The 72,089-nt window shown below is 31.5% G+C and overlaps 5 protein-coding genes across 6 annotated transcripts; 4 read left to right on the top strand and 1 right to left on the bottom strand.

The window, feature by feature from the left end:
* The first annotated feature begins 244 nt into the window (after positions 1-244).
* Positions 245-1,747, top strand: LOC123888805 (pentatricopeptide repeat-containing protein At2g36730). The gene has a single exon (XM_045937989.1). It carries the CDS (start codon positions 245-247, stop codon positions 1,745-1,747), a length of 1,503 nt encoding a protein of 500 aa, XP_045793945.1.
* Positions 1,748-2,115: 368 nt separating this feature from the next.
* Positions 2,116-7,617, top strand: LOC123888804 (ATP-dependent zinc metalloprotease FTSH 6, chloroplastic). The gene is made up of 5 exons (XM_045937988.1): positions 2,116-3,872; positions 4,674-5,214; positions 5,840-6,153; positions 6,597-6,837; positions 7,185-7,617. Exons 1-5 carry the CDS (start codon positions 3,283-3,285, stop codon positions 7,524-7,526), a joined length of 2,028 nt encoding a protein of 675 aa, XP_045793944.1. The 5' UTR covers positions 2,116-3,282; the 3' UTR covers positions 7,527-7,617.
* Positions 7,618-12,441: 4,824 nt separating this feature from the next.
* LOC123891579 (amino acid transporter AVT1I) lies at positions 12,442-18,536 on the top strand. 2 transcript variants are annotated; one of them, XM_045941464.1, is made up of 3 exons: positions 12,442-12,771; positions 16,625-17,232; positions 17,690-18,536. In XM_045941464.1, exons 1-3 carry the CDS (start codon positions 12,612-12,614, stop codon positions 18,206-18,208), a joined length of 1,287 nt encoding a protein of 428 aa, XP_045797420.1. In that variant the 5' UTR covers positions 12,442-12,611; the 3' UTR covers positions 18,209-18,536. The 2 variants fall into 2 exon arrangements, with proteins under 2 accessions (XP_045797420.1, XP_045797419.1); XM_045941463.1 differs by lacking the exon at positions 12,442-12,771 and adding an exon at positions 15,884-16,133.
* Positions 18,537-30,048: 11,512 nt separating this feature from the next.
* On the top strand, positions 30,049-35,540 carry LOC123892633 (aquaporin NIP2-1-like). Its single transcript, XM_045942476.1, has 5 exons — positions 30,049-30,511; positions 31,135-31,359; positions 33,576-33,770; positions 33,863-33,924; positions 34,807-35,540. The coding sequence occupies exons 1-5, from the start codon at positions 30,398-30,400 to the stop codon at positions 35,033-35,035; spliced, it is 825 nt and encodes a 274-aa protein (XP_045798432.1). The 5' UTR covers positions 30,049-30,397; the 3' UTR covers positions 35,036-35,540.
* Positions 35,541-46,824: 11,284 nt separating this feature from the next.
* Positions 46,825-48,789, bottom strand: LOC123892553 (gibberellin-regulated protein 6-like). The gene is made up of 4 exons (XM_045942364.1): positions 48,610-48,789; positions 48,468-48,506; positions 48,307-48,340; positions 46,825-47,346 (listed from the first exon to the last, which is right to left on the bottom strand). The coding sequence occupies exons 1-4, from the start codon at positions 48,676-48,678 to the stop codon at positions 47,165-47,167; spliced, it is 324 nt and encodes a 107-aa protein (XP_045798320.1). The 5' UTR covers positions 48,679-48,789; the 3' UTR covers positions 46,825-47,164.
* Positions 48,790-72,089: the final 23,300 nt, after the last annotated feature.

The raw sequence follows: 72,089 nt of genomic DNA on the forward strand, positions 1-72,089 counted from the left end.
GCAAAATAATTAAAGTTTGACAAAGTTCATCTTTAGAGTCTCATTAATTACTTGAGTGAGTTGAGTCCAACTAAAACAACTTGACTATACCCGTGAGCCGCATTTCTACTCTAAACACTCCACTTATTCCCATGTGAAATTTTTAGATATTAGATTAGTAGACAAAAACAAAACCACTTGACTTATTCGGTGTTTTGACAATAGAGTTTGCTGAACTCAAAGCAGACACTCAAAATCCAAATGCATGGTTCGTTTCCAAACACATTCCTTGCCAAACAAGCAACAATGTCTATCTCTTCTAAAATCTTGTCATTCAATCAACCAACTCTATCAACTCCAAGCACAAATTCACCTCAACGCTCTTCACAACGACACCCATTTGTTCTCAGAACTCGTTTACTTCTTCTCACTCACTCCCTTCAAAAACCTCACACACGCACGTAAACTCGTTTTCAACTTTTCCAACAACCCATCACAGATTTCATGGAATATTCTAATCAGAGGTTATTCATCAAGTGATTCTCCATTTGAATCCATCTGGGTATTTAAAAAAATGCGAGAAAATGGTGTTAAATGTAATAAACTTACTTACCCTTTTATTTTCAAGTCTTGTGCTATGGGTTTATTGTTACGTGAAGGAAAACAGGTTCATGCTGATGTTGTTAAGTGTGGGTTGGACTCTGATGTTTACGTTTGTAATAATTTGATTAATTTTTATGGTTGTTGTAAGAAAATTGTTTATGCGCGTAAGGTGTTCGATGAAATGTGTGTGAGGACGATTGTTTCGTGGAACTCGATTATGACTGCTTGTGTTGAGAGTGTTTGGTTGAGTGAGGGGATTGAGTATTTTTTTAAGATGAGGGGTTGTGGGTTTGAACCGGATGAGACGAGTATGGTGTTGTTGTTGACTGTTTGTGCTGAGTTAGGTTATTTGAGCCTTGGGAGATGGGTTCATTGTCAATTGATTTTGAGAGGTATGGGTTTGAGTGTTCAGTTAGGTACTGCTCTTGTTGACATGTATGGTAAATCGGGTGCTTTGGGTTATGCTAGGGTTGTTTTTGACAGAATGGAAAAGAGAAATGTGTGGACTTGGAGTGCTATGATCATGGGGTTAGCGCAACATGGTTTTGCCGAGGAAGCTCTTGTTTTGTTTGGAATGATGAGTGACAGAAAAAGTAATAACATTTGCCCTAATTATGTGACTTATCTTGGTGTTCTATGTGCCTGCAGCCATGCTGGGATGGTTGATGAGGCTTTCCGATATTTTCATGATATGGAATTTGTTCATGGGATCAAACCCATGATGGTGCATTATGGAGCCATGGTTGATGTATTGGGACGTGCTGGCCTTCTCAGCGAAGCTTATAGGTTTATACAAAAGATGCCTTTTCCACCTGACCCGATTGTATGGAGGACTTTGTTAAGTGCGTGCACGGTTCATGATGATTGTGACCGTACTGGGATAGGGGATAAAGTAAGGAAGAGGTTGCTTGGAATGGAGCCAAAGAGGGGTGGGAATTTAGTTATTGTTGCTAACATGTATGCGGAAGCAGGAAAGTGGGAAAAAGCGGCAAATGTTAGGAGGGTTATGAGAGACGGAGGTTTGAAGAAGATGGCTGGAGAGAGTTGTGTTGATTTGGGTGGTTCATTATATAGGTTCTTTGCTGGGCATGATTCTCGCCCGGATTTGATGCCTGTCTATGATCTGCTGGATGGATTGAACCTACACTTGAGGATGGTTCACTAATTTTGTTGTTGAAGTTGGTTTCAATGAATTCCTTTTTGTGCTGGACTTGAATAATTGAAATTAGAGTAGGACAAATGATAACTTATTTTTGACCTTTTATACTGTTGGTGTCATTTTTTGCAGTCACAATAATTTTACCACTTGTATATTGTTTTGTAGGATTTTAGCATATATCAGGTATGTTTTATGGCTAATTCTCATATGTTTACACCATTTCTCACATTTGTTCCTTTTCAAATTCCTTACCATTACTTATTGGGGACTGTTTAGAGCCTCTCATGAGCTAATTGACAGTTTTAAAAATCTTTAATAGTTTAAGAATTTATTTCCATTATTTAGGAGTGCTTTATGAATAGATTTTCTCAAATTAATTAACCTCCGTCCCTAAATATAAGACACTCTTTACATTTTTCTTTATCCGTTTTTGTAAGACCCTTTTCATATTTTCAAGGGCATTAATTATTTCTTTACCGGCATACCCCTAATTAAAGTGCATACTTTAGAAAAACAATAACTCATTCTCTTCCTTCAAGAATAAAATCGTAAAAACAATACCAATTGTCAACAAATTTAATGCTACAATCCACTTTCTTAATCTCCGCAATTTTTTCAATGAGGTCTTATAATTAGGGTCAAAGATAGTACTACTCCGTCCCAAAATATAAGTAAAAGGAGGTCAACAAAAGTGAATGTATATGGACTAAATTTTAAACCAAATACATCAACTTTTATTGACCAATTTTTGCTTATATTTTGGGACGGAGGGAGTATATACAAAGAGAATATAAACTTTTGGTATAACTCTTTCTTTTAATTTAACTCTTCATTTAAACTATTTTGTTTACGGTTTAAAGCATGTATCATATTTCAAATTTCAGTAGTTAGATAAGCGGTTTTTATAAGTTAGGCTTATCACAAATAACAATAGAAATACTAGAAAATACCATAATTATATATGATGCAGATTTCTTAATGTGTCTATTACTTAGAAATACTGGATTCTATCCCTTTCAAGCAAAATTAGTTAAGCTCATGTTTATAAAGCAATTGCCCTGAATTAGTAATAGATTTATTTTGACCATAAAAAGCTTTTAGTTAATTATTCTAATTAATAATTATAAGAGCAGCCAAAAAAAATTATCAACACAATTCATTCTCTAGAAAAGGCCAAGTCAAATCATATATCCACTGATGATTTTAACATCTTTTGGAAAGTCAAAATTAAAGAAACAATATAATAATAAGGTGGCAGCATTTGAGCCTCTCCTCTGTTTGCTTTTTGCCTGGAACATAGCAGACCCTTCATGAATGAAAGATAAGACAAAAGAACAAAAATCATACTCAGAAAATTCCAAATTGAAGGCACCAGAAGTTTCTAATATTTCTGATATTTCTCTCTTTTTAAACTAACTCAGCTCCTTCCCTCAGAATCAATTTTTGCACACTCATCAAGCAACTTCAGAAAAAGTGTACTTAAAAAGCCATATTCAAAACCTTAAAGTATAACACTCCATATTCAAATAAGGTTAACAATTATGTCTTCAACTCTATCTCTCTCAGTCTCTCCCACTTTGATCTTAAAGCCTCAAAATCTTTCCAAAGACACCAACCTTACAAAATCCAACACCAAAGAAACACAATCTCCACAAACTTTGTTAGACACCACCAAACTCACAAAAAGGAAGGTATTGACATCAAGTGTGATTGGATTGATCCCAGCATGTGTTGCTAAGCCTACAAGAGCTGAGCCTGAAAGTCCAAATGCTTCAACCTCAAGTAGAATCTCATACACAAGATTCTTGCAGTACTTAGATGAAGGTGTTGTTAAGAAAGTGGACTTATTAGAGAATGGAACAGTAGCTATTGCTGAGATATATAATCAAACTTTGGATAAAATCCAAAGGGTTAAAATTCAGTTACCAGGGTTGCCTAAAGAGTTGGTTAGGAAAATGGAAGATAAAAATGTTGACTTTGGTGTTTATCCTATGGATGCAAATTGGGGAGATGCAATACTTGATCTTTTAGGAAACTTGGCATTTCCTTTGATATTGCTTGGTAGTTTACTCCTTAGGTCATCTAGAAATAATCCTGTTGATGGACCTAACTTGCCCTTTGGATTAGGAAGGTATGAATTGTAGCTTATGAAACATCCATAATTAGCTGTATTAGGTTTGAAAATGTGGTCATGATTCAGATCATCATTCGTGATATACTGATATGTGATACTCATGCGGACACTATATTGTGGCCGCAATTGCGGTTGACTGATAGAAACCAACTGGTATAGAGGAAGAGTTAGGGGAAAATCACCGTTTACAGTGTTAAACCAAAAATCGAGCTGAACTGCATTGAAGAAACCAAACTGTGGCCAACAGTTTACGAACTAAACTGAACCAGTTCAGTTCAGTTCATGAGCTATGCATCGCAGTTAATTTATTTTCGGTTCAGTTTTTGGTTATTTTCAACAGTCATAATATTTGATTTGATTATTTGGTTTTTTTTTCTTCTTTCAATAGTCCTAGTTATCAGTTAATAATAACAATTTGGTAGTATAGCTCGGTTCACAAAGAATCAGTTCAGTTCGAAAAGTACAGTTCAGTTCTTTGTAAAAGTAGTTTTGGTTTGGTTCAAAACTATTGAACTGGTGCACCGAACCTTTATACCAGTTTAGTTCAGGACGAACTATTAGCATTTTGGTTCAGTTTTACCTAACTGTTATAACGGTTCAGTTTCCTTCCTAAACCAAACCATGAACAATCCTATTTAACACACCTTATATTTTTCTTCTAACTAATCCAAGCTAATTAACTAACTAAATCTTTAAACTAACAAATAACAGAACAAGCCTATCACCTATCATAGCCACAAAATTTAAAACCGTGATTTTCTTGATATTGTTTTGATTTCATTACCTTTATTACTTCAGGAACAAGGCAAAATTTCAGATGGAACCAAACACAGGAGTGACATTTGAGGATGTAGCTGGAGTAGATGAAGCAAAGCAAGATTTCCAAGAGATAGTTGAGTTCTTACAAACCCCTGAGAAATTTTCATCACTCGGAGCGAAAATTCCAAAAGGAGTTCTTTTAGTAGGTCCACCAGGGACAGGAAAGACACTACTAGCAAAAGCAATTGCAGGAGAAGCAAAAGTTCCATTCTTTTCACTATCAGGTTCAGAATTCATTGAGATGTTTGTTGGTGTTGGTGCTTCAAGAGTAAGAGATTTGTTTAACAAGGCCAAAGAAAATTCACCTTGTTTGATATTTATTGATGAGATTGATGCTGTTGGAAGACAGAGAGGTACAGGTATTGGTGGAGGGAATGATGAAAGAGAACAAACATTGAATCAGTTGTTGACTGAAATGGATGGTTTTAGTGGTAATACTGGTGTTATTGTTATTGCTGCTACTAATAGACCTGAAATTCTTGATTCTGCATTGCTTAGACCTGGAAGGTTTGATAGACAGGTAAATTTACTTGCCAATTCTTTCATATCTTTTCTAGCTTCTGTTTATAGACCAAACGAACAAATAGATGAATTATTGTTGAGTATGACTCATATTCGCTTATAAGTAGGCAGAAAGTGTAGCACAAACACTTCTGATTGAAGTCCTGTCTAATGTCAGGCACGTGTCGGATATCGATGCATGTGACTATATTCAATTTATTTATTTTCTTATATCACTACCAGTGTCAATGTCGTGTCTGGTGTCTGTGCTTCATAAGCAAAATCTCGAGCATAGCACACCATAGTATTTAATTGTGGTTGCGGTTAAGTTGCAAATCTTTATATTGTAGCAAAATGCGGGAAAATGTGGCCGATTCCTTATGTGGTTGAAATTGTCGTTGCTGACACCACAAAATCCTTTATATTGTGGCTACAATTTTCGCTTCTTGATCACAATTTAAACCATGGTATTTAAACAAAGCTTTTTACTATATAACCCTAATTTATTGCATAGTAGAAAAGTTTGAAGATGTAAGTATAATTGGTCGAATTTCGTGATCAATCGTTGTGTTCTTGTGTGTTTATCTTATTACTTTCGACCTGGATTTTCCATTTTAACTATAATTTTGTGATGGTTGCATTAGGTAACTGTTGGATTACCAGATATTAGAGGGAGGAAAGAAATATTGAAAGTTCATAGTAACAACAAGAAGCTTGACAAGGGTATCTCACTTAGTGTCATTGCCATGAGAACTCCTGGATTCAGCGGTGCGGACCTCGCAAACCTTATGAATGAAGCTGCCATTCTAGCCGGTCGAAGGCGAAAAGAGAAGATCACAATGAAAGAAATCGATGACTCCATAGATCGCATTGTTGCTGGCATGGAAGGAACCAAGATGACGGATGGCAAGAGCAAAATTTTGGTGGCTTACCATGAAGTTGGACATGCTATTTGTGCGTAAGTACATCATATACTTTTTCATATTGATTCAACACTTTGTCTGATAAATATGATTTTGTCATGTTTGCTTGTAATATTATATCAAATTTGATTTGATTGTCTCCATGTCAATGTCAGCATGACTTGCCATATATGTCGACGTGGCATGTGAGTCATTGTCTACGGGGCAAGACATGCTGACATGACATGCGAGTCACTTGTCACATGTGCGTGGTGACTTAGTCAGGGGTCAAAGTCGCAAGTTTGTGAAACTTAGGGGGCCAAAAGTGGAATTTAGCCTTTATTTTCCAATCGTGGTTCAACTGAATGAATCATGAATCATTGACCTTCGCTCGGATTTTTAAAACATTGCTTCAAAGTTCAAACTTAATTGTAACCAAAGTAATTCATAAATATCAATTTAATCAAACACACTAAATTTGATGTGTGCAACTTTTCAGGACACTGACTCCAGGACATGATCCAGTACAAAAGGTCACTTTAGTTCCTAGAGGCCAAGCTAGGGGCTTAACTTGGTTCATACCAAGTGAAGATCCTTCACTTATCTCCAAGAATCAATTATTTGCAAGAATAGTTGGAGGCTTAGGAGGTAGAGCAGCAGAAGAAGTCATATTTGGTGAAACTGAGATAACCACTGGAGCTGCCGGGGATTTGCAACAAATTACACAAATAGCAAGACAGGTTAGTAATTCATAGACAACATAATTTGCTCTGTGAGATGATTAATAACATGTTTGTTACAGAATATTTGAGAGAAATCACTTTTTTAGCTAAAAGGTCATTTTAAGTGGTTTCAATTGTGTTTACTTATGTTTTCTAAATTTAACAGAATCTAAGAAAAATATTTTTCTGATTAAAATGAGAAATGATTTTTGTAGCTTCAAAAAAGTTTGATATTGAGGCTCTTTTAGGACCAAATTTGATGTTGTTTTGTAATGGTCTTCTTTAGGAATTTAAAGCGTTTTATCACTAGCTTATAGCGAATAGTTTATAGCGTGTTTAATTAAAGCAGAGTTGTTTTGTAACAGATGGTAACAATGTATGGCATGTCTGAGATTGGACCATGGACATTAACTGATCCTACAACTCAAAGTAGTGATGTAGTCCTAAGGATGTTGGCAAGGAACTCAATGTCTGAGAAACTTGCAGAGGACATTGATAACTCAGTGAGACATATAATTGAGAAAGCATATCAAGTTGCAAAGAATCACATAAGGAATAATCGCGATGCTATTGATAAATTAGTTGATGTGTTACTTGAGAAAGAGACACTTAGTGGAGATGAATTTAGAGTAATCTTATCTGAATTTACAGATATTTCTTCAATTAAGATAGATAGAACCTCTGTTAGGGAAATGATTGAAGCATAAGAAAGATCATAGCTATGTAATGTGGCAGGGTAGAGTTGTACATGAGTTGATCATAGTCTAGAGAGTATAGTATTAACATTTTTCATTTGTAGCTAGTTCTCACTTGTTTCAAAAATATCATCTAACGAGCGTCGTTTTTTTTTTGTTTGAAAAATCATCTAACGATCGTCTGCCACATGACAATATGACATGAATGAAAAATAAGACTAGCCTGTTTGTTTTCACGCCCAATATAAAGTTAAACGCACGTCTGCTAGACACTACTATTACTTGCTTCAGAAAATCACGTCCAACGTGAGAATGAAAATTGGAAACGCATAACCAAACATATCATAAATATAATTACAGGGATCAAAACAAATCTATAACTTACATGTATCGAAACGAATTAACGCAAGAATTTACCACTTGGTACTATTGACTAACTCTGTAGAACTTGTTAGAACTTAATGAACACACATGAAATTGAGAGAGAGGGAAAGAGATTAGAAAAATTTATTGAATGGTTATGCACACTTATATGCATTTGTGCACACATTATGGACTTAGGCTAAAATCACTCACGTTATCAGAGAAGAGAATTGTTGTGCTGGACAGAATTGCAAATGCATCTATTGTGATTAAATGCATCAGGATTACTGGAGAGAGATGCCACATCTCCAGCCAAAATCTGAAGCATTAGATAAATGAGCTACCTCTTTTATAAATCTGACATTTTTCTTATTCATAGTCAATATAAGACTTAACCACTTACAGTTATAACTTATAAGTATCAATAATGTGTGTTTTTAAATCTACCTTCATCGATGTTATCTGTGTGTACACGATAAATCTAGATCCAATATCCATCCCTAAAGAAAAAAGAAGAAGAAAGCAAAACGAATTAATGCAGACAAAATGAAAAACGTGAAGCATGTGGCTGTTGACTGTTGTCTTAGAAACATAAAGAAGAAAACGTGAAGCAGTTGGGAAGGAAAGTTATGTGGTGAGCCAAGCAATAACAGTATACTCATGACATTAAAAGTACTTTTAACCAGCCATGTTAAATCTTTTAAAAGGAAACTTTTGTCCTTTATTGTATTTCTATCATGGTAGTTAAAATCCCGATTTTAATCCTATAATCTTACGATTTTACGATTATATTTGCCCTCGGCGATTATGAGTACACGTATAATCCTATTCTTGTGGAATCAGGTGGAATCCCGATTTGAATAGTAAAATCTTACGATTATGCGATTATTTTTGGCCTCAACGATTATACATACACACATAAATCTTCTAGAAATTTAGCGATTATGTGTAACCATGGCCGTTACTATCAAGTTCAGCGTTAATTGATCACCACTGGACTAAATAAAAATCGGTTAATCTCTTTAATAATTTTAATTCATTGCCACGGGACAATATTTGTTCCTATCTGAAAAAATTCATGAAATAATTTAAGAGGCTAAAATTGAATGAAAAAGTTATGAGTAATGAAGTTAAGTCCTTGATAATTAATTGCTCATCCAACTCTCTAAAATTATCAGCAATCATTTTAAGTCTTTTATGAGCAATCTATTAAGTCTTTCTCTTTATATTATTGGTTAACTATGGTACACAGTATATACCTATTGATTCCACTAGTGACTTCATTTTTGGTAACAAGTAATTGAGTCATAGGAAAAACAAAAATGACTTAAGTGTAATCTAGAGAAGCCATGTAATGGTAGTCCCTATCAACGAGGTTTTGAAGAATTCAATTAACAAACGTAGTCTCCTCCACTTATCTTAAAATCCTCATTCTAGTCTCCACGTAACAGCCATCATAATTTTTTTGTTATTATTAGTCATATGATAAGATTAACACACACCTGATGTTTTTCCAAAAAAAACACACACACACACGGACCTAGATTGCATGCATTCGCTTTTTCGGTGCAGTCGGGCTACTTGTAGCCGTTCGATCAAGATCGAACAGTCATGATTTAAAAGCTTTTTTAATGACTGCATTTATTTAAACCGTCCGATTACACACACCTAATGTCATTTTAATTAATTGATCTGTGTTGCAAATTATTGGTGTTCTACTCCTGATTTATTTATTTATTTATTTATTTATTTTTTAATATAAAAAAAACATAATTGAGATTATAGATATTCACAAGTATTAATGTTTTTATACTGTATTTGCCATTTATCGAAAAATAAATTCTTTTTTACTATATGAACATGCCAAAAATTCTATAAATAGAGATGGAGGGATTAAAATATAAATAAGGGTAATGTTGAAAAAATAATAAACGTTGCATTGATATTATGAGGAGTTTGTTAAAGAGTGTGTTGCTAGCATTATTCTTACCGAGGAGTGCTAGCAACACACTCTTTAACAAACACACTCTCTTCTATTGGTTAAAATTTATATGGGTCTCATAAAAGTTATATGGGTCCACATTTTTTTATGGGACCCATGTGAATTTCAACCAATAAAAGAGAGTGTATTGGAGTGTGTTTGTTAAAGAGTGTGTTGCTAGCATTATTCTTACCACTTAATTTTACAGTACTCATCCCTCTTAATCTGTTAAAAAATATTGATGGGGCGGATTGACCCATTAGATAGTTTGACTACATCTTTCTTAATTACCCGTCCCAAATTATAAGGAAAAAATAAAAATCACACTTATTAAGAAAAAACAAATCATAATCATTTGAAGAATGTGTTTTTATATTTTTATTGAAATAGTTTTGATGGGAAGATTTTATTTTATTTTTATGGTAGTTTTAATGGGAAGATGTACAAATAATTTTCATTGGTTATTGTTTATTGATAAAAGTGGAGATGGAAAATTAAGTGCAATTTACATTTAATTTTATGAGAATAAGTAGAAAGGATTTTTGGAAAAGATAATTTTTGGTTTTTTTCTCTTATAATTTGGGACAAAGAAATTGAGTTATTTTTCTTATAATTTGGGACTTTTCTTATAATTTGGGACGGAAAGAGTAGTTTTTTTTATACAATTTTTATTTTATGCAACTAATCATCTCAATTTCGCGTTACAATCCAATAAACTTATAATTTAACTACATGTGTAATGATTGATGATTTATATTAAATTCATGTACTTCTTTAATAAAGTTTTATCTTTATTTTTTTATAGATAACTGCTACAAATTGATGTTACATTTATTATTAATTATTAATTTATTATGTTATTGACAGCCTAACACTCTATTCATTATCGTTTGTTGGTCCAGTAGTGATCGACGCTATATTTCATATTTGGTAGGGAGGATCATAGTTTGATCCATACAACTGTGATCGGGAAGGGGTGACGCAGTCAGAAGCGGAAAGGATTAGCAAACGTTAATCCTATAACAAGAACACAAGTTTGCAAGCGAAAAACATGTTAGATAAAGTTCTGGAATCCACCACAGAATGAGTAAATAATTTGGAATCCACCAACTTGAGAAAAATCTCCATAATAGTTTAGCTTAAATATTAGCGAAAAATAAAAATAACAAATCTAGATGAAATATAAAAATAAGAAATCTAACTAAAATCAAATATAGTTAAAATAATAAAATACTAAAGAAATCCTCCTATATTAAGGCGGCTTGAACCATTTGATGCCAAAATGACCTCTAAACCAAATTATATATTCCAATTGGAGGAATAATGATGGTGAAAATCTGAGATCAACACTCTATTTGGCCAACCCTTTAAAAATTGGGGTGCGGTTGGAGTTTTAACACACCTACTCCCTCCGTACCACAATATATGTCATTTTGACACTTTTACGCATATTAAGAAATACTCCCTCCGGTCCTTATTATAAGAAACACTTTGACAAAATCACACAGACCAAGGAAGGTAAATTTTCTCATTAATGATTATATCATTTTATGTTATATTCCAAAACTAACCTTTGACTAGTATGGGAAATAGACTTCTCTAATTAATGCACTAGCATTATAATGAATTATTTGATTGTATTTAATAAGGGTACAAATGGAATTGTGTCAAAGTGTTTCTTATAAAAAGGACCAAATAAAAATTCCAAAGTGTTTCTTATAAAAAGGACCGGAGGGAGTATAATTATTGTTGTATGAAAAAAAGAAATTATGAGTTAATTTACAAAATTATCTTTCATTAATTGTATGAGAAAGATAAATGAAAGAATTGAAAGAAGAGAGTAATAAATAATTAAGGGTATAATAGGAAAAATAACACTCAATGCTTCATTGGTATTATAAAACGACATATAATTTGGTATAAATTTTTTCTTCAAAGTAACATATAATGTGATACGGATGGAGTATTTAAGTTGATCTGTCCGGCTTAAGACAAAAAATAGACACGGGCACCTATTGGCTAGGCCCCTGCTTCTCCATAATAAACTTATGGAGAATGTTAACATGTGCATATATGACACATGTTAAGGTAGTAAAAATAGAAATTAGGAGAATGTTAACTTGTGCCCTTAAGGGCACATGTTAAGGAGATAAATGTGGAAAAAATTTATTGAACTTGTGGTGTATTCAATTCTCTAAACATTAAATGTTTTCTATTATTAAAAGCTATATTTCTATTTTTAGGTAGCTTAACATGTGCCTTTAGGGCACAAGTTAACATAACCCTAGAAATTATGCCTTAGAATTTGTGCATTTTAACTTTTCAAGCATTAAATGTCTTGTATCATTAAATGTTAAATTTCTATATTAAGATACCTTATCATGTGCCCTATATGCACATGTTAACAAGACTCTAAACTTATAGGTGAGTTTTGACAGTATTTGGTGAGGTGGGATGTACAATTGACTTGTAAGGGAAAGTTGTTTTCCTTTCATTCAGTGTACATTTTTTTTGGCATTTGTTAGGGAGGTTGGCATTTAAAATTGGAACTTTATTGAATTTATCTAAATATTTTGTTTTTTTATCATCATGCGGCTCAAAAGTATTATAAAAAGAAACAACATAAGATAAAAAATAGTAAGTGGGATAATAATAATATTATTAATATTTATTTGTGAAAAGAAGAGATAAACATTCTCCTTAGTTTTGGCAAACAAACAAGAAAACTCTGTTTGTCTTCCTTGAAAATATCAATGGAAGGAGAAGGTGATAAGTGGCAGCAGCTGTGTGATGAAGATGTGGCTCTGAATATTCCTCTAATAGGTGCAGAACATGAAGGAAGCAACGGTCACAACAACAATGTTACCACATCTTTCCTTAAAACTTGTTTCAATGGCCTCAATGCTTTATCAGGTATGAACCTTTATTATCCTTTAAGTTGTTCTGCTTTACAAATAATTAGATTTTTTTTTTTGTTTGTATAAAAAGGAAAATTAATTGACAATTATTAGATTTGATTAGCCTAAAACAAGATATGAACCTTTATTAACTCATTTTCCTTTGGTTTCAAGCATCCTCACTTTCATCTTGTGGCTCTTTTGTGTTTTGCTTAAGGTTGTTAACACTACATTTTTTGACACCAAACCTAACATTTAGAAAACATCTGATACCAGAAGTACACTCCATTCAAACCTAACATTCTCAAAGAAAATAAACGAAAAAAAATACAAGGAAACAAAGAGACACATCACCAAAACCAAAGAAATTAGAATATAAAATTATTATTCTAACTAACTAACCGCACAAATATCTATGAAAATTTATCATTTTATATATTTATAACTAAATTAACTTTTTGGGACTCAAATTTGAGGTCTAAAGTCTTTGTTTGAGTTGCTTGACCCTTGGGCTGAGATTAAGTTGAACTTAATTAAAAATTGCTTAAATTTTATTGATGAATTCAATAATTTTTGAACTAGTTTGACTGTTGAACACTTTTTAAGTGTTATAGGTGAAGACGTAGTATCTTGCTCTCTTGTGGTCCATGTACATTAACTCGTATTTACTGACCCTATTCCAAACTCCTCAACAAATGATTTGACAGACTCTTTATATAAAAAAATCTTACTTACCAAAATTGGCAAGATATTCATATTACACATGTCTCTCTTCTTATGTGATTGTTCAAAATTTAATTTAGTGTTCCTCCGTTGTCCGATCCTCTCATAATCCAACAATATTTATAGAAACATTTGAAAGTACCTATAACTCTCCCAATCTTTCGTTAAAATAAAATAAAAAAAATTTCCCAATCCAATTTTTTTCTTCTAATTTTTTCATTTGAAAGTACCTATGTCTCTTTCTGCCTTCACATGCCAATTTCTATTGAATCCGCCGCTTGTGCTGTCAAATTCTTATTAAATTCTTTATTTCAATTTAGTAATACTAGTATTTTGAAGATCTTATATCGAGATTTGTGCTTAGTATAAGATTCGAGCAAAAGTTTAAGATAACAATTTTTTATCCAAATTATGCCCGACTTTTATGAATTTATAGATTTAACTTAAGTATTATACATGGGTTATGCAAGGGAGATATATCATACTATTTTGAAATACTACTATCTTATAGATTTAAGTATTCTACATAGATTTATATCATACTATTTTATTGAGTTATTAGACTGCACTTGTTGAGGTAAAGCGCCACTAATGTATGAAATACTACTATCTTACTTGTTGAATGTGGAATCTAAGAGCATCCACAATGGAGCACTCCATTTTTAAGTATTTAAATGGTCCCACATAGACACATCATCAATTTATTATTTTTTTAATAATAGTACCTAATAGGTACTCAACCCCTCCAATGAGCATTTCTTAAAAAGTTCTAAAATGGGTCCCATCAATAACTCCACATCATTAAAATTTGAAATTTAATTTAAAATAATATTGCCAAATTAAATTTTTTTGAATATATTAAATAAAGTGGGTCCCATAAAAAGAAGAGAGAGAGAGTTCTTATATTAGAAGTGGTACCTATTAGATACTAAAATGTGTTGTGCTCCAATGATAGTACCTAATAAGTATCATGAGTACCTAATAGGTACTACACCATTGGAGATGGTCTAAGAATTTAGTTTCTTAATTAAAAATATGAGACTTATGCTACCACATTTCAATATAAAATTCTCTCAAGACACATATTAATATAAGAAAAATATTAAACAATATCTCATAGTTAAATATATTAATATAAAAAATTTATTTTAAAATTTGTACATTTAATATCTTAAAAGTATAAAAAATTATCTCAACAATACTAATTTTATCTTTATTTTTAATATGCTTAATAAATAAGCAAAAAATACGGTTTAACATGACACTTAATATAATTGATAACACTCTCCAACAACCCTTACTTTTTTCAAATATCTTTACTTGGTGTCTCTTTCCTTAATACCAAGCTGGACCCATATTTTTGAGCCATGTTTCTGGTGTGTTTAAAGGAAAAATGCTAGGTGGACACTATGTTTTGAACAATTTTTTTTTTAAGTAGTGGTTAGAATTTTATTTTTTAAAATAAAATAGTGGAAGTATTAGAATTTAAACTCTGATCCTTACATGCAACATCTCTACGAATATGACCAAATAGTTATGACATGGAAGAAGTGCTAATATTTGTTTTAAGGGCCTCTCCAACATAGTTAGAGGCCTAAAAGCAAATTTTATTATTAGGTTTTATAAAATAAAAAATTACATATGATTTTTTGAAAAATAAATAACAAATCTAAGGATTGTTAAGGTCAAGGATTTGACTTGTGTTTAAAAGAATTTGGGGCATTTAAATTTACTTATATATATTTTTTTTATACATGGGGGTCGTTAGGTCAGCTTACAACGAAACTCTACGACTAAAATAAATTTCAGCACAGTCCTGCCATAAAAGGTTTACCCAACCTGGCGGGGGATTATTAAAAACATGAATACTCGTAGGTAAAATAATGGGTGATTTGCAAGTAAGTCTGCAACCTGTTTGCGTTCCTGTATATGTGTCAGAAGTCCATCACCCATTCTTGCATTTTAAGGCGATTGATGCGAAAAACAATAGAAGCACAAGGATGTTTGCACGAAGGGAATACTTGAAATTTAATTATCCTATAGTATATATTTTCATCCAAATAAAAAAATTTAAGACCTTTTTTGAATCTTAAAATTTTAAGGGCTAAAGTCATTGTTTTAGTTGTTTGACCCTTGGGCCATGTATTACACGTTTAGATAATTGTTTACCATTTTTATATTCTTACAATGTTATAAACATACCTTTACATTGATAAAATTTGATAGTGATGCCTATAGCTTTTGTGTGGTTCACAATTGAGAGTGGAATTGCTGAATTAGGCCATGTATTACACGTTTAGATCATTGTTTACCATTACCTATTTACCAACTATAGTGTATATATATATATATATATATATATATATATATATATATATATATATATATATATCAAACCTCTAACTTTTAAGAAACTAAACACTACAATTTATATTGGAGAATATCCAAGTTTTCCCATCAACAATTCTATTTTAGTTTCAAGTTCCAAAATGTCAGAGAAACTTCAAAACAACTCTCCCTTAAGTGTGCCTTTAGTATCTGAGTGGAAATTAGGATATTCCATCGATGAAGAGAAATTCATAGCCTCTCAACCTTCAGACAAAAATACAGTATCTTTCTTTAGGACATGTCTTAATGGACTCAATGCAATTTCAGGTTTTACTCCAACCTTAATCTCTATGAAAATGCATAATTATGATTTAGCATATGTTCTTTTAATTAAATATATCTTCAAAACATATTCTCAAAAATTATATCTTCAAAACATAATTCTTCAAAACATTTACGACCTTACTTGAACAGGGTCTGATCTATATGTTTGCACGTCCTAGATTTTTAGGAGACAAAACCATAAATCTGGTGGATGAATTAAGACCGTGTGATTGAGATCTCATTTGTGCGATTTAGATTGGGGTGGTCACACGATGTTTTGACAGACTCCACAAATCTTCTTTGCACTTGAGGTGCTAGGTAGCTCAGTGGTAAGAGCTTAGCCTTATAAACCTCAAGGTGCCAAGTTCTAACAATTAAAAGAAGAAAAACGAAATGAAATTTATCTTTAATTTTGCCGATTCTAACATTTAGCGCACACGAGAAAAGTAAAATAAATATTCTAACAATTTTTTTATGTGTTTTTGATTTTTCAGGTGTTGGAATATTATCAGTTCCATATGCTTTAGCCTCAGGAGGATGGTTAAGTTTAGCAATTTTATTTTCTATTGCAGCAGTAGCATTTTACTCAGGAATCTTAATGAAAAGATGCATGGAAAAAAATTCCAACATAAGAACTTATCCTGATATAGGTGAACTTGCATTTGGAAAAACAGGAAGATTAATAGTATCAATTTCAATGTACACAGAACTCTACTTGGTTTCAATAGGGTTCTTGATTCTAGAAGGAGATAATTTGAGTAACTTATTTCCAATTGAAGAGTTTCAAGTGGTTGGTTTATCAATTGGTTCAAAGCATTTTTTTGTGATTTTGGTTGCACTAATTATTTTGCCTACAATTTGGTTGGATAATTTGAGTCTTCTTTCTTATGTATCTGCAAGTGGTGTGTTTGCTTCTATAATCATAATTTTGTCAATATCATGGACCGGAGCATTTGATGGAGTTGGTTTTGATCAAAAGGGTGTTATTGTAAATTTGAATGGGATCCCTACAGCTGTTAGCTTGTATGCTTTTTGCTATTGTGCTCATCCAGTCTTCCCTACTCTCTACAATTCCATGAGGAACAAACATCAATTCTCTAATGTAAGTGCTTCTACTTTTTGTTTTAGTTGTGTTTGATTTCTAATTATAAAGATGCATTCAAAAGTTTATAGGTGAAAATTCTCGTGAGTTTAACTTAGTTAGTAGGGAAATCTCGCATATATTATGCAGAGTCAGGGTTCGAATCACGGACACTCCACTTTATTTACTTTCACTGCGCTATATATTATACCAAAAAAAAAGTTTATAGGTGAAAATCATTGTTTGAAAGTTGTATTGAATAAGATCTTCGAGTCTTGGTTCAACTCTTTCGATATTTTATTTTTAAAAAACTACTTAGAATATAGAAAATTGTTTAGTGATACTTTAATTTGTTACAAGCATTGGATGGATAGGACAAAAAAACCACAAATTTTAAAATATCTTAACTTTGAACTAGTTGGTTATGATCTTTTAATTATTTTAATGTATTAATGTGTATCCTTTTTATATATTGCAGGTCCTAATTGTATGCTTTATAATAACCACTATTGGTTATGCATCAATGGCTATAATTGGTTACTTAATGTTTGGTTCAAAAGTTGACCCACAAGTAACATTAAACTTACCACTAAACAAAATGAGTTCAAGAATAGCAATATACACAACTTTGGTTAATCCAATAACCAAATTTGCTTTGATGGCAACACCTATTACAAATGCTTTGAAAGATTTACTTCCAATGACATACAAGAATAACAAAGTGACCAACATCTTTGTTAGTACTATTCTTGTAATTAGCACTGTAATTGTTGCATTATGTGTTCCTTTCTTTGGTTCTCTCATGTCATTGGTTGGAGCATTTTTAAGTGTCACTGCCTCTATTTTGCTTCCTTGTTTGTGCTACTTGAGGATTTCTGGCACTTATAGGAAATTTGGGTTTGAGACATTTGTTATAGTGGTAATAATATTAGTAGCTATAGTGATGGGAATATCTGGGACATATACTTCAGTTGTTGAAATAGTACAAAATTTGTAATAGCTAGGTAATTTATTATGTAGTGATATATTTTTGGGTTACATAGGAAAGTGAAATTGGATTTTCTTATTTGATTCATTTAGGACGGCTGTGGTCGTTGGATCGAAATCAAAAAATTTAAATTTCGATTTAATAACTACGATTGTTCTGAATGTTTCAAATAAATAACTTCAGACAATCATAGGCCACAAGATAATAGGTAAGTAGTGGTGTACCGATGTTGCATTTATTTTTGTTTGTAGGGAATGTAGAGAGTAACTGATTTCATGATGTAACAATTATATACATTTATACCTAATTCTCTCCTATTTTGATCTTGGCTGGAAAATTATATTTATTCATATTTAAGATAATTGTTAGATTTTTTGTCTTATGAGAATGATGAAGAGAGTGGTTTCATAAATGCATATATTATTTTGCCACAAAACTAAAATATGGTTTGTTCACTTTTCATGCTATATATAATATATGGCACGGCCATGAGGGGCGATTTGTTGAAATAGCACGATCAGTGTTATGTTGATAGATTTTATTTTGGAGCTTCTACGGTACATTCGAATAATTTGAATGTACCGGTACATCAAGTCGGTAAATTGATAAATTAGCGATTATTTTTATGAACTAAAAAACTATTAGCCGATTATTGTATTTTAGAAATAATAATATCACAAGAAAAAACACAATTTTATTGTTTATAAGCATTATACAAATTTTTGTAATATTTTTTTTAAAAAAATTCAATATTGACTATTATGATGAATAAAAATTCAAAAAATATCGAATTTTATATTTTTGACAGTTTTGATGAATAATATTTAGTTGCTATAATTATTTTAATGATAAGAGAATTAATTTACTTTAAAAAATATTCATTTACCTATTAATTTAATTATCCAATGTACCGGTACATTAGAAATTATCATATGCACCATAGAATTTGCCATTTTATTTTAGGTTACATTGCAATCAACGCGGTTTGAACTTAAAATCTCATATGTACTATTTAAATTTTGGCAAATGCTAACATGTGTCCTAAGGGCATATTTTAAGGTGCATTTAATTAACTAATATCCCATTTAATTTTCTTCAAAAATAGTAATAATTAACTTTATTAATTAAAAGATATAGTTCACTATATTTATTATCTATTTAAGAGAATTGGAAAGACAAAATATGATATGCTGCCAAATTTGATTTATGATCACGCGATTGGTAATACGACCATAATTATATGGATCCAATTTTTTTTGGTTTGTTAACAATCAGACTCATAGTACTCCTGGTAATACTTGATTTATGCCAACTTGTGATTTTTGTTTTTTTCGGTGAACAAGACTGAGTATTATAGTATTATGTTGTAATGGTAACGATTGTTAGTACTATGTTAACTTTTAAATTGTTAATATGTTTTAGAATTTTATAATACTTACTATAATTTTTTTTTTCATCTCAAAAAAAAAAAATTGAAAAAAAAAAGCTTTGTAGAAAAAAAAAATTTGACCAATCGCATGATCATAGATCAAGTATTTGGCAAGTATCATATTTTGCCTATGCAATTTTTTTAAATTGGTAATAAATATAGTTGACCATATCTTTTAATTAATAAAGTTGATTATTGATATTTTTAAAATAAATTAAATGAAATATTGGTTAGTAAAATGCACCTTAAAGTATGCCCTTATGATACATGTTAGCAGAATCCTTAAATTTTTTATTACTAGATCAAATCTGCTAGTCTTATGAGTTTTTTCCTCATCGGTAAGAGTCCAAAACTTAATTATTAGGGAAATCTTGTGAATTTATTTTTACAAACTTTTTATTTTTAGAAACTGCTAGCAAAATGCTTGTAAGTTCGTGTAATATCGGTTGACTTATCTTTTAGTTTCATAACTTTTGTTTTGCATATTTTATTTAAATTATTTTAGGTAAGAGTCACATGATTTCAATGTAGATCGAGACGTAGCATGTACTACGTAGCCACTTAGCCTAAAAATAGCACACATGAAAATTGTTTAACAACTCTTGCCAAGTCAAACACTAAGAAGATTACAACCATATATCTAGGCAACTATGAAACAAATATTGTATAAACACCATAAACATGGCCACATGCATGGCAAATGTACGTTTGAAAATGAGTGATGAATAGAAAAAGAAGGACGTACAAATCTTGCTATTAAAAAAAGTGACACCAAGTAAAGATATTTGAACAAACATAAACGTTTCAAAATGAGTGATGAATAGAAAAAGAAGGCTAAATCTTGCTATTAATAAAAAGTGACACCCACTAAAGATATTTGAATAAACATAATTTTTATTAATACTTGGTGTTCGGCTGAAGAACCGACTAATATTCGAAGAACATCTATTCCATCATGCTACTATTTGATTTGATGAACATTTATTAACTATTAAATGTTCAATACATAATGGAATAATGTCAAATTTATGGAAGCTAGCCCAATTGGCCATCATAGTAAGAGAATGAGCAAACGAATTCGCTTGCCTAACCTTGAAGTTTAGAAAAGACGATATAAAAATAACAATATCATGAACAATCGAAAGAAACTTAGAATTGCCTCTAGGCTTCATGTGAATAGCATCAACCAACACCTTCGATTCACTTTCAAATTGAACTCGATCTAGTTCTCTATGTCTAGCTTCTTTCATAGATAAAAGTAATGCCCATGTTTCACCCTCTAAAGTTGAAATCACAGACTGCTATCATTGCGTCATACTAGCCATGAACTGACCATTACTATCACGAAAACACAATCCCAACGAGGTTTTTCAGAACCAGTAACGAAAGCAACATCAACGATGCATTTTACCTAACTTGAATTTGGTTGTTCTGTAGCCATATTCACACTGTTACACTGTAGTTTATGAATTGAGTACCAATCCTTCCAAGCATCAAAGACATGTCTTCCGATTTGGCTCGACATCTGGACATTGTCATTCCAAATTTTATCATTACGATTGTGCCAAATGCTCCAAAGTAACATAGTCACTCTTCCAATAGTATCACTATTTTCATTGCCGCACAAAGCGAAAATACGATCCATAGCAGTAATTTTTTATATATTTATTTTGTAGTTCTCACAAGAGTAGGTCTTGATAACCCAGAATTTAACTGAGAGAAATTAAATTCGGTCAAAAATTATTTTCACTAAAACTGAATTTGGATTTTTATTTTTTTAGAATGGCTTCAAAAAAAAAATTGAGTTGGGCCATAAAAAATATGTGAAGATCAAACTGGGTTAAATTTAAAGGAACAAAAGTAGGTTATTCAGCTTATATATATCTTCCACAAGATAAAAAATACACAGTCTTACTTTACATTTTTTTATCGCCGCCGTCACTTTCTTCATAAGTAATAACCCAGGTATGACTCTGAATGCATAGCTTCATTAGCGATTTTTTCTTTCTATACTTTATATTTTCCAGTAGGTTTCTACTAGTATGACTTACTATTGTATGAGTCACATACTGTTTTTTTAATGATGACCAAACCTTAGGGTTATAAATATTGTAGTTCCAACGTTGCGTTTTTTTTTTTTGTTTAGTACATTATATTTTATAAAGTTTCCGGCGCTGATATCCTTCAAAAATAGGTGAAATACATAAGGTGAACTATTCCCTTCAACTGAACTTTTTCCATACATATATAGTAGCACCCAAATATTAAATCCGAATTTCAAAACCATTACCACTTTAACCATTCTATTGTTAATCAACATTCTATTTTTTGACCTACATCGGAAAGGAAGACCAACGAAGGAGAAGGAAAGAACAACTAAGAGAGATTAGAGCCATCATTAAAATTTTCATCTTAATTAACCAGTAACAATTCTTTTTATTTTTTTTTGGTATAGAACCAGTAACAATTCTATTAATATTCTATATAACTCTTTTATTATTGAAGAATCAAAATCATAACACATAATCATTTTTATTAGTTTTATTACTGGGTTGAGTTGGGTTTTATGTCATGCCGTTTTTATTTCTTTTATAATTTATCATGCATTCAATAATATATCGACATATAATATAATGTATTCTAACACATGACTTGATGTGATAACACATTATTGGGCACATGTAAAATAATTTTACAGTGACTGTGCACAAATATCCTTTGATGTCCGCTATTCTCTCAAAGAAAAGAATATATTGAAAAATAAAACACATATATTTGATTATTACCTTTTTGACCCTGGTCAAACCCTTAAATTGTGTACACATACAACGAGAAGATCCTCTGCAGTCAAATTTATGTCCTGTTGTTAAATCTCAGCCTTTAATCACTTTTTTTGCTGACCACGGTTCATTCAAATAACAAAATTGGAAGGTCTAGATTAAACTGCTCCTCCTCCGGTGGAATTTACACAGGAGAGGATCCTCTCACATACACCTTCAATGTCACAACGCACAATTCATGTTTTTTCTAATACAATCCATACACTGCAGATTTCAACAAGATGTTGAAGGTCATGAAACAAGAGTTAAGTGGAGAGTTGAAGGAAGAATTGGATACCATGAAGGAAGAATTAAAAGAAGAGTTAAAGAAAGAGATGACGGAAGAATTGGATATCATGAAGGAAGAGTTAAAGGAAGAGTTGAAGCAAGAATTGAAAGAAGAGTTAAAGAAAGAGAAGACGGAAGAATTGGATACCATGAAGGAAGAGTTAATGGAAGAGATGAAGCGAGAATTGGAAGACATGTTATACGGTTCCGAATAAAACATGATACATGATCTGATGATGGAAAAATATCAACATAGATAAAATTGTAAGAAAAATTCTTCATAAAATTAATTAAAAATATGTTGTATCACCATATTTTAGATAAAATATGTGTTAAGGGACCAAAACTGTCGAATTTTAAAATAAGGAGACCAATTATACAAAATGGCAAAAATAAGGGAATCAAACCTGCAATTAATTCTTTCTTTTTGACACATTTGTAATAACTTGTTAAAAAATTGTTCTCGTAGAGTTTATGACCCACATAACAAATTCTCAAATCCTTTCATTATAAGTCTCAAAAATGTTTTTTTATTTTTTATCTTCACTATTCTTGGGCATTTGATGTTTTTCTTCTGCTATCTCCAATATCCATGAAATGTTAGATCCTAATAAGTTGGTTTATTTTTTAATGATTTGTCTTTTATTTTTCTCATGTTACCATGATGGATGGAAGATAATTTTCTTCTCTTTTTCGGCTAAAGATACTTTTTTTTTGAGATTCTTATGTTGTTTTGTTGAATGGTGTTTGGGTTTCAATTTTCTATTGAAAGGTGTTTTGCCGAAAAGAGGAAAGAGATGAGAATATTATTCGATATAGATAGTGCATCACAAGATTCACGTGTCTACCGAATCCAACGTTTCTTATCGATCATTTGTCCATTATGCACCAATTCATGAAATGGACGATTCTAAACGGACTAGATTTGTGTTTTATCATTTATATCATGTGTGGTTTGTGTGTTTCACGTAATACAATATATTTAAATTCTGTTAATAAATCGCTAATTTTTTTAATAAACAAAATAATAATAACCATTTGATCCCTCCACATATGTGAATCGTAGTGTGAATTGATAATCCATCACAAAATTAACCGCACAAGCGAATTTGCTTGACGTTTTAGAAACTTAACCTCAAAGTTTGGATTTAAGAGCAACATGTTCTTAATTAATGCTAGAAATAAGAGTAAAACATAGACACTCCTACATGATTTGCATGAATGACTCCCTTTAACCACTTGCGAATCACTTTCAAAAATAATGTTTGCCATATCTGCATGGCCTTCCAGAGAGCTAAAGCCTCTGCCTCAACAATTGAAAACGCACCTCTCTCCCGATATGTTCCAAGCAGTAAGAAGTTTCAAAAATAAATGTCACTAAATTATTTGGAAAAAAAAATTGACAAAGCAGTAAGAAGTTTCCAAATTCATATATGATGATGACGACCATAAAACACAAAATGAATGAAGTATTAAATTTAACATAAATGTTATTTAAATACAATTTTCTAATAAACTACAAGAAAGTTATATTTTTTTACTTTTTTTTTAATATTGTTTACATGTCTCGATATCTATACTAGTGAAGAAAATACGATTTCGTATTTTTTCCGATCTACTAGTGTTCGTATTGTTGGCGCAGCAGAAGCAAGAGTTTGGTTGGTTCAGAGGATGCAAGGTTCAGAGGTTGTGTTGCCTCTGACTCTGATGCGCTTCAGAGGATGGATTGCAGGCACAGGCACGCACACTGCAGGCAAGCTCATAGGCGAGGAAGGCTTGAGCTTGAGCACACACACAGTTTGGCAAAACTGTGTTTAACAAGATGAAAACGTTTCTTGATGATTTTGGTGAAAAACTGATTATGAAAGCTTAGAGAAAATAGAAATTTTATTCATCCACAATAGGGGCAAAAGGTTGAATTACAATTGATACACTAAGGTGTATTTATGCTTGTTACTTAAGCTACAAGTAACTACCTTTGGCCTAACTAATTCCTAACAACTTTTGGTAGTTAGACTAACCAACTAACTACCTAGGATCAAACAAAACAAACTGACTTCTAACTACTTAGCTAACTGATGAATTAGTATAATCCATCACTCCCTCTTAATTCAAAGTTGGCTAAGCACTAACAAGTCCTAACTTCTCTCTTAGAAACTCAAATCTGTCAAGTTTCACAGATTTTGTGAAACCATCTGCAAGCTGAATCTCTGTAGGACAGTACACTAACACAATGTTTCCATTCATAACTTGCTCTCTTATGAAGTGGAACCTTGTCTCAATGTGTTTGCTTCTTCCATGTGAAACTGGATTCTTTGCCAAATTGATTGCAGACTTGTTGTCAATCATAAGCTTCAAAGGCTTCTGCAGTTCACACTTTAGTTCCCTTAGCACAGAGTCAAGCCAAACCATTTGGCAAGTAGCAAAAGTGCCAGCAATATATTCAGCTTCACATGTTGATAGAGCAGTCACTGGCTGCTTCTTGGTACACCACGCAATTGAAGCACCATTGTATAGCATCACATATCCAGATGTGCTTCTTCTATCTGTTGCATCTCCTCCCCAATCTGAATCAGAATAGCTACTCAAGCTTTCACAATCATCCTTCAAACCAGTAGGAAATAGCAATCCATACCTCATTGTACCTTTTACATACCTAAAAATTCTCTTTGCTGCATTCATGTGAGATTTCTTAGGCTTATTCATGTATTTGCTGATTACACTTACAGCATAGCAGATATCTGGCCTGCTATTACACAAGTACCTCAATGATCCAATCATTTGTCTGAATAGTGTAGGATCTACTCCCTCTTCATCCTTGCATTCATCTAGTTTAGAGTTTGTGTCTGAAGGGTTTGAAATTGGCTTGCACTCAGTCATTTCAAACTTATCAAGCAGTTCACTGATGTACTTCTGTTGATGCATCACTATACCATCTCCTCTTCTCATAAATTCCATTCCTAGAAAGAATGAAAGTTCACCAAGATCAGACATTTCAAATTCACTTTTGAGCTTATCTTTCACTTTTGCAATTTCTGCAATTCTACTTCTAGTTATGAGCAAGTCATCAACATATAAGCAGATTATGACAATATCTTCATCTTTAGGGCAATGTACATATACACCAAACTCAGCAGCACACTTTTTAAACCCTATCTGAATCAGAAAGTCATCAATCCTTTTGTTCCATGCTCTAGGAGCCTGTTTCAAGCCATATAGTGCCTTATACAGCTTATACACCATTGGTTCTTTTCCTTTTATTTCAAAACCTGGAGGCTGTGACACATACACCTCCTCATCAAGAGGACCATTCAGAAATGCTGATTTCACATCCAGATGGTATAGGCTCCATTTGTTCTTACAGGCCAATGCTACAACCAACCTCACAGTCTCTATTCTAGCAACTGGTGCAAACACTTCATTGTAGTCAATTCCATGTTTCTGTAAGAATCCTCTAGCAACTAACCTTGCTTTATGCTTTGAAATTGTGCCATCAGGGTTCAATTTCACTTTGAACACCCATTTCACATCAATTTTCTTTTTCTTGTCTGGCAAGTCAACTAGCTTCCAAGTCTGATTTTTCTCAATTGACTTCAGCTCTTCTTCCATTGCCCTCTTCCACACATTACTTTTCAAAGCATCTCTGTAGTTCAATGGTTCAGAATCAGCTAGTAATGCAAAGTGAATGAGATCACCCTCATCATTCACTGCATTGTCTTGAGTAACTTCACAATCATTCAATCTAGCTGGTACACGTTTGGTTCTTTGAGTCCTTGCAATCATATGAATTCTATCATCATCATCACTTGATAAATTCATATTACCATCACTATCAGTACCTTGATTCTGAATAGTTTCAGCAGCAGGTTCACCTTCATCACCTCCATCAGATTCATCACTTGAACTTGGATAGATGAAAGTTGACTGCAATTCACTATTGTACACTGGTTCCTTCTCCCATTTCCATTTTTCTTCTTCATTCACAATTACATCTCTGCTAATGTGAACCTTCTGAGTAACTGGATTGTATAGCTTGTAGGCACCAGTTGAATGATATCCTATGAGTATCATTATTTCACTTTTATCCTCAAGTTTGGTTCTTCTAGCATCTGGTACATGTTTATAGCATAATGAGCCAAAAAACTTGAGGTGTTTCACACTTGGCTTCCTCCCACACCAAGCTTCCTCTGGCACAACTTTCGGTTTCTTAGTTGGACATTTGTTCAGAATGTAGGCTGCAGTAAGTACTGCTTCACCCCAGAACATGTGTGGCAAATTCTTCTGCTTAATCATGCTTCTTGCCATATCTAACAATGTTCTGTTTCTTCTTTCAGCTAGTCCATTGTGCTGTGGTGTGTATGGAGCAGTAACTTCATGTGTAATGCCTTGATTAGTACAGAAGTTCTCAAACTCTCTTGAGGTGTACTCTCCACCACCATCTGTTCTCAGAATCTTAATTGCTTTCTCACTTTCTTTTTCAATTAAGACTTTAAACTTCTTGAATACTTCTAAAGCTTCACTCTTTAGCTTCAAAGTGTATAACCAGATCATTCTGCTGTATTCATCAACAAATGTGATGAAATACTTGCTTCCCCCTAATGATGCAGCTTCAAATGGACCACAGATGTCACTATGAATAACTTGCAATACACCACTAGCTCTCTTAGGCATTTCAGCTACAAAAGGTTTTCTACTGTGTTTACTCTTCACACATATCTCACATATGGACTTCTTAGTCTTAAACTTAGGAAGGCCATACACCAATTCCTTAGAATTTAAATCACTGAGACTTCTATAGTTCAGGTGTCCATACCTTTTGTGCCAAAGTGCTTCAACCTCATCAATCACTGTGGTAGACATGCACATCATATCTACACTTGAGATTCTACACTTGTAGGTTCTGTTGTTTGACAAGCTGCACATCAAGATCAAGTTCTTCATTTTGTCAAACAGCTTCAGTGCATTATCCTCCATACTTACAGAGAACCCTCTTTGCACCAATTGACCTAAACTGAGCAAATTGCAATTCATACTAGGGACAAATAACACTTCAGAGATGATCACTTTACCTCCCTTCTTACTTTTGATCACTATGTTACCAATACCTTCAGCAGCAAGTTTTCTCCCATCTGCTAGTTTTATACTAGACCTTTTGCTTGCATCAAAATTGGTTAACCACTCTCTATGTGGTGTCATATGATTTGAACACCCTGAATCAAGAAACCATTCTTCATTCTTCTCACACTCATCCCCTATAGTAGCCATCATCAAGACTGACTTTACATCACTTTCTTCTGCAACATTAGCCTCTTGTTGATCTTTCTTGTACCAACACTCATCTGCAAAATGGCCAAGCTTCTCACAATTGTAGCATTTCACCTTGCTTTTATCAAAGTTCTTCTTTTTGTTTTTACCTTTGGCAAAACCTCCTCCTTTAGAGGATTCAGCTTTGTCATCAGTTTTTGAACTCTGATCTTTAAGCCACTTTGGTTTATCTTTGCCTTTCTTTTTGTAGTTCTTGCCATTATCTTCTTTCTTGTTGGTTTGAGCTTGCAAGGCTTGTTGTTCTTTCTTTTCTGAACCTCTACTGAGAACTTTAATCTCATGTGCTTCCAAAGCACTTTGTAATTCTTCAATTTTCATAGTAGCTGTATCTTTCACATACTCTATAGCTATTACCACATTATCAAAGTTTGGAGTTAAGGATCTAAGCACTTTCTCTACTACCATTTCATCAGTGACAGTCTCCCCACAATTTTGCATTTGATGAACAAGTGCAAGAAGTTTTGAGAAGAAATCACTTACTTTTTGATCCTCTTCCATCACCATAGACTCATATTGCCTCCTAAAGGCCTGTAATTTCACTTTCTTGACCTTGGTTCCACCATCATGGTAACCCTCGAGTATATCCCAAGCTTCTTTGGACTTAGTTGATTTTGAAATCTTTTCAAAATGCTGTGCATCACAATTCTGCTGGATATAGAACAAAGCCTTGCAGTCTTTTTTCTTGTTTTCTTTGTAGGTATTTCTCTGATCATTGGTTGGATTTGCTCCCAACTCATCGTATCCATTCACCACTACCTCAAGACACTCTTGTGCTCCAAATAAGGACTTCATCACTGCACTCCATCTATCCCAATTCTTTCCATCAAGAATCAGAATGTTTGTACCAAAACCTTGGGTGTTCATCTTGAATTTTCAAGAAATCAATCTACACAGCTCACTTTGTGTTTCTCCACTTGATTCCTTCACAATTCACTCTTGTTAACTGTGATTTAACCAGGCTCTTGATGCCAATTGTTGGCGCAGCAGAAGCAAGAGTTTGGTTGGTTCAGAGGATGCAAGGTTCAGAGGTTGTGTTGCCTCTGACTCTGATGCGCTTCAGAGGATGGATTGCAGGCACAGGCACGCACACTGCAGGCAAGCTCATAGGCGAGGAAGGCTTGAGCTTGAGCACACACACAGTTTGGCAAAACTGTGTTTAACAAGATGAAAACGTTTCTTGATGATTTTGGTGAAAAACTGATTATGAAAGCTTAGAGAAAATAGAAATTTTATTCATCCACAATAGGGGCAAAAGGTTGAATTACAATTGATACACTAAGGTGTATTTATGCTTGTTACTTAAGCTACAAGTAACTACCTTTGGCCTAACTAATTCCTAACAACTTTTGGTAGTTAGACTAACCAACTAACTACCTAGGATCAAACAAAACAAACTGACTTCTAACTATTTAGCTAACTGATGAATTAGTATAATCCATCACGTATAGCATATAACTCTAAATTTAAATATAGTTCGGCTCCACGTCATATTATGTGTGATGTATTTGTAAGCCACAATTCTAGGCAGAAGTTAAGGATCCAACAACCAAAAAGCAACGAACTACGTTCAAAAAATGTTAGATTAACAAATTATATTAAACTTTTAAGAAAGTCAAACTCTAGATTAAAAAATACATACATGTTTTATTATTTTTGAATATAGACTAGACTTTGTAAAACATATACTACTATTAACTTGCCACTTTCTATTCTCATTTTTTAAAAAATACAAACATGCTTGAATATTTTTATCTTATTCTTAATGAAGCTGTTTTGCATCTAAAATTTGCATCTAAAAAATTTTAACAACTACTTTAACATATATATTTTAAAAAATCCATTATAACTTGTGGTTTTAGTCACCACTTGCATTATTGTGACCAACGTGTACCTATCTACTTCAAAGTTCACAATCACTCTTTGTCATGCATATACATCGATATATTAAAAAAAAATTATTTATCATTTATTTTACTTATATATTGTTCAACCTCAATTTTTTTCTAAAAATATGAGATCACATTTGACATATAATAACATAATTCTGCAATTGACAAATTAATGGTTTATTATTGAATGGTCGTATAAAATAATTTTACAATGTTAATACATCCATTAAACTCAAAATTAATTTCCTCATGGTGGTTGCATGAAAAGGTATTTGAGACACAACTCAACTATAAATAATACCACTTATTATTATGGAATCATTGAGGAAGTACAAGAGGGAGAGATTATAAAAGGGTCATAGCTTTCTTTTGACGCAAAAAGGGTCATAGCTAGAACTAGAATCACATTTGTGGTAAGTTATATATTACTCCAAAAGGTATAAACACTATGGAGGGAATGGATAGAACAAGATCAACATGCCGTTTGGTAACTGTTACAAATGAGTTGCAAAATCGTATAACCCAAAAGCAATCAATGTACCCTCCTGGCTTTCCAAGAAAGGTAAGAGAACTCTATATATTAATCTCTTTGGTTCATTTCTCTTTTTATTATTATCATATTATGGTTTTTTCCAATATACTCCAACCAATGGAAGATCGAACCAACCAATCGTTAGTTAGTCTAGTGGTGATTGACGCTGAATTTGATAGGAAGGTCATGGTTCGATCCTCTGCAACTGCAATCGGATGGGGGTTGGAACCACTCGAGTCACTTGGATCACTTTTCAGTTGTCTAATTCTGAACATGAAAATGCGTGTTACGTAGTATCTCACATTGAACGTGATAAAATTTGAAGAAGAAAAAAATATTATGTGATAGACATTTGTTACTCCCTCCGTATTTTTAGTATCCTTAATTAGTGCTTCGGGGACACTATTTAGCATTTTCCTTAAAAAATTTGTTTATAAGCTCCATTTCGTAAATTTTGAGTTAGACAATGCTCAAATTTTAATATATTTTTTTGTTGATCAAGTTGTCTAGTGGCTAGAAATTCCACCCTTGAACAGTGGGATGACCGGATCTCGAACTCCGACCCTTGCATATATACTCAAATTTTAATATTTTAATTAATTAACCATTAGTTGTTGCATGTTGAATGATTGATCCTTGAAATAAATATACAGGTATTTGCAGAAGTTATAGGGACATATTTGTTGGTGTTTGTCGGAAGTGGGACTGCTGCTATGAATGCAATTGATGAAAACAAAGTGTCAAAATTGGGAGCATCACTTGCAAGTGGATTCATTGTTACTGTTATGATTTATGCAATTGGACACATCTCTGGTGCACACATGAATCCGGCTGTTTCCTTAGCTTTTGCCACCGTTAACCATTTTCCTTGGAAACAGGTTTGTCTCTTATACACTATACTTCCTTCAGCGCTGATATTCTTATGCAACAATGTAAAAATGTAATCTTTTGTTAGAAATAATGCAACAATTTAAAAGCGTGCCCAGAAGTATCTAAGGGGACAATTAACAATCATCGCCAAATAAATAATAGAGCAGCACTCCGAAAACGTCCCCAGTAATAGTTTAGGGAACGATTATAAGCTGTTGCGAAAACACTGCTGGCAACAGGCATAGAGCGTCGCCTTTGCAACTTTTAGGGGACGATTTTGACATGTTGCTTAAAAAAGTGTTTCCAAAGACCATATTTGTTGTAGTGATTTGATAAAAATAGAAGATAGTTGATAAGTTAACTTATAGTATTAAATAACTTATTGTGTCTGTTTTAGTCATATGAATTTATAAACTATAAGTATTAAAAAACTTATTGTGTTTGCCAGGCAAACTCGTGTTTACTTGTTTTATTACGAGTTTACCACTTGAGTTCACTCAAAGCAAATTGAAAAAAAATTGGAAGTTTATATTAAATAGATCCTCCATAATTTTTTTAAAAAAAAATTGAAAATAATTTGATGTGTTATCGAGACTTATCAAGATTAACGGTATTCAATTAAATCCCACAAACCGTTTAATTTTGATGGATCTTAATAACATATCAAATGATTTTCGATTTCTTTAAAAAGAATATGGATTATCTATACGATATAAATTTTCAATCAAACGATAAATTTTATAAAATTCGTATTCGTTATAATAGTATTGATGACTTGTGCAAGGTAAAAATATTAGCAATATACAACTATCATTTGAGAAAAATCATATTAATTGTGTGAGTCTAACAACACTTAAAGATAATGATCCTATAATTATGGCACAACTAATGGAGAATAATTAATATGATTTTTCTCAAATGACAGTTGTATTGCTAATAAAAAACTTAATTAAGTGTTTCACGAACTGGCCTATATTTAAACTTTTTCTTACAAAATAAATGTCAAGTCAATTTTAACAGAATAAACCATCAATTTGTTATTTAAACTATATAATTCTTTTGATAGAGTGTGACGCCAAACCAACCAACATGAGTTAATTTGTAATGGATGAAGTCCATATCCAACTTGTTCAGCCAAGAAATAAATTGGTATGAGTCAACTTCAAATATTACTATGGACCCGCAAAAATGTGTTTGCATTTAATTAGATGCGATTTATTTAATAAAGAAAAGGCCCTATACAAACTCCTTGCATGTGATGCAAGGTTTTGAACATGGAATCATCACAGCCAGAAATAATGCATAGTATTAAATTATTTTATATTAATAAGAAGCACAACTACTCTTCCATTCTACTCATGGGACGATTGAGTGAGTATTGAGAACTTATAAGTATGCCATGAAATGGAACTTGTAAGGTACAAGATGAGGTAAAGTTGCAGAGAATAGGCGTAAGCCGCGCTCGATGAAGAGAAAATTTGTATTAAGCAACTCAATATTTACAAGCTCTATGTTACAGTTTATATACAAGCTAATGATTATAACTAACTAGAAAAATCAGTTATAACCAACTAAAACTACTCATTACAACAAAACTAACTTATAACTAATTGATAGCTTCTGGTACAAGTAATAGTGAATTTAGCTCAATTCACTTTTTTTTTATGACTAATTGATAGTTTCTGGTACAAGTAATAGTAAATTTAGCTCAATTCACTTATTGTCAACAATTGATTTGATCAATATAATGTTTCACTCAATTGGTCGATCCCTTGAAATGATACACACTAAATAAAGAGAAAATGGTCCGACACATTATTCTTTTTTTTTTAAGTTGTATGTTGATCAACCAAATACGTCCTTGTGAATTAATTGGCTGACAGCGATACTCAAAACTAGTCAGTCTTCTTTTATCATCATAGTTGTGACATTCATTCAATTGGTCCGGTTGGTCCTTCAAATAAAATTTTCGGAATGCGTTTTTCGAAATTTTTCTTGTTCAAATTTGGAAAACACGTTTCAAAATTTTTTTCAAGGATAAAAGTAAAAATTCAGGTGGAGAAAAGAGACGCGAGGGAGAAGAGAAAAATACAAAAGTTTTTCTCATGTAACAAAAAAAAAATGATACAATAAAAAAATTTAAACCCAAATCTTTCTTTTGGACTTTTTTTGTTAGCCTACTTATTTTTTGGACTAAGTTTAGATTTGGACTCTTTATTTGTAGATCCCATTTTACATTGCAGCTCAACTCACAGGAGCAATTTCTGCTTCATATACACTTAGAGTGTTGTTAGAACCATCAAAGCAGCTAGGGGCAACATCACCTTCTGGATCAAACATTCAAGCATTAATCATAGAAACTGTCACCACCTTCACCATGGTGTTCATTTCCACGGCGGTCGCCACAGACTCAAAAGCGGTAAAAGCAAAAAATGCTTAAATATTTAATTTGTTGCACCAAATTAAAGTTAAATATGACATTATTTTAATTAAATTGTTTCTATTTGGCAGACTAGAGAGCTTGCTGGAGTAGCAGTAGGTTCATCTGTTTGCATAGCAAGCATTGTTGCTGGGTAAGATAATGTCTTGTACCCTCTCCAAGTCATAAACTAAAAAAAAGAATAGCACATACCCCTAATAAAAGACCCCTCTTAAAATAAAAAGTTGAGTTAATCTAACATTGTTGCATTTTTATTTTTGACTCACTAACATTGCAGCATTTAAAATTGTAACAAAGAAAATTTGATCTTGAAATTAATATAATTCTTAAAATTTGAAAATACAGATCACATTTTAGTGTTTTTGGGCCTTTTAATATAGGGCCCATTTGTTATATGTTATAATTCAATATTTATAAATTATTTTTAATATATTTTTGAGAAAGACATAAGCTATATATTTTGAATTATTAAATGAAAATCACTTTTTGTTTAAAAAATTATGTATAATTTTTTTTTTAAAAAAAAAACTACTTAAAACAAATTCTCATTTTTTGTTGTTTTAATTAATATGGTTTTTTAGATTAAATTTTTTTGAGAGTGTTAACAAATTCACTAGAATTTTTGTCACACATGATTATTTTTATAAAAAAGTTTTAAAAAAAATTAATAAATTTTTTAAAAAGTGATTATTTTTTGGAAGAAAAATAACTATTTCTATAGAAAAATGAAAAACCTCTTAGTCATTAGAGAAACTATTGTGATGTTGAATTTTCAATTTTACATGTCATTTAAAATTTTGGTTAATTTTAAAGGCAAAATTATTAATAATATACAATTTCAAAAATTATTTATTTATCAAAGATTTAAAAAATTAAATTTCAAATTCACTCTCTAATAATTTAGAGAAATACGTGACACGGCCTCTTGTTGTGAAAATTATTATCAAAAGAACCAAACTTGGTAATTAAATGCTAATTAATATAAGTTGTCAATATCTTGTGATCTTGTATACAGACCAATATCAGGTGGGTCAATGAACCCAGCAAGGACATTAGGTCCTGCAATTGCTACTACATCCTACAAAGGAATTTGGGTCTATATGGTTGGACCAATTACTGGTGCACTTTTAGGTGCATGGTCTTATGTTGTGATTCAGGAGACAAATCATAAACAAGATATTGCAACTTCACAAACTCCTCTTTCAATCAAGTTACACAATGATATGAGTGGGATTGAGCTATAGCTTGTGACAAGGACAAACCAAATCATCATAAGTGTGAGAATATAGTATATTTTAATTTGGTGCTTGGATGTGAGGAACATAATTTTGGAATGTGATCTTGCAAGTGCTATTTGGTATAAGATTTTTAATGGTTCTACCAAGGGACCTATTCACCTTGTTGGAAAATTGTTGCTTTTATCTTAAACACAAAAAGATGATGCAAGGATTGGTCGTTGATTTGGCACGCAACATTGTGGTCTATATAGAAAGCGCAAAATGATTTAGTTTTTTCAAGAATACATCAATGTGGCGAAAGTCTTGGACCCTTTCAAAAGTATTTCGTGACGGTGGTTCTTAGCGGAACAATCTAGTGGGTGTATATATAAATTGAGAACTTTTGTGGTTCTTTGTTTTGTGGGTGTACTACCACTTTCAAGTTGTGGGTGTGGTATTATTTGTATTTTCCCCATTATTAATCATTATAAATTTCATATTAAATGTTAAGAATTTATGTGATTTTATTGAATACTGCTAATCTTGATGAATTTTAGTAATATATTAAATCAATTTAAATTTGTGTACAATTTTATGTGAATGATCTACATGATATAAAATTGGAAAGGTGATCTCCGTCAGTTAAAGGAATATATCATATGTTGACTATGATGGAGCCTGTCGACAATTCTGACATCTTATATAAATTATTTGACATAAAAAAAAAATCGTTGTAGGTGCCACTTTTTGTTTGGAGGGGATCCCAACTAAGGATAACCTTGCTTGGCATGAAATTATTCATGTTGATTCTTTGTTATGTGTAAGGGATGTGGAAAAAGGAAATTGTTAATCACCTGTTTTTTAATTAATGTGATTTTTTTTGGAAATATGTGGTCACATGTTCTTAATTGGCTCGATATCTTTTGAGTTTTTTCTCTTCAGACTATTCTGTTCAATATAGTGGATCTATCATGTACTTTAAAAAAATGTGTTCATGTCTACATGTGATTTGATTAGCTTGTATTTGGAAGCGAATAAATTCTCATATTCTAAGGAATGAGTTAAGTTATCATTACGGTTTTCATTGTCCCAATTTTCTTCACCGGCTATTATAGGGTCATCACAAAACAGAAGAACGTGAAATAAACTGATGGATTTTTTTTTTTATTAGAATGATCTTTAAGTGGAAAGACCGTATGCATCCAAAATTTTCAACTTATAATTCAAAATAAATATAAAAAAATAGGTGAAAATAAGAAGAGTTGGACTTGGAAGTGCCGAACGTAATCTGAAACAAAAGATAACCTAAATTTTCACCTGGTTGGACTCCATCTTGTGACGCTCCTTCTCGTCGCCGGAGACGAGGACACGGTAGAAGTCACGATTCACACACTCGGCGAGGGATTCAATACTTTTTTATATGTTAGTGTACTAGGGTTTTTAGTGTATAGTGATTTTGATTGGTTGATCACAAAGCAGCTACATCAGAGCAAGGGAAGAAGCCATTTCGATCCACTCGACTAGGGACCAGAGGTGTGGTGTGTTTGGCGAAGGAGCTCGTTTTATGTGAAGGAATGTAGAATGACTCGGCGAGGTTATCTCATATAAATAGGTTTAGCAAACGAGGGTAGAATGAAAATAGAAAGTATTTTCACACGGTTGTGTATTTAAACTCTACCAGAGCCGTGAGCATAACTCAATTAATATTGACTTCACATTATATATACACATGTCGGGGTTCGAACTTAGAATTTTTCAGTTATTCACTTCAAGGGATGAATTTCTAGCTACCAGAGTACTTGGATAAAATAAATTCCTACAAGACTGATTTTGTTATTTATGTTTTTCAAAAACAAAAAAGTTAAAAATCTAACAGAAACGTTTACAAATGTTGGTAAAAAAATCAATGTAAACCATTGACTAAGAATTAAAAAATTGAGAAAATTAAGAGATTATTATTTGTAAGGTGGGTATCTCAACTAATTTAACCTACGAATTAAATATGTTAAGGTGTAAAAAGTCAAGACCTAGTAAAAAAATTCTAGCATTAACAACTAATTATTTATTTTGTCAATTTAAAAAAATACACTACCACACATAATATAAAACAATGTTATAGTGACACACTTTTTTTTACATCACCGTATTCGGCTCACTGTACCGTCTAATCTAGTTCATACGTAAGTTCTGACATTAAGTGATTACAATCTCTCTCATCGCAGTTGTTACACAAAAGTGACACGTATAAATACTATATACTATGAATAGTTGTTAGTTATAAATAATATAACACCATTGATGTAGTTCTATTCTAAGAGTTTAAGTTTTTGGGAGAATCGGTTATTTGACATAGTATTAGAGTCTTTATGACTAAGGGTCCGTTTGGCCCAGCTTTTTTTTAGAGCTTATGCAAACAGCTTATGCAATATAAATTAGGTTTTATGCAATTTTATAAGTTCACACTAGTGAAAATTGTTATTTTATAAGCTATTTTATCATAAACTACATTGACAAAGTTATAATAATATATAAAAGTTGCATAAGCTGTTTGCATAAGCTCTAAAAAAAGATCGGCCAAACGAGTCCTAAGTGGTCTAGACTCTAGAGTTCAATTCCCCTCACTATCTCATTAAAAAGTGAGGGGAGGCTGAACACTTTATAAGTGAGATGACCCATAAACCTAACACCTTAAAGTTTTTGGGTTAAAGTATGGTGTCCAATTTACTTGTGAGTCGTGAAATTGTTCTTAAGCCCAATGTGGATGATCATCCGGCTTGGTGACCCAACAGTGGTATCAGAGTCTCTATGTCTAAGTGGTTTAGAGTTCGATCCCCGCCCCCTCACTTTCTAATTAAAAAGTGGAATTTAAGCATATGATAGGTGAGCCTATGCATTATCCACGCTTCAAGCCCAAGTGGGCTCTTACGTGATGAGGCGTGTTAGAAATAATATAAAATCATTGATGTAGTTCTATCCTAACAGTTTAAGCTTTTTGAATAATCGGTTATTTGACGGGTATCGGTCCAAAATGTTGTAGTGTCATCCTATACATGATGGGTGATGTTTAAGTTTCAACATACAAACTTCAAACTGTTGAAGAATCTCACATAAAACAAAATGACAATTATAAATTTAATACATAAATAAATGATGAAATAAAGGGGGTCGGTGATACTTAACCTTATGCTCTTTATATATATTCAGATAAAGAACTTCTGAAATAGGGGCTTTTGGATTCGTATCATTTTAGAAATCAAACTGCTTTTTTTTTTTTTTTATGATGAAGAGAGCAAAAGCCGAAATCAAACTGCTTTTGCTAAAGTGCTTTCTTATAGCGTATTTTTAGCTAATGGAGCATAAAAAACACTAAAAAGGGAAAAATATACGCTAAGGTTTAAGTAGAAGCCTCACCAACATATATAAATCAAGATTCAAATTTCAGAAAGATATTTTTATATTTAATTGCCCAACACGTATGAGATTATATATATATATACCATTTAGTGATCGGAGAGAATCCAAACCCCTCATAATACAAAATGCCAAAATTGTCAATAAAAGATGTGGCAAATAGCACGTGCATTTACGTTACGTGTCTCATAATCTTTGATACATACTGCATTTTAAATGAGTGTGATATCACAATGATATTTTTTTTTTTTTTAGTTTACAATATATCGGAGATCGAATTTAGGATCTATAGCGTACTACCCAAACCACTCACAATAGACTAAACTTAGTGGCTTTACCACAATGATATTTGAGTAAACAAGATCTATAAAATTATAGAAAAATTCTCTAAAAGTTTCAATTTAAATATAGACGGATCATTTTTTAGCCCCAAAATTTAAGAAAGGGACTAAAACTAAATAATTTTAAAATGGACAAACTAAACATGTGATTGAATAAATATAGACAAAAACATATATATATATTGCATGAACTAAAATTAGAATTTGCTCATATTAAATTACCGAGACCAAAAACATTAATTTCCTTAAAAAAATTATATTTTAAAACAATTAAAAAAATATTGGTTGTTAACAAAAAAAAAAATTGCCACGATAATTGTAATGATTTTAAATTTAGTCAAAAAAAACAGTAATAATTTTAAATATTTGGTCATATCTTTTAACAAAAAAAGCGTGTTGTATTTTTATTAGAAATAATAAATACATGGATTTTATTAAAGATATTTTTTGATTGAGAAGAGAAAAATACTGCTTCTCATAAGTGTAGCTCAAATTGTAGCTACCATGAATATTATTGGAGTAGTCGGGGTTCGAACCACGGATTTCATGTTTCTCCACATTTAAATGTGTGAGTCTAATCATTAGGCTACTTGACAAAAAAAAAAAAAAAAAGAGAGAGAGAGAAAAGTACTTTCACTATTTTTGTCATTAATAAAATTTTGAGAATATAAATACAATATTGTGATATTTAGTGGATCTAATTTTTTATATATATTTTAAAATTCTTCAAAATTATAATGATTGAGAGGATCCTAACTCCTCTCTCTTGAAATTTTAATTTTCCAATCCGAATTGATCAGCTCTTTTAGTTAGTGTGTGTGTTGGGTTTACCCTTTACATGCATTTTTTCTCTTTTTTGTTCAAAAATTGTTCCTTGGAACTCGAACTTAAATTCTTTCGAATGCTTTATTTTTAGAGAAAGTTTATTAACTAATTGAGCACTATGTCTTTATTTTTAGAGAAAGTTTATTTTTAGAGAAATTTTATTATGAAAATATATATTCAGTGTTAATTTTGAAGTTTTATTTACATATACGATGATTCGGGCCATTTGAAGCTCTATTTACTTTATTTACATTGAAAAATTTGAAGCTTTATTTATATTCAAAGGGAAAATAACAAAAATACCATTGCGGAGTCATACATTTAAAATCAAAATCTTTTTTCCCACACTCTTAACCACCATCTAGATAGCATTTTAATTTTATTAACCAAATGCTCCTTAGTATGTTTTCCTGTCCAACTAAAATCAAATTGAAAACATAGCTCATATCCTTTTCCAAACAAATAAAACCCTTTAAACTGAAGAGCACTAAAAAATCTGCAGTTCCTAATGGAATAGGTAACAAAGCTATTTTACTGCCGACTGTCACTAAATCACCGCTACCCTATGTCAAACTGGTACTTGTTGTTGCACTAGAGGTTGTTATGTCAGGTGCTATGGGAAAAACATTATTGGAAAGAGTATAAGAAATTTCCAACCAATGATACACATCATACCAAATGGATCCATAATAATCAAACTCAAAAAACAAGTGATTAGCATCTTCATTTTTACCGCAACCACCAGTATACAAACATAATTCCGCATTTATAATACCAAGCCGCAATAAGATAACCTTAGTAGATAGTCAATCACTAAGCAAACGCCACACAAAGAGATAAGATTTTATGAAAACCAGCTTATTCCAAGTTAAATTATGGCAAAACACAGGATCCACTTGTATCATATGTAACAACCAATGATATACCCACTAATTGAATAATCATGATCGAAGTATCCAAATTTCACCTTTAATGATTAGACACGTTAACCTGTAAAACAACATAACCAACAAAGGACAACCAACTTGTATTGGGCGGCCTCCTTCGATCAAATGGGCCCGCCCCAGCTTAGGGTCAGGCAACCCAAATGGCTGACTCGGCCCGTAATAGAGAAAGCCTAGCTCCTAAGCTACTTGGATATAACAGGTCAATAGCCACATGGGCTAGAAAATCGGGGGATCCCAAACTCCTCCTTCTATTATGGAGGCACGTGTGCCCCCTCTCCCTATGGGTTGGACCGCCTATATATATGAGGTCGCTAGAGCCTTAGGAGATACGTTCTACTAACATACTAGACTAAAATCTAGCTCAGCATCCCCGTTAATTAGGCATTCTCATAAACAACCCTATCAAGAACACAACTCATCTTCCCAGGTAAAAACACCTCTCTGCCAACCCTAACCCCTCTCCTCCTACTCCCCAACCTAACCTACACATCTCCACCACAGTCACCTCCTTATGAACTGATAATGCAAACAATCAATCAAATCTAGACTTAGGAGAACCACCCTCGAACAATCATCATTCCAAAGCATTGTATCCCCATCCACCAGCACTCTACTGATGTTGTCATTAAACCACCTCCGAACTATCAACCCATTTCATATCAAAATTCAAAGAAAAGTAATTTGAAGACAAAAAATATAATTGATTGACATGCAAAATTTTATCGATCGATCATAGTTTGATATGCCTGAATTGTGACAGTTTAGTGATTTTGAAATTCCTCAACAAAATTCAAATAAACAACAAAACAAAATCTTCATAATCAAATTTTCATATTCTACATTCTTTAATCGAATCAACAATTTCTTAATATCATATTAATCTTCTTACTAAACTAATCACAAAAATAAAATAAAAATCTTTGAAAATTAACCAAAATACTATTTTTTATCCCAAAATAACTTTGTAGCTTTAAATTCATTATTGATTGAGAAGGGATCGAGAGATATGTAGAGACAAATGATGTGTTTATATATGATCTCAATCCCAAAGTCACATCAATAAGTCCACATATGCTGAGCATAGCAACTTCAAGCATGAGATATATATATATATAGATGAAACTCTAATAACACAATATTATCTATGGCACACCTATCTCGAAAAATATTTCCCTTTCGGAGACAACTCTCAAATACTGGTCTGTTCTCTCTCTCAAAAAATTATTTTTTCAATTAAGAAATGAGCTTTTTCAGTCTTGGGTTACATGTAGTTCATTTTTCCTTCTACTTTTGGTGTTACTTTTGATCTATTGATTTTTTTTATCATCTTGATGAAAATATATATTATAAAAGGGTTAATCTTGAATATTTATTTACATTAATATATGATATTATGCAATAAATTTGTTTCTTGAAAGGAAAGTAACAAAATACCATGTACGTATAATTAGTTATCAATATCTTAATCTTAATAAATTTTAAAATTTCAAGATTCATTTGAAACTTTTTCTTTTTTGTTCTTCTTATATTCTTGATTTAGTTGGTTAATTCATACATGCATGATGAACATGAACATGATATGTATGGAGCGGTCGGTTTTGAAACTTGTAATAGAAATTTCTATTTTTCTTGCTGAATTTAAGACGGTGTGATGATAAAGTTTTTTTAAAAAAAAAAATATGAAGTGTGATGAGAAATTTGTTTTAGAAAAATACAAATAATATAATAAAGTGTAATCAATCAAACTTTATGTGAAATCACAAATACGTATACGCTTCTTAATTTGGTAATTCTTATGTCATGAAAGTTATCCATGTGCCAACCTTGTTATAAACCAAAATAAATACTCAAAACAAGCACACATATTTTCCTTATACTACCCTCTCTTTTTTTCTTAAGCTATATTAATAATTAACATGTTTCTTCTTCAATTATAGATATGAATATGGGAGATAACATCACTAGACAAGACCAAGTTGAAATTTCCATTGAAAGATTGAATGCATCTTTAGAAGCTGCAAAGTTTAAGAACCCTAATGACAAAGATTGTGAAGAACAAGTTGAAAAAATTGAACCAAAGGGAGAATGTCGCTATTGTCATGAAGAAGAATTTGTTTCTAGGCTTGAAGCACCATGTAATTGTGCTGGAAGCTTAAAGGTTTTCAAATTCTACCTTAAACATACATCATTCATGTTTGCATGTTTAATTCTTCTACTATTTCTTCTAAACGATTCGTCCACTATGTTTGCATGTTTTAATTCGTCACTATTTTTTCTAAACGATTCGTCTACTATTTTAACTCAATGTTTGATATTACGTTAAAAAGTAGTTGAGGTTAAGCCGCGCCGCAAATTTGATATTACGACAAAAGGTGAATAAATTTTGTCGATCTAGCGGAAATTACGGTTGTGTTGTCGTTGCGCACACGTGTGAAATTTTATATCGTTGTTGCAATTATGCAGACCGTCATTTAGAATTTTTTTTATAATCATATCTAGTGCGCGAAATTTCCGCCGATTTTGTCGTAGCATTGGTGCGCGAAATTTCCGCCAATTTTGTCGATGGCTGATCTTTGTCGCAAAATCTGTTTGGTCAACCTCTAGTGAGTCTTGAGCTTTATCAATAATATAGGTTTATTTATTTTATATATTCACATGTTATTATATAGTTGCTAAACTATACTAAAACTCAAATTTTCTTGTGCCTTAGTATGCTCACAGGAAATGCGTTTCTCATTGGTGCAATGTCAAACGCAACATCATCTGTGAGATCTGCAAGCAGGTATATACTCTTTTCGGTGGTTGAAAGCGACGAGTAGTACTTTAGCTTTGAACTGCCACAGTTGGTGGTCTAGTCCTTTGCTTTGCTTGGGCCTTGTTTAGATTCTTTCGGTTCCTGTATTTTTTACTTTATTTGTAACCTTGTTTTAGTCTTATTGGTACGTCTTGTGCTAAAAGACTATTATACTTATTTATATATATATATATATATATATATATATATCTCATTTTGGTTTGTTCAAAAAAAAAAAAATTTAAATGGAACCTAAATTTTTAAATAACTTGTAATTATGTCCTGATCCAAATACAAATTATTTACACGTTTAGGATCTTATTTAATTGTTAAAAATAATTTAGGAGAGACCTATAATTTTTTTTATAGACAACACTAGTAATTTATTTTTTTACAATTTTTTTTTTTAAAAAAAATTACGAGTAAATTACATTTTAATAGAGTTGTATATATGTATTATAAAATTTTCAGAGCTTAGCTTTCTTAATTTTTGAAATATTCAGGTTTACCAACCAAATTATTCAGTGATCGGGCCTCCTCCTTTGGATGACATTGACATGAGGTAAGTTCTATATTGCTTGCTATCCGCCTTATTTTGTATCTGGATTCACTGTTGTAGAATTTACACGCAATTTCACATTATAACAGATCTTGTCCGTTGATTTGAGATTAGATAGTTCAGATTTTAACTCGATTTCATATAATAAAATGATCCAAGCCATTCGTATGCAAATGTTAACAATAATTAATATAAACTAACCCACTTGGGGTTGGTCGAGTGGTGTTGACTTGGGCCCTTGGAGTATGCTCCTCTCAAGGTCTCAGGTTCGATTCCCACTAGTGCCAATTTCGGTGGGCTAAGTCCATACAGAGCAAAAAAAAAAACTCTGACTTTAAATGGGGCCCCCGCAAGTGGGCGGTGGGATTGGTCCCCTTGGATTAGTCGGTCCTAAGGCCGGATACCAAGTTTTCAAAAAAAAAAAATTAATATAAACTAAATCACCAAGTTTAATTATTATTTTTAATTTAATGAAGTGAGCTGTGGAGAATTCCGGGAACAAACATCAGAGTGATGTCACCACTTCAACTGATACAACATGGCGTGAATCGCCTTCTCCGATCAATGAATACTGACTTCACATTGAGAAATCCTTCGGCAGGGGTCATTTTTGGAACACTGCTCCTTCTGGTAATTAATACTTCTCTCTAAATCTAACGGTTTCTGCAACTATTGTACCGTACAATGGATTCATGTTCTATATGTATAATGTATGTACCGTTTGAATTTAATCAGGAGAGGTGAGCGCAATTTTTTCTTTATATAGTAAAGAATTAAATTCTAGACAATATTTGATAATTAATCTTTGATGTATTAGAATTTTAGAGGCATATACTCAACCACAAAAGCTAGCTTGAGAGTTGAGGTTTGCACTACACTTATAAAGGCTATCTTTACCATATCTCTAGCCAATGTGGGACTTCTAACACACCCCCTCACGTCCAGAACTGAACAAGCTGGAACGTGGGATCAACAACAACGGGTGGCCCAAATATGGGAGGTCTCCACAACAAACAACAAATGGATCTAGGATAGGCTCTGATACCATGTCAAATAACCGATTATCCCAAAACCTTAAGGTGTTAGGATAGAGCCATATCAATGGTTTTATATTATTTCTAACATGATGAACTAATTAGTTGCTCATGAATTGCTTGCAGTTTGTTGCAGCGATGGTTATAAGGGATGCATATTACTATACTCCACCCAAGGAAGATTTATTTTCTCAAATTATGTACATTGTAAGTGTGGAAATGTATCGAAAATTGATTAGAAGCAGTTGCTTTTCTGTGCAGTGATGCAGTCAGTCACCATATTCTTGGTTGTCCGATTAAAATTGTACAGCCATTGATGACTGACTGCATGACTGCAGTGACTTTTTGACTGTGCTCGATCTCAGTCTATTTATATCACTCTATAATATTTAATTAAACTTAATCTAATGAACATTTCTATCACAGGCTGTGATCATGATCTCTGTGCCTATCTATGTTTTCTCATGGATTTTGGAATGCAGGTAACTTAATTTTATGTTATTCTCCTTTTTTTGCATTAATTATTTTATGATTTCTGATTATCACTTTGTGATTTTTTAAATTAATTTTAGAGCTCATAGGGAGCGTCCGTAGTGGTCGCGAGAGCGAAAGGAATCTGAAGGGATAGTTTCCTCCTTTCTTAAAACTAAATAATTACATCATTAGATGTAAATGTTATTGTCACCTTGTTATGGAAGGAGGATAAGAAATCAAATGTATTTGTATAATAATTGAAAACTTGAACTTGTACTTAAGCTTTAAAATTTTTGCTTCTGTTGTTTCCTATGCTATGCTATGCTATGCTATGTTATGTTATGTTATGTATCATTCTGTATATAAATAAAATAACTGAAGTTTATATATGTGTGTATAGAAAATGAGCTTTTTCCATATTCATGAAATGTGGTTCTCGCTTTGAGATTTATGTAAGTTGTGAAAACTGTGTTAGTTTGTCTTCAATATATATTTTCTGGTTTGAGGATGTTGAAAGTAATTCACAGTCATAAGGGAGTAATTGGAATGCATGGAACATTTTAGTCACTTCGAAGTATCACATACGATGCATAGTGGATTGATGCTTGAAAATTGTTTGAAACTAAAATCGGTGTCATTTTCTATACTTTGATTACTTTCTATAAATAGACACTCATGAAATATGCCCAAGATATTTGTCATTGGAAAAATTAAGATTTAATTCTCTGATAGGCACCTTTTCAACTAAAACATCCCTTGATTTGTTATTAAGATCAATTCTTTGAATTTTTTGGGCATAGATATCAAAAAGAGGAATTTCTTTTTCATAATCATCACCAAGATTTAAATATTAGCTATATTTGGAACATCATTATGAACACGTGAATTGTCGTCGATTTATTCATTTTCATTATCCGAATTTTCTAAGTTTTTGTATGGCTCACTTGATAATGAAATTTAGAGGTGAAAACATTGTCGGGGTATATAAAAAAAAATGTCATTACGGCTGAAAACTATGCTCATGTTTAGGCCCCTATATAAACCCATAAATAAAACATGTTTTACTATAATAGATGTTTGACCCGTGCTAATAATAATGAGTAGGGTCTATCTTAAATTTTTTGAATTTTTTGAATCAAAATATCTTTTTAATTTTGGTCGATTTACTTTATGAAAAGAAGAGGAAACAAAAGTAAATTGTATTGAATAAATAAACCATGGGCCTGATATGAGAGAGAAAAGTGCGTGAACTAACCATGTTAAATATGGGCCTTTTTCTTTCATAAAGAATATGGGCCACATTTTACATAAAAAGGTACCACCAAAATTATTTTTCTTAATGAAAGTGGTAGGGTATAGAACTTTGACACTTCTCTATAAATAGTTCAACACAAATTCAATAGATAATTACCAATTAACGCAATTCATCCGTGATTAGAAACATGTAATAATAATTGATCTTCCAAATCAAGATTACATTTCATAGATGATAACAATCACACTAATAAGCCATTCTCAATAATGGAGAACAAGCCTAAAAGAAGTGATATAATACTATAATTATAGCACATGGAACCCATAAACTTATAAGGGTATCACAAAGTACATCAACACATACATTTTTTATATAGACCCAAAAGGGGTTACCATCTAGTTAGCATATAATAATAAATTAAAATATAATAATAAAGGACACAAGGAGGGAAATTATTAAATATTTAGTAACTTAGGTAGTTGATTGATTGGTTGATAAAAGATGAAATTATTTATTTTAAGGGCACTTGGGTCCTCCTTGTTGGGTCTTCCAGTTGTTGTAGCAAGGGCACACTGCTTTGTTACCATAATAGCCTGGTGGTACACACAAGCATTTCTTGCAACACTTCTGACAGAAAAACATGCAAGGTTTGTGGTACTGTGTCCTTCCACATCTCCTCGTACATTGTGATGGACATTCTGGTAATTTCATATTCATCAAGAGACAAAAAAATATTATTAAATTATCAAAAGTAGTAAATATCATAAATTTGACCAATGGTCATTTCTTTTTCACACCATCATCATTTTCTTAGTCAAAGACAGTCCAACAGAAACAGCTTTTACGGAAAAATAAAATAAAAATTTGACTATGGTCCATGTGATTGAGAAGAAAATATTCTGTTCATTGTAAAAATAAAGAAAAAAATGTTTAACAAATTTACATTTTTAATTTTAAAAAATTGAATGCATAATTTTTTTTTAACCCTTTGTCATATTAATAATAGTAAGATTAATTTTTTTTAGATCATTTGTGTTTTTTTTTTCTTATAAATTTAGTATCCAACATAAAAATCAACTATATTTTTTATTTTTTTCTAGTCGTGTGGCTATAAATTTCACGCAATCGATAAGTAGGATGATCAAATTTAAACTCCAACCTATGCACATATAATGTAATGTCACTGCCAACCGATCTAAGTTCACTTAGACATAATTTGACATTTTAATTTATACTATATTTTTAAATTTTTAATATTATCATTTATTAAAGTAGTTGTCCATAGTATATTGTTAGTTAATAGTAATAAATGAGACTAGAAAAATAGACTAATCATAATATATTATTTTGTAAAGTATTAATTTTTTAAAAAATAGATGTGTCTATTGCTGACACAAAATAAACCCAACAAATTATACTTGTAAATTTTGGCTATCTGTTGTATTTCAAGTTGTAAAAATAAAGTCATGTTTAAATACTTTTCAACTAGACAAACAACATAAACCAATGCATGATCTATGCTCTTCTTTTTTGGGTAATTATTTATTTCTTCTTCCACTTGATGTTGACACTATTTTCTCTAAGATGCATCTTTAAGCCAAAAATTAAAGAAAATGTGAAGAAAATTAGAGAAAAAGAAATTGCAAAGAGATACTTACGGTAGCTCTTGAGACTGCCAGGTCCATATTTACCCTGAAGAAAAAACAATTAAAAACCAAAATTAAACACAAATTCAAAAACAAAATTTCAAAACCCATTTGACCATTTTACCCCTACCCAAAAAAATGTTGAGTATATAATATATACAAAAAAAAAATACCTTGTTATCATAGAGGTGGCTATCATTACTAGCCATGACCTGAAAAATCAAACCATACATTCAAATATATAAGAACTTTAATACACTAAAAAATCATGGTAATGTATATTTGGATCTTTAGCATTAAAAAAAAAAAACTAACCAATGTTTGAAGCATGGAAATGGCAATGAGTGCTAAGATCAAAGAAGCTAAAAACTTGTTCATGGCCATTGTAGTAGCACCTCTAGATTTGGCAAATCTCTTTGTAGATAAGAGAGAGAACCAAATCACAAGAGAGAGATATTTTTTTTTTGAGGAGATGATGGGATCAATGAAGAAATGAATGTGGGGTATTTATAGAATAAATAATATGAGTGGGGTTTAGATGAAACATTTATTGTGTACATCCAATGGTAAAGAGTTGTCCTTGTTTTGAACAACAATAATTTGACACGTGTATCGGTTTATTATCAATCGGTGATGTGAGCCACATGAGATCTGATCGTACGGTTTACAATCAACATTTAATTTATTGTGAGAAATAATGCAAAGCAACTTGGAACATAAATACTCTACTACACTATAGCTTTAACTCAAACCAACAAACAATTTTCTACTAGTATGTCTCATATTAATTGTTATTTAAAACTATGTATGTAAAAAAAATTGCAAAAGTTAAATCCACATCAACTTGAAAGCTACAGTATAAAAAATTTTCTTTTTGTGGAGTACTATATTTTCTTAAGGAAACAACAATTGATTTTGGAACTAAATTTTTTTTCTTGTTTCGGGAGGCTAATTCAAACTCAATACCTAACCATTTAATTATGCAAAATAATCCTAACACCGATCTTGACCACATATTTACTTGAGTGTCGAGGTAATTGCAGGTACATTCTTATCATCTGGCATCATCACTATCATGAATTTTGGTCAAACTTCACAGTCTAAATAGCTTTCTTTTATTGATCTTCCATAATCATTGTGAGTCTTTAAGTTCGGTTCAGAACATTAACATCATCTATTCGTTCTCATTCGTTACTAACTATGAATCTCAAAATAAATTTTCACATATTTGGATGTTAGTCCAATATTTTCTTAAATCTTTGCTCTTTCTTTTTTGAATGATTTTCCACAAACCTAAAGACATATTGTTCAAGTTTGGACCAAGATTATAGAAATGTCATCAATTTGATCTGTAAATGAGAATCTCCGTGAAAATTGCCTTGTTTAGGGACCTGTAAACATAGAATTTTTCCGTGATCAGAATGGAGGAAAAAGTCCCTCCAAATAAAGTTTGGTGATGGGAATGAAATTTTTTCCCCCACTCCACCATAACAAATCAAAGTCCAGCCAAAATGAAAATCTACTCCAAGCTAACATGTTTCACTCATTCATATATAACTCACTCCACCGTGTAAAGTCGGTTGTTCTCTAAAATCACACTTATTGTTGATTTGAATTTTTATTTCATTCTTATTGTTGACTTGAACAAGAGGTTCGAATTCACGATAATATATTCCTATTAAAATGATGTAACAAAAAATATTACTCAATACCTAATTCAAAAATGGGTTTTTTTTTAAAATCATTTTTAAATATAAGTATACTGATTTTTTTTTTTAATAAAAAGAATTGGTACACTGTTTTTAACATTATTTGAAACTGATCATATGTAAATACTACTGTAAAATAATTGCAATTGTTTTAGCTTACTCATAAAGGTGATGCAATAATAGAAAACAATTTGATTAAGCCTTTAAACTTTCCTACTCATTTTTCAAAGCCATGGGCCACTTGATGTACATAATAGATCAGGTTTCAACTTGGTATTTCAACAAATGAATCGGGGATCATGTTATTGGCATATGCATTCCACATGCAACTAAATCATCATAGTATTAAAAAAACTTGGTGGTGGGCTCTCCCTGCGGTGCATCATTTGCTTTCATGAGAATTACATATTATAGATACTCAATAAGGATTTTTCTCAAAAAAAATACTCAATAAGGATATTTTTATTTTCAAGTCATGTTGTTCAATTTAAACTCTTCTATTAATGTAGAATTTTAAGTTTTAACTCACACTAACATATTACAACATTGTTCTTTTTTAAATGTGAGACTACATGCACCTATGATCGAACATATCACAAATAACTCCCGTCTCAGTCGAACTGGAATATAATATTATTGCTGGACAATGAGAGAGAGTTTCACTATAGGTTGAATCATTCGAAGTGAAACTTTTGACACACACTCGGCTCATGTCTACGACTGATCATCTAGAGTGTGATTCGAGTGACCCAATAGCAGGAACGTAATAGTAGGTAATCTTACAGATTTTGTATATACTTTAATATCATGTTATAATTTTGGTATTAATCCTTTACTTTCTAGAGGAATGAGATCAGATAATTCAAAAAATATGGTGTCAAAGTCATTTGTATAGTTACTCAATGTCAAATGTGTTGATTCAATTCAGTAAAGCTCTTTCCTTACCGTTCAACAGCTACTAGCTACAAGTTATTTTGTAATAGAAAAAGAGAAGCTTCAAATTCAAAACTGCTCATAAAAAAATAGTGCTAATAAAGAAAAAAGTACGAAAAAATGGATCGTATAATAATGTTGTTAGCTACATTTTACATTGTCTTTGACAAATACTAATACATACCCTTATCTTACAACGTCGGTGGCAGAACTTGTACATCATTCATAAAATTTGTCCACATAAATTTGTTATATTCAATTAAACTTCCATCACGTGAAGAGTTCCATAATATTCATTCTTTAGTAACAGTTTTTAGGCAAGTGTGTTAGTGCTAGTCTAAACATGCATTGAATGTGTTGGATTGAACCCAATGTGGATATGAGAAATTTTAGCGATATTAATTTGTTGCCCATACGGAAAAAAGGACGTGCAGTGTACTACTAGTATTTTTTTGTGTATGTATGAATTGTTACATGAAGAGTGCAAAAACCCAATGAAAAAAAAATTAAATACATAGTTTTAGGCTGCAAGTCTCATAATTATCATCAAAGAGATACTCTAGAGTTTTCTAGGAAAATCTCCAAAAATATTGTATCAAAAGAACTATGACTGAATCAGGGACGGATCTAGGATTTGTTTGTTGATGTGGCCAAAATTTACTAGCATCAAAATTTTAAATGACAATTTTGAATTTAAGCATGAAACATATACTTTATTTGTCTCAAATCTTTAGTCATTTTAGAATTTCGCACATTGATTAAGAAATACTCCCTCCGTCCCTAAATATAAGACCTAATTTGATCACTGCACGTACGTCAATGCACAATTTTGATCACTAATATATTTAATTGTCTATTAGTAAAAATTATAAAAACTTAATATATGCGTAGTGGATAAATTTTCACCTTAAAAGTGAATAAGTGAAGTGTCCGGGGTTTAAACCCCGACTTCTAAATAATATATGTTGTTTCAACCAACCGAGTTAAGCTCACGGAGACAAAACATATTTAACTCTATACACATATAAATCTAATGTATGTATGTATAAAAAAATTGGAGAATTTTGGTGTGGCCATGGCCACACTAGGCCTAGGCATATTTTAATAATTATCATTTGTTTGTGTAAATTTACTCTAGAAAGAACATATTGTGTCTTCTATATATAATGAAATAAGCTTATATAATTTTTAGTGGAATTGAACTCGGTCTTCTCTTAACAATGTTTTAGATTTAATCCTGTGAGTAGAAAGAACATAGTTGAGAGAAGATATCTCTCATTAAAGGTGTTAGTTGAGTTTTTCGACAAAAAGATATCCTAATATCGTATATTTATACACACAATTATGAAATCTTAATTTCAAATTCAAAATTTAATAATATCAATATTTATTGGTTAAGATATATCTTACAAGACATCAATAATAGTAGTTAAAATAAAATTAAACCAAAAAAAAAATAGTTGAAATGAACTATTTTATAAAGAAATAATAGAATTAAATTAAAAAAATCTAGACGGAAGAAAAAGTCTCAAGAAAAGAAACCCAATATTTAAAGAGGGAGATAATGTAAAAGCTAACTGCAAATCCAATTGCAGGACTCATGTTCTAGGCATGTGGGATTGTTTAAACATCCACATGGGAGACCCAATTTATGTCCTTTTCAAGGATAATAATGATTGAGCTCAAAATTAATATCACTATTTTTTCCGATTTGGATCGGAGAGTAATAATGGTAGGTATTCACATTATTCTCTATCTCTACTTGTGAATCTTGTGATGTTATATAGCCATGCATAATTATTCATTAGTAATTTTATAAGATTGTTATGTGTTAAAAAAATAATTTTTTATATTTTTTAAATATTAAATACACAAGTTTTAAAATAAAATTGTTATATGTCTTAATTAACTAAATTCTTTATGTTTAACTAAACCAAAACAAAAAAATTCAACTATACCAAAACTGTTTTATTAACTAAACCTTTTCACATTAACTTTGAGCCACACCAAATGTCTATTTTTTAAGCTAGTTTATCACATATTATATTATATTAGTTTATAAAAAGTATGCTCTATAAAATAAAAAATGTTTATTATAGTTTTATTAGATTTTATTTTAAAGCAATGTTTGAAGTTATAGTTTTTATATTTTCTTTCATTTTTATTCTTATAATTGTCCATTCGCCGGCGCCCAAATTATAACTATCCTTATAAACTACTCACCCACTCAAATTATTTAAAGTAGCATTTAAGCTTATAATTTTTTATATTTCTTTTCATTTTTATTCTATCATTTTCAGCTATCTATAGCTTATAAATATTAATAAACAGAGACTAAAGTAACAACTTTATGTTAGAGTAATGATATATGAACAACATTTTTTGGACAACAATTTGACAATAGGGATAATTTTGTAACTGCACCAGCATACAAAAGTCATTTTTTGCATATGACTACGGTAAAAAAGCAAAAAGTAAGTGAAAAATATTATATTTAAATCATGTTGTCAATTGTTGTCAAAAATTTGATGTTCATATATCATTACTCTTATGTTATCATCTAACCCTAACAAATAAACAATTAGTATAACATCAAAATTCATTTTGTTAAATTATGATGAATATTTGGATTAGAAGTTAAATGGCGATTTTTTTGGTATATTTCTCCTTTATAATTAAGTTAAAATTTTAAATTATTGAAATGTGCACGCGTATGTGTGTATATAAATTTTAATATGAGATAAACTCTGAATTTATGAGTTGATTATACGCTTAGTTTCCAACCAAACAGATGACGGACATAAAATCTCAATTCTAATAAGTTTGATCTTACTGAAGTAAAAAAACAAAGTTTAAATCTTACTAGTCTCTTAATAGTATTTAAGGGCGCTATTATATGGTATAACTCTTTAATAGCGAAGGATTTAATAATAGCACTTTTAAGCGCTATTAAAGCAAATTTTTGGCGTAGTGAATTCATTAGACATTATGTGTACTCTCTTTCAATAATTAAATCAATTACTAGTATTTTATGTATGAATTTTGATTGATGTATTTTAGTATCTAGGTGTAAATTGTTGCATTCTTAGTCTTCCAGTAAGGATGTATACACACTTTTTAGTGCTGTTTCATAAATTAATATTTTTTATTTAGTTTTTAGAAGTATTTTACTTGTTTTTATTTCTTTTAGGATGACATCAAAATTGAATAAAACGTTAAATTTGATGCATTTTATGAAGTGAAAAATCAATGCGTTTTTAACTATTGTGTGTAGCAAAAAGGTGAAAACTTCTTAGCTATACGTGCAGAAAGTTAAGAGCACTACAACCACCTGTAATGCGTTTTTACAATTTGTGTACTTCAATGGATTCATTCATATAATAATTAGCACTGAAGACCTATTGCTACTGAATGACACGAGTTTAGGGTTCCTAGTGGCTATATAAAGGCATATCTTACTCATATCATCAAGCACCAAGGAAGCTTTATAACTTGTTGGTGGAATTTATACATGATCATCGACATATTAATTATAATTTTATTCAACGGTTTGATTCATTTAAGTCTCCTTCAAAGAAAGAGTTTTTAAAGGTAAGTGTACGAAGTTTGACATCGGATATCACTGAATCCCTATTCATATAATTATATGGGTTGATCATATTATATTTATTGAAATATGATTTTGGCAAATCAATAAGTCATATAAGAATCAAATTATACAATATTTATCTCTTCTAATAGAAATTACATTTTTTAGATTACATTTATCTCTCCTCCATGCTTGTTATTTTGATAATGAGACCGACGTAGGAATTTAAAGGAAGTGGCTAAAACACTTGATATCATTCGAGAGATAGGCCCATGATAGGCCTTGATTTGAATATTCGTAAGACCGAGGCCTTTTGGCCTTCGTGCGATGGCAATAAACTCCGCGATGAGTTGTTCCCTTCAAACATTGGGAGGGCGATGTTGGGGCGAAATTGCTAAAAAAAGGGATTGTTAGTCGAGATAGAGGTTTTATCGATTGGTGGCTGGAAAGAGATTTGTCGAGGTTTGTTGAGTTAACACATCTTCTTCCTTAAGGGACCCACAAAGTGGGTTTCTTTTACTTCAATCATGCATGGGCATCGTTAAACATTTTTTCGGCTTAAGGACATGCCAACTTTAACGACCCAGATTTAATTATTAATTTTTTTTTACTAAAAAAATGGATTCATATTCATTCAAATTGCAAGTACATCGATCATTACAAATTCAAGATTGCTAAAAACTGAAAAAAGGTGAATCTACAAACAATCTTGCAGCACCTAGGTTAATAGCATACAACGGCATCATGAAAGTGCCTACAAATATGACAAAATAAAAGTAATTAAAATATTCATACTCCCGGATCTGCAACGTTGACGTCCAAGTCTTCATCAGATCTGTAAGGAGTTGAGGTAGATATGTCAATTGGAATCAACGAAATACCGTACTAAAATGAACCACCAACAAACGCAGCACAAAACGAAGCCAAACACAACGCCGCACAAGACGACGACAAACTTAAAAACCAAAAAACGAAGAAGTAAATTTGTGTAGATAATCACTTATTTAAATGAAAATGAAAGAAAAAACAATTCAGATGGGTGATTTTGGATCAAAAATTGGTGGATGAACAAAAGAAAAAACTAGGGTTGATGGGGACGGGGTGAGGGAGTAGTAATTAATTGATTAATTATTTGTATTTATTTTATTTGTAGTGGTTTAATTTAATTGATTGTGTGTTAGTCTTTTTTTTTAACTAATAGATTATGTGTTAATCTATTAGTTTATGTGTTTTGGGTAGAATAACTCATTAAGAGTAGAATGAGAAAAATAGTGGGCTTTATGAGTATTGGGCTAGGAAATAATTGTGTTGGTAAGAGAAGTGAAGGGGAGGTGTATATGGGAAAAGAGTAGATATATGAGGCTAAAGGGTATTATAGTCTTTTAGTGTAGAGTCGTGGTTTAACCTAGTTATATAAGAGGTTGGTTTAGAGAGAAACTCATTTGGTGAAACGATAGAAAGGAGGCGGAGAGAGAAGAACAAGAGAAAGAAAGAAAGAAAGGAAAGACAGAAGAAAAGAAGAGAAAGAACAAAGAGGACGAAGAAAAGCTAGAAGATTCAAGAGCTAGAAGATGAAGGAGTAGAGAATCCAACTATCATAAGGTATGAGACTAGTATTTGACCATCTAGAGTGATTCATGGAAGAGGAGAAATCTTATTTCTCCATCCCTTTCTTCCTACACTCTTTTCATTAGGTTTTGGTTGGGAATTTGGGAATGCGAGATTTCTTTGAAGCTTTATGTGTTGATTGTTGAATCTACGTGTTATTTGATGATTATTGAGTATTTTGATTTGAAAGAAATGTTTGCTTTGTTGTGGGATGATGTTACTTGAATCAGTTTATGAGTTTTGTAAAAATGAGTAAAAAGTGATGAATTAATGAGTTTTTTGATGATTTTATGTTGTTTTTAATAATTAAGCTATAAGATTAGTAATAGTTAGGTATAATTTTTCTGAGCAAGGGGCTATTAGTCGAGATAGAGGTTTATTGATGGGTGGCTGTGAAGAGATTTGTCAGGGTTGTTGCGTTTAGGGATGGCAACGGGTGCCCACGGGTGCGGGTTTGACACTTACCAAACCCACACCCGAAATCATCACCCAAACCCAAACCCAAACCCAAAGGCTGTTCGGGTGGCAAAATAACACCCACGCCCACACCCATTGGGTTCGGGTTTTTTCCACCCAAACCCAAACCCGTAGTACATTTGAAAATAATTTGCAAATTTAAGAAATTAAATTCCAACATAGACTTTGAATTAAATTACAACTAAAATTAAGGTCTTCCAAGGAAATTCAAACATAGACTTTCAAGAAATTACAACATAGATTTTCAAGAAATTAAATTACAACTAAAATTTAAGGTCTTCCAAGGAAATTGAGGGAGACTATGGGGTAATTAAGGTAATTATAAAATATTTCGGGTGGGTGTATGGGTTTCGGGTGTGGGTTTGACTGATACCAAACCCACACCCATATTATCGGGTGTCACCCGAACCCAAACCCAAACCCAGTCAAATCGGGTTTCGCCCGTTGACTTGGGTTTGAGTTCGGGTGGGTTTCTCGGGTTTGGGTTTTTTTGCCATCCCTAGTTGCGTTAACACATTTTCTTCCTTAAGGGATCCACAAAGTGAGCTTCTTTTACTTCAATCATGCATGGGCATCGTTAAACTTTTTTCGGCTTAAGGACATGCCAACCAATTCACATAGGAGGCAACTATGTTTTTTGATAAAGAGTTGCGAGGTGCACGCGCGATTGAAGACATTGTGGTTGGTAGAAGTCCTTACTTTGGAGACCTTCAATGAAGGGTGGCTTCCTTACCTATTAGGGTTGGAGGTTGGGTTTGTACTTAATAGTAGATGCCACCTCATATGTCTTGGGTGTTGGAAGATCATATATATTGAGAGACAGTAGAATATGTGGTATGAACTGTTTTGCCTTTGATTTGGATTGTCTCTGTAATACGATTCCAACTTTTGACCTTAGCAGTTTCACTAGCAAGGACACTATATTCCCTAAAGCCCAAAATTCTTTGGGGTGTTCCCTTCTTAGTACAATATTCTTCAGGACGTGTAATTCAGTTTTAACATGACCACAAGTCAGAAAATAGTTTTAGGGTTTTGCAAGAATCTCATGCTTAACATTTTCTTTTGGCTATCCCTGTCGAAGGGTTAGGACAACATATGTCACCGGTAGAGTACCACACTATTCTTATATTTCGCCTCATGATTCCATTATTTATTGTTGATGTGGTTTGCCCTATTTTCCATAAGGTGTTCCCGGATACATTTAGGGAGCATAAGGTGTTCCCTTTGTTAGGGATATTCTTTGTGACATATTTAGGCGTACGTGTATCTTTGAAGAAAGAGGCTCATGTGAACGTTTTGACCGACCCATATGATGGGAGACTGACACTTAGACATGTAGAAGTTTAGTGTACAGTTTAGGAGAGAAACATTGATGTGTGAACTTGATAAGATATTTCTAGCACTAGGGACTTCACTGTGGGAAAAGCGGCTCTCAAAGCTGCTTCAAGTAAAGTGGTCAAACATGAAAAGGTGTGTGATGCAGAGCTTTTGAAAATAGTTCAAAGATTCATGCATAGAAATGTTGTCTCTCTTATGAATGTAGGTTTTAGGAGAATTATTTTGTCATCCAAAAAAGATTAGCGGTGCAAAACTTAATGTCTATTTGCCTTATATATATATATATATATATATATATATATATATATATATATATATATATATATATATATAACTTGGTCAAAATATATTTATTAACATACAATTTTGGAAAAATGTTTTCACCAATCACATTTTAGTTATTTTAAATTTATGTTATTATTTGGTCAAAAACAATTTATGTTATTACTACTATTGTTCAATTGTGTCCATGTTCAAAAGAATTTAAAATTGAATAGAATTCAAATTATTTCGGTCAAAATATTTATTTTATACTAAAAAAAATTATATTATTAATTATTATTATTGTTTATTTCCTTAATAATATTCAACTGCGTCTAGGTTCATTTGAAAATAGGTAAATTTCTTATACATGCAAACCATCATGACATACATCGAGTTATGGTAACTTTTGGATACATGGATGTTTATGATTGATCCTGAAAAACGTTCATTTTACATTATCATAGAGTGATAATGTGCCATCACTCATTCTTCATTTATAAACCCTAAGTGGTATGATAAACACATTATTTCTTCCTCATTCTTATACCTCTCAAAATTTCATAAATCATATACACAATTTTATTTTTCTTATACTTTCGTCCGCAATCTGTTCCTTAAATTTTGTCAAAATGAAGTTCTTACCGTAGATCTCATCACACTAATCGGTATGTGGGTTATATTGTAAATTCTTTGTCTCTTAAAAAAAAATCATCTTTATACCTTAGAGATTTCAATAATTTAAGTAATTACATATTTTATTATACCATCCATAGACATGAACTTGGATAGATATATATCAAAAAATTTATTAGTTTTGAAAACCAATTAAATCAAGTTCATTTCGTGTATCATCTTGGATTGTTTTTTTATGATTTTTTAAATTTTTGTTCTATTTTCAGGTATTCTAGAGATCGTTGATTTTAATTAATATTGTGGATCTAAAGTATAAATCGTGGTAAGTAGTTTTTGTTTCATGGCAAATTAATTTATTAATTATCTATGTAATAATGAATTATATTTGTGTATTTTGTGTCTTGTGTTGGTGATATACAATTCAATTTTTTTTTATTTCACCTTTTTTCATACAAATCTAAAGGGAGTTGTACCTTGAAAAACTTAATTCATTGCTTGTTTATAGTTTTCATTTTATTTGGCATCAATTTTATTAAGATTTTATTCTATTGTTTTAAATGTTTCTTGAGCAAGCATTAAGCAAAGATTTTAATGTTGGATGTTTTAAATTTTTAAGGGATTCCTTTAAATTTTTAAATTCATCAATTTGTATGTGTCAAAAATCAATTTGTATATTTGTAAATATAGGATTAAAAAATAAAACAATGCTTATATGTGTCAAGAAGAATAAAAATAAAACAATGCTTGTAAAATGTTTTATTTTAACAAAACCATTAAATTTTTAAAATCATAGCTTTCTGTATCAAACATGAATATATAGATCCTCACAATCCTTATATGACCATATGTTACGATTTATCTCTCCTAGACTATTACTATAACATTAATCTCCCCTAGTAAAATATAAATATGTTATGCGAAAAAATTTAAAATATCTAATATGTCGTCGATATGCATGTCTATATATCTTTAATTCTTTGAGTAATTTACGAATAATTTATGTTGTTGCAGAGAGAAAAGGAAGTATGAGCGAATTAGCAATGAGGGATCCTTTCGAAGAAATCAAGCCAGGGATGCAATTCACGGGTGTGATTGATGGATCATTTCCAGGCGGATATTTGATCACTGTTGGAGTAGGAAATTGTCCTACTTTGTCTGGTGTAGCCTTCACCTCTAATCAACCTGCAGCACAAATTGAGAGGGATGTCAATGTTCCTATTATCCCCACCGACGACACTAGTCTTCCTCGGAAGAATCCTCTCGAAAATACAATGAAATCAGAATCATGGATCGATATCAACACGGATAAAGTTCCTCCTGGATTTGAAGTTGAACATCAATTAATTTCAGAATACTCCAATATCAATAAATTTGTGCCCGTCATGCTCAAACCTGTTAATACATCGACAAGATCAGTTCCAATTAATCGAACTAACTCTCGCGATAAAGGGAAGAAATCTGTCTCTAATTCAACAGGCTGCAGAATCAAGATAGACCCTTTTCTACCTAGAAATTTTCCATCTCCAGCACTTTCTAATCTTCCACCTTCTGATCATGCACAACCAAACTCTCTATTTCAGCATTATAAAAAATCCAGCCATATGCAGGTAACACAAATTACAACTTAATATTTTGCTTGTTTAGTATAATTAATTATTTCACAAATACAAATTTAGTTGTAAAGGAAGAATTTAAATAAGATTTATTTCGACCTAAGTCATATAAAATATATTTCAAAACAATTTTATTTTTGGCATATATGTATATGTGTGTTGATATAATTAAGGGGATTTTTGCAGGACAATAATTGATTTGGAGATGAATCTACCGATCAAAGTACTAAATGCTTAAGGAAATTATATTGGAGATATATTGCATAATTGGTCAATTTGGGAAAGGTGGATGATATTGGCATTTTAAATGGTATTTTAAGCTTATGTGAAATTAGGAAAGATAATTTTGTTGAACAATGTTTTGCTTATGTTTCTAAAAATGTTGGATTGGATTTCATTTATAATTTATATATTGTTGAAACTAGTTAAATTATTATTTTGTGACAATTTTTAATTGCTTTTTATTTAGTGCCTCTTATGATAAATCATATAATGATGATTAATATCGACAATAAAAATTGTTATGGTATACACATATATTCAGAAACATCTTTATGAATAGATCGAGCTGGAAATATTGTGCTGAACTCTTAGCTTTATAAAAAAATAAAAAATTGTTTTATAATGAACGATGTATAGTTATATTATGTTTTAATTTATCTGATATATAAAAAAAATAAAAAATAAAAAAAATTCTTTTTGAAATGAAAATGTATGATTTTTTTATATAAAAATTAAAATAAAAGTTAAAACATATTTAACTTTATAATTAACTAGTTTAAAGACTTGTGCATTCGCACGGGTCCATTGAATTTTATTCGATATTTGAGTTTGTCATTGTATTAATGTAGAAAATTTATTTAAAATTAAATATTTAAAAATTTATTATATAATATTGTTAAAATATAAGTGGAATTATTGTGTTAATTATTTCTTGTAAACTTATTTATTCAATTTTTTATGTTTAAGTGACAAATAACGGTCCTGTGTATATTAGAAATTTTATTGACTAAATTTTTTTATTTTTTTCTTCCTATTTTTATGTATAAATTGTTATGTTTTATTCCTATCTATAATCTGTTTTGTTCCTATTTTTAAGCATATCATCTTTCTATATTTTTTTGTGAAATTACGATGAAGGATATAAAACTTGTAATATAATTAAAAGTAATAAGGATAAATTAGTATTTTTGGTGGTAATTAATTTTAATATATTAATTAATAGTAGATTAACGGTACGTTGGTCTTAAAAAAAAAAAAAAAATATACGTTTTCTCTATTTGAACCACCCAGTTCTAATATTTCTCCATTTGCACCCCACATCTAGTATTTCTCTATCAAATGTTCCACAATTCGATCATATGTGAACCCTAGATTTATGAATGATAATAATTTTTTTGGGATTTCATTTCTTGCAATTGGTTATTGAAATAGTTAATTGATTGGTTTTGGTTGAATATTGTATTTTGAGCATAAGCTTTGAGTTTTCCATAATCTGTTGATATTTTATTTTGAGAGGATTACTAAAATCATAAATTATAGTATCTTCGTATCTAAATATAATACCCTCTTGAGTCTTGATATTTTCATTTTCAACCACAGTTAAAATGAAAGCTCGGGTATTGGATTTAAATAAGTCAGGAGTATATGTCAGGACATGACGCGACACTCACACTTATGATTATAAATGAATTATGTCATTTTCGCAAGTGTGTCCGAGAGTGACACTTATGATTGCATTAAATTATGTCACTTTCACAAATTATTATGAGTGTTGACGTGTCGGTGTCCGTGTTGTGTCTGGTCTCCGTGTCTATGTTTCGCAACATGTATATATGGCAACTTTCTTTTTTTCACTCAAATGAACTCATGCTGTTTCATTCAATATAATAGATAGATGAAATACATTCAGGAATAAATTGAAAATCTTTGCGAGGAGCGTGAGATAGAAGCACTACCAAGGGCATGAGTACTACCATTAGCTGATCGCTTAGCAAAAACAACCTGATAGTTGCTTGTATAAACAAAGGAAAATTTTATATTCTTTAATCAGAAAACCATACTCGGTTCAAATTGATTTGCCGTGTACCACTTTTTTGCAGTCCACTCGAGAGCTCTATACGGTCCCTGTTCGTAACAAAACTCAAGTTTTATCGTAAGAGATAAAAAGAGGTAGAGAACTTCACATTGATGGATTAGTGGAAGGATGCTTCGAGCTGGAGGTTCGAATCTGAGCATTGGAGACAACCGGTGACACCGAAGGGGGTACCTGCAGAAAACGCTCCGACGCCCAAGTCAGTATAAGCTTCAGGTGGAGGTCGAGGTTAGATCAATGCATACCTTGTGAAGTTTGTGAAGGTCGTATATATAGGCCAATGGATGTGGCATTGGGCCGATAGATTTGACATTGGGCTTGGTTCAGCCCAAAAGTCTTGTCCAGAACAGTCCCCAAGCTTCTGCTTTGGTTTCTTGCATATCCATGCGCTCCCATCCTGTTCTATCCCACAGCAGTATTTCTTTGTGGTCACAAACACATGCCGACCCCAGTGCAATTTCTGCTGTTTGAACAGAGTGCGTCTAGGTTACACTTAAGGGAACCTGCTGGTGGGGGTCACCATGTTGCAGGTTGCAACTGTCTTTTGGCATGAGTACTGTTACTGCTTTAGACTTGCACGCATATTGCTAGTCATGAAGGAGTCCAGTAGCTATCCTCACAATCTGCTCCATCTGTTCAGCAGTTAAACAGTTCCAAATGCGCAGGAGAATGTCGGGTAAATCCTTTAGGATCTGTTATTAAATCTTCCAGCAATTTGACTAACATAAGCGGATGAACAATCTACACCTTTACTTCGTGACCAATGTCTATTCGGAAGGCAGTCTCTTCCTAGCCTCCACATGAAATATTAACTTTCGGACGCACTTGCATATTCCACAAATTTTTCCATTTTCCTTCTACCTCAATAAGGCTATTGACACAAATTTGATAAGCACTCTCAACCATGTAATCACCATTACTAGTAAAATGCTATATCTTTCCATCATTTTGGTTCAGATTTATGAGAGCCGTTTTTAGGATTTTCATTGCATCGCGTTACACAAAGACTATATTGATAAGCTCATCCTTCCATCTCCCATTGTGACTATCAATAATGGCATTTATACATAAAGAGTGAGCAAAGTGAGACGACGGTGTAGTGATTCTAGGATTTCTGTCACATCGAAGCCTTCCACCAACAAAATTCGAGAAGACCAGATACTATGCCAAAACGTAACTTGGGTTATGACCTATATAGCTCATCCCCATCCCTTCCTCATCATGAGTTGGTCCCAAATCATCTCCACCGATGTCCTTTATTACGGCCATATTACCTTGTTCCCCCCACCAGAAAGACTTCAACATTTTCTGAATTTTCTCTTCAACATTTTCTGAATATAAGGTACCTAATATATTCATTATTCAGGAAAGTGTATGACATATTCTAGAGCTTGGTTTTCAGGGCCAGGAAATTGAAACCAACCACAGCGGTATGAGGATAACGATAAAAGACGAGGAGACATCAAGAGTGATGTTTGATGAGGTTGATGACGAGAAATTCAAGGGAAAAAATAATTTGAAGAGGAAAGAAAGTGGTGGTGGAAAATCAATTTTGGAAGAAATGATAATGGAAGAAGAGAGGTAAAAAGAAAAAATTAATAGAAAAGATTATTGGTTGCATGAGGGAATTGTTGTGAAGGTTATGAGCAAAGCCTTGGAAGAGAAAGGGTACTACAAGCAAAAGGGTGTTGTGAGAAAAGTGATTGACAAATATATAGGGGAAATAGAAATGCTAGAAAGCAAGCATGTGCTTAGAGTTGATCAGGAAGAGCTTGAAACTGTGTGTGATTCCACAGGTTGGTTGCCGTGTATAAATTGTGAATGGCGCTTATCGCGGATCACTTGCTAGGCTATTAGGGGTGGATACAGATCATTTTTGTGCTAAGGTGCTTATGATGGTAGGGTGCTTAAAGCTGTGGAATATGAGGACATTTGTAAAGTAGCCTAGTCAAGCAGAGGTTGAAACTGCAAAGGTTGAAACTATGATTGAAGCTGAAATGATATATATCTGCTGGAAATTTCTAAGTATATTTTTGGTTTTTTAAAACATATTGGATGTATATGTGTAATTCTTGGAAATCCTATAAAGGTTTAAGGTGCTGAGTACTATTTTGAAGTGGCCATTTATATCAGCAATCATGCATCTCCAATAGATATATTTCTTGTAACATGGTTTACTCCTACCTTCTAAAAAAAGTATTTTTCCTCAATTAGAATGCACAAAGGGAATATGTCTTTTTGGGATAAATGTTCTCTGCCAGTGTTTGGAATTTATATGTTCTTGACAAAGATATGGAAATTGGTGCATTTGATAAGTGCTGTATCACTAGCTTGTGTGCATTGATTTATCTTAATGAGTTTTGTTTCATAAGGTTATCTTTAACTAAATTGTGATGTTCATGGCCTTGTGATACAATACCTAAAAGAAAAGGGAGCACTAATGTGGTGACTCAACTAATTTTCAGATATTTCTCTTCTTTTTAACTCTATATTCCCCCTTGAAATTCCTACTTAAAATGCTTTATATCACTTTGTAATGAACAAATTTTTGTGCTCTCCCTATGCGGTGATTTGATGTAAATTTAACAATTTAGCGCTCTCATGTTTGATTCTATAATAAAACTCTCTGGCTTTTTATGACATACTCGTACCATAATTTTTTTAAAAAAATTATGTATCATGTACTTGTATCCGTACCTATCCATCATAGGTCAAAGGTGTATTGGGAATTCAATCGGTATGTTAGGGTGCATGGGCTAAGTACTGGGGTGAGAAGTAAAGTTTTCAAACTTTGCTACGGTCCAAATTTGAATAGAAGGAAATGGGCCTTATAAGTTTAAAAAGATAAATCAAAAGGTTGGTCAACAATGTGTCATAGATGGTTGTTCTTTTTCATGAGATTTTCTTCTCGCGTCCCCTGGAAGTCTTCGTTTGCCTCTAGAAACTTCAAAAATGTCCCTCTTGCTACTTAAGTAGCGAACTAAAGGACGCAAAAATTGAGGGAAAAACAGTTCACATCCTAGAATGTGAGGATGCGACATCCTAAAATGCGAACTATTTTTTCTCTAATTTTTGTTATTTACACACTCGCATCCTACATTATGAGGGGGTAAGATCAGAAGGTCGGGAGCGCGTGTGAGACACAGGAAGAGAAGAAAATTTCTCTTTTCATTTTGTGTTGCTCAAAACATACAAATTACACACTACTTGAAACTAGCTTTCGGACGGTGTTTATCAAAAGAAAAGAAACAAAAAAGTACTAGAAGCTAGTGTTGAACAACACATGGACATATATAAGAGCAATCATCTGCATCATAAATGGCACCCAAAAAAAAAAGTAATATTCAGAAACGTTTAATAATATTTAGTTTGTATGATTTTTTGTATTTTTTTTTGTATTAGTATACAGTTTTTAATTGCATCGATTTAAATATAAACACTTTTATTTTAGTTTTTCCAAAATAATGATATATTGCTCTATAGGAGTTTTATTTTAGAGAATTCTTGAGTAAAAGGGTATTTTGATAATATAAAGTTAGACCAAAATGTAAATAAAGTTTAACAAAAAAAAATATTTCAACTAGAATTTAAATTCATGTTTTCTCAAATGATTCACCATTAATAAAAGCTCTATAATTTATTCAATAAAAAAACTCAATAATCACTTGAATTTACTTGAATAAAAACCAATAATTACGCATGATGTGTTAGCTCGGTGGTAAAAATTTAGCCTTATAACCTCATCAAGATGCCGAGTTCAAATTCCGTCACGGACAGTAAATTATTCTTATAAAATTGACTTGTAAAGTGATTATTGACTCTACTTTATAAACTCATACACAGGTCATTTCACATCTGATGTGAGACTTTTTAACACACCCTCATGCCCAGCACGATTCGGCTTGGTGCGTGGATTTTAAATTGTGGGTGGCTCGATAGCAGAAACCTGATAGCAGGTGTCCTACGAATTTTGGAGAAACTTTGATACCATCTTAGAATTGGGTATTGAGTCTAACACTTAACTTTTCAAAATCGACTTGTAAGGTGATGATTGCCTCTTACTTATAAACTTGTCTAATCCAACTAACATCCGATGTGAGACTCCATGTTGGATTCATACAGCCCAACTTGCGCATGGAAATTGGTAACACATTCACTTCATTCTTCCCTTTAGTTTTGGCGTCCAAGGATCAAACCTGTTCTGATATAATCTTAAAATTTAGAGTTGAGCTTAACTCATCGTACCGCTGAAATTATAAAAAAAATTTCCTTTCCCAATCTTTAAAAATCCAATAATTGATGTCAAAAAATATAATCCAATAATAGCGTTTTTAATAAGATGGATGCTGTTATTTAGACACCTTCTAATTTAGGAATGTGGTGCTAAATTAAACTAAGTTGATAGATAATTTAACATGAGTGGGGTTTTGTTAGGGAAAAACTAAGGTTGTTAGGGCACAACAATCATAATGGTATCACATTTTCAATGATAAGAATCCATTGTATTATTGTTTGGCAACAATATAACAAAATTGCCAGTTGTGGAAGTGACAATACATTATACAATTTCAAATTACATATTTGTTAATTTGCATAATTATTTTGTACTTTGTTTTTTGATTGAAAACCTTTTATAGACTTTGATTCCGTAACATTTGTTTTCACTAACCCTTGTAGTGGCTTAAAAAGAGGATTCATGTAGGACCATAGGAGCACTTGATAATTCATTTTTCTTATCATAAATAGCTGTAATCTCCCTAGCAAAATATTATGAATAATGTTAACCGGTATTTTCATGACAAATAATTTTATATGAAAAAATGTATTATTTATATTTTTTTGACAATGAATTATTTATACTTTTAAAAAATAAATTATACAAATTTTAAAAATCTTTTATTTTATTTAATTTTTTAATCAGTATTTCAGAGACATTAGTTAATATTTTTCTAATATTATTCTTATTTAGCTGGTTTTAATTTCAACTTTCTGAAACTTGTGCAATTGAAAGGGACTATTAGGTAGATATGTCAGAAGCCATAATAAGGGTATGTGAACTGTTACAAAGGGTAACAACCCAATTTACCTCTTCGTGGACCTCAATTGAATAGACCACTTAGAAAACATGGGCCATTAAATCCACACCTTTTGCAACACTTTATTTACTTCTCAAAGGGTTTGTTTTAATTTCTTTTGATAATAAGGTCTAACATAACATGCCATTTTTTACGTAACATACAATAATTACACTAGGTAAATAAGGTAAATAAGGTTTATCTTTTTTGCCTTAACAATCCTATTTCTAGGGAGAGAGATTATGAATGATAACTTTGAGTTTGGTAGATTGAGTGATAAATAAAACATAACCAACGATTGTTTCAACAAATTCAAATTGTTCAGAATAATTTGTTTTTAATTAACTGGAGTTTAGTAATCATTTGAAGGCGGATTCTAGTGTGGGAGACCATGATAGGTCTCTCATCGATGAGTCATGTGATCTGTGGACTGGATTGAATGTGTACATGATATTATGATGTACTGTCAGTATTAAATTTTTTTTTTTTTTTTGAAAAAAAAGTTTTTGATATTTTTTCGGGAAAAAATTAGCGATTATTTTTTTCCGGAAAACAGTTCCCGATTTTTAGGGAAAAAGTTTCGATTTCAGATAAAAACAATTCCGGAGTTTTTTTGGAAAAAAAAGTTTCCGTTCTTTTTTCGGGAAAAAAGTTTCGGATTTTTTCCGAAAAAAAGATTTCGATTTTTCTGGAAAAAGTTCCGATGTTTTCCGGAAAAAGTTCCCGATTTTTTGGGGAAAATAGTTTCGAAATGTTCATCTGAAAAAAATTTTCTGATACAAAAAAGAGTGACAAAACAGAAAATATTTAAAACTTTTTTTCGAATGAAATATTAGAACTTTTCCAGAAAAATATCGAAAACTTTTTTTCCGGAAAATATCCGAAACTTTTTTCCGAATAAAATATCGGAACTTTTTTCCCGAAAAAAGAACGGAAACTTTTTTGTTCAGACAAAACCTTTGGAATTGTTTTTATCTAAAATCGAAAATTTCCCCACGAAAATCGGGAACTTTTTTCCGAAAAAAAAATCGAAAATTTTTTCCCCAGAAAAGATCGAAAACTTTTTTCGAAAAAAAAAAACGAAATTTTTTTCCCCAAAAAAGATCGAAAACTTTTTTCCGAAAAAATTGGAAACTTTTTTTTAAAAATAGAAAATAATATAATACTGACAGTACACCATAATATCACGTACACATTCAATCCGGTCCACAAAACACATGACTCATTGGTGAGAGACCTATCATGGTCTCCCACCCTAGAATCCCCCTCATTTGAATTCAATTATGTGAGTTTATGCTTTCATTAAAGATAGATTATTTATTTTGTTTAATTTTACTTCCTCTATAGATAATAGTGTTTTTCTTTGTTTTGTTATAAATATGATCTTATTTGAAAAATATTATGGAGAAAAGATGCAGTTACACAATATTTTATCTTTTTTACACAAATCTTACTTGATCATATGTAATTTGATCTTATTAATTTCTTTAGAATGATCAAATTAAATTGTTGTTATTTGTTTGTTTCCTAATTATTTCATTACTGAACATTGTAAGAAACTACTTACACAAAATTTTGGACCACCGTGTGAACATTAAGATCCAACCAACCATAACTACCAACATTACATTACATGAGTGAAACTAGATTCAAATCTATTAAGTAATGTCTCAAATTTGAGCTTTGTTGCTTTGAAAGAGAGCTAGGCTGAACTAAAAGTGATCGGTCAGATTCTCAGACAAAAATTATTCATAGGAAAAATCGATAAATATTTCGCATCAATAACATAATAAAAAAAAAATATAACCATAACCAATATTGTTCCAAAAATAAATGATTTAAGATTAGTTATTAAATAATCAATTATTAAATTATTTGAAATTCAATGGTTAATTTATAATCTTAACATTTTATTTATTTCTAGAGTGCACATCACACATTAGAGGAGGCATATATAAGGTATATATATATTCTTAATTATTGCTATAAATTGGACAAGTTGTGTTAGGTTGTTTAACAAAGTTGCTAGCTAGAATTCTAATTAAGAACTTGAAAATGCCTTCCACGAAATGCAAACAGTGGGGTATGAAGAGACAAAAAAATGGGATGACAATGTTAATGAGTTTGTAAGAGAGTGGGACATTGCACATGTTGATAATTGAGATATAAAACTTGCATTGTAATTCATGATGTGGAAAAAAAAAAAAAGATAATGAGAAACTTGACTCTTGTTATTTTGAGTAAAGTTAGACAACTACTTTTCAGATATTAATTTCTATGGAGTATTCACCCTCTCTAATGAAGAAACAAAAGTTTGGACATTACTCATCCTACCTTGGATTCTAATTTTGACCAACATCTTTGTATATTCCATAAATCTTAGGTTTAACCGTAAAAAAAAAAAATGTAGTTTTTGTCCCTGATTTTATTAAACTCACGAGAAAATGGTCTCCTATTTCGAAATCGAATTTTTTAACCTCTCTATTTTTATATTTGTTGTAATTTTAGTTCCAATTTATGTTTTCTTGCCTTGAAAATGGCGAGTTTTGAAGTCAGAAAATGTCACTTTTGATCTTAAATGAGATGTTTTATCTTTAGATTTAATGTTAGAGACAATAAATCACATTTTAGTTTGCCACTATATATTTTTAGAGAAAAAATAGAGGTTGAGACGAAAATTCCAACAAACATAAAAATAGAGGGACAAAATATATAATTTTAAAATAGGAAAATTATTTTCATGAATGAGTTCGATAAAATTTGAGGATAAAATCTCTACCAAAAAAAAAATTGAGGATAAAAATGCAATTAAGTCTAGATCTAAATCTTATAATAGCATACTTGCAAAAATATTTATATTACAAGAGTATAATTTATTTAAATCATCATTCTCTTAACGATATTTGATATGCTAGTGCTCGAGGAGTTCGAAATCACAATTCTCCACTTCTCAACATGTGGCTCTGTTTGGTAAAATTAAGCTATAAGCTAACTTATAGTTGACAATAAAGCTTATAGCTAATAGCCGAAAAACCATCTAGTTGAAATTAAAGTGTTTGGTAAAATTAGCTTTTAAAATGATCGATAAATATAAAAAGACATAAAAGGACATGCATGTTAGTGGGTAGTTTTTTGATTTTATAAAAAATAATTAAATAATTAAATTATTTTTTTTACACAAAATAATTAAATGTTAGGAATGGAAAAAACTGTAAAAAAAACTATAAGTTATAATCTCAAACGCTACTTGAAATAGCATCTCAAAAAATGCTATAAACTAATGAGAAAAGCTTTTTACCAAACTTTTTTTTTTCCGAACAAACTTATAAGCTAGTCCAATATAAGATATAAGCTTATTGGATCTACCAAACCGTGTATTTTGCGTCAAAAAAAAATGTAGCATATTTGAATTATTTGCCATTACACTCTTTAAAACAAATAAAAAAATTGGACATTTTCTTTCTTTCATTTGTCATATTTTCTTAATTTGATGGAGAATTTTTTTTTGAGAAGCTCTCTTAATATATGAAAATGCAAGGCCAATGAGAATGACCATTCACTGACCTATAATTAAATACTATATTGTCCATAATGTATGAAAGATTTAAATTTTAAGGGTTATGTTTTTTTTTTTTTTTGACGGATGAAGGGTTATGTTATGCAATGCATCTTTCTCATATAGTCAAGCAATTAAAGCTTCGCCAGTGTAAAATAATGTTATTGCACCCTACACATTATTATAACTAATTTGTACATACATGCAGCCAATAACCTTATACAAAAAATATTTATAATAATGTTGTTCAACTTTATATATAAGGATGGAGGATCTACAAGCAAAGAAGTTACATGTGCATGAAATGTGCAGCATTATCATTATATATATATGAAGCACCATGATATATATATATGACTAACTTTAATGCGATAGAGTCCTATAATAATTGGAATCATGCACAGCTATTAAACTCGACTATATAAAACCATATCTTGTAAAGGGTACCATTCTTTTTGTTTTCAAGGTTTGACAATCATCATTTCTTGAGGGAAAAACAACCGTTGACAATTGCAATGTATATTGAGAGAAATAACCTAGCAGCATTGAAGTAAGATTACACAAAAATCTGTGTATTTGGTTGGAACAAATGCAATATTTTTTAACAGAAAGACGGAGAACATTTTAGATTACATACATTAATGTTTTAATAAATTTAAAAAATAATTTTTTTATATTAAGAATTAGAGGGAGTGTGCAGGAATAAAAATTTGATATTTGACGACTCCGATATTTTTATTATGATATATAGATTCATGAACTTGTGGCTTATCTGCGGTCTTGCTGCAATTTTTAATGTTTAGATGATATTTTGGGAAGTTTTTTTTTTCTTGTATAATAACTTCTCATACTATGTTTTAAATTTTTAAACTAGGACTTTTGTGAATCATGTCAAGCCATATTAA

Source organism: Trifolium pratense, linkage group LG6 (genome assembly GCF_020283565.1).
Source record: "Trifolium pratense cultivar HEN17-A07 linkage group LG6, ARS_RC_1.1, whole genome shotgun sequence".
NCBI classification, from domain to species: domain Eukaryota; kingdom Viridiplantae; phylum Streptophyta; class Magnoliopsida; order Fabales; family Fabaceae; genus Trifolium; species Trifolium pratense.

Coding starts and splice junctions, on each gene's coding strand:
- LOC123888805 (XM_045937989.1), top strand. CDS start 245: ATGGTTCGTTTCCAAACACATTCCTTGCCAAACAAGCAACAATGTCTA.
- LOC123892633 (XM_045942476.1), top strand. CDS start 30,398: ATGGAGGGAATGGATAGAACAAGATCAACATGCCGTTTGGTAACTGTT. Junction 33,771..33,862: donor TCGCCACAGACTCAAAAGCG/GTAAAAGCAAAA, acceptor TCTATTTGGCAG/ACTAGAGAGCTTGCTGGAGT. Junction 33,925..34,806: donor ATAGCAAGCATTGTTGCTGG/GTAAGATAATGT, acceptor TCTTGTATACAG/ACCAATATCAGGTGGGTCAA.
- LOC123892553 (XM_045942364.1), bottom strand. CDS start 48,678: ATGGCCATGAACAAGTTTTTAGCTTCTTTGATCTTAGCACTCATTGCC. Junction 48,507..48,609: donor TTTCCATGCTTCAAACATTG/GTTAGTTTTTTT, acceptor TTGATTTTTCAG/GTCATGGCTAGTAATGATAG. Junction 47,347..48,306: donor TGGCAGTCTCAAGAGCTACC/GTAAGTATCTCT, acceptor TGAAATTACCAG/AATGTCCATCACAATGTACG.
- LOC123888804 (XM_045937988.1), top strand. CDS start 3,283: ATGTCTTCAACTCTATCTCTCTCAGTCTCTCCCACTTTGATCTTAAAG. Junction 5,215..5,839: donor CTGGAAGGTTTGATAGACAG/GTAAATTTACTT, acceptor TGGTTGCATTAG/GTAACTGTTGGATTACCAGA. Junction 6,154..6,596: donor GTTGGACATGCTATTTGTGC/GTAAGTACATCA, acceptor GCAACTTTTCAG/GACACTGACTCCAGGACATG.
- LOC123891579 (XM_045941463.1), top strand. CDS start 15,968: ATGTCAGAGAAACTTCAAAACAACTCTCCCTTAAGTGTGCCTTTAGTA. Junction 16,134..16,624: donor TGGACTCAATGCAATTTCAG/GTTTTACTCCAA, acceptor TTGATTTTTCAG/GTGTTGGAATATTATCAGTT. Junction 17,233..17,689: donor ACAAACATCAATTCTCTAAT/GTAAGTGCTTCT, acceptor TATATATTGCAG/GTCCTAATTGTATGCTTTAT.